Here is a 71,663-nt window from a genome sequence, read left to right on the forward strand (position 1 = left end):
TGGAAAATAAGACGTAGCTCATGGGCCTATCGTGAGGTAATACAGGTAGAGCACCGAGTACAAGGCCTGGCTCAGTCGACGCCAGCAACAAAGACACCACAGGAGTGTTTCAAGCAATGGGATGAAAGGCTATCTGTCCATTTCAGGGCATGTAGTTTTGTGCTCACATGTTGTTCATTGCTCCCTTCTCTGTGCAGTTCACACGGTCTGCAACTAGTGTTCGGAACCCAAGGGGGAGTCCGAAAGGCTCCAAGGTACTGGGCAGAGTGGCCTGGTGGTCCAGCCACCTCTTGGCCACCAAAGATATGGACGCTGCTCAGGACTCTACAGCCTAAAGGCAGTAGGCATGCGCACAAACCAGGGAAGAAAGAGGACAAGGCAGGGAGAGAGGTGGAAGAAGAAAGAGGACCCTAGAAATGAGAACGGGGACACTCAGCAACGGGCCTCCCTGCAAATAGGGCAGAGATGGACCTAAAGGCTCTTCTGTGCCAGGATAAGGGGACCTGGAAGCACACAGAAGCCAGGCTGCTTCTCCATCCATTCTGTTCCACAGGTTCAAGACCTGTGGGCCTGCAGGACAGGGCTGGGCAGATGGTCATCTCGACACTACCTGCTCAGCACGTGGCCAAGCTCTCATCAGCAACCCTCCACCCCCGAGGCTTCCTGAGGCTCTAATTACACTTCCCACCGGAAACACATTTCACAGGTGGGGGTGGTGATAAGAACCATTAGCCTTGTGCTGCATCAAAGCTGCCTCTGATCCCAGCCTCTGAAATCTCATCCTGAGGAAGACGAGGAGAAGGGATTTGTCAGGTCATGAAGCCTGGGGCAAAAAAGGGCCCAAAGCAGGTTCCTAGGACGTCTCAAGGTAACTTAAGTATGGCCGTGATGAGAGGCAGGAGAGGGCCCTGTCTAGACTAGACATTGGAAGATTCTGGTTCAGGGGCTGGCTCTGCCTCAGATTCCTCATGTGAGACAATAAACTAAAGTGAAAATGAGCACACTCATCATCACCATCTGCAACATCATCCCACAGCCTTGGGATCGTCCCCAGTGTGCAGGGCTATGAGCACCTGCTCCACACGTCTCTCCTGCTGCTCTGAGCCTTTGGGGCTGTATTGGCCCAGACACGGGAGACCAGCAGCCGGATGTGGATCAGCTGTGTGAGCCTACAGTCCACTGCAAATGTGTTTAATCAAACCAGACAACCAGTTGGCACTCTGACGCATGCTCGCCAGCCTCACCCACCTGAGAGCCCGAGAGGGGTTTCTGCGGGCCTCACCTGTGTTTTCCCATCAGGAAAGCCCCCTCTACTGAAATGTAAGCACCACCAGGGCACAGAGTTTTAATTGTCTTGTTCACTGTTATACCCACCGTACAGGGCACATAGTAGACAGTCATGAATATCTGAGGAATGAATGAATTTCTCTATTTCACTCAACCAGGCCCAGAAGTGTCAGCCTGGAGCCATGCTTTCTACAGAACGCTGCCTCCCCTGTCTCCTACAATCGGACCCACTTGGCCTCTGTTTAATATCCTCCTCAATCTTCAAGACCTTAATTAAACACAAGAGTTACCGTAAGAGTTTCTAAAAAAAAAATAATAAATGACTAAATACTTGTGTCCACACCCCACTTCCAGAAACACGGTTGGAGGTGAGAGCTTAGCACGGGTGTATTTTTGAAATACCAGTGAAAAATCGGTGATTCTCATATGCAGCTGAGGCTGAAAACCACTGCTCTAGACAGGAGAAGGATAGCTCCCCAAGGACAAAACGGGAATGGGGTAGGGAGCCCGGACACAGTGCGGGGGTGGGGGGGTTGGGAGAGAAGGGGGGCAAGTTCACCCAGATTCCTGCAGAGTCCAGGTTCTTTAAGACTTGTGAATCAAAAGTCAAAGTAAAAATATGGGCCTTTTCTTCCCAAGTGGGAACCCAAGCCACCTGAAATTATTGCAGGAGGTTCCCCTTGCCTTCCCTTCCGTAGACACCAGAAAGACACTAACCTTCTCACGAAGCTACTTAGTTCACTCAGGACTGCTCTTAACCTACCCTGCCCACCTGCGGCCCCCCAACAGGGACTATAACATTGATTGGGGTCAACTGGCTGAGGTTCTCCTCTTTAAGATAGCTAGAAGGATTCTTTACGGAGGACCATAAATTAGAGACAACAAAGCCACCTGTTGCTAAGGAATAAACCCACACTATGGGGTGAGCTATGTATGGCGTTTATAAATATTGCACACCCCCAAATACACACACCCCAATGATAAGGTGTAACTATGGTGTGAATCTGGTGTTAATGCCTGTAAACTAGTTTATTGAATGGCCTAAATTCTATGCTTGTATAAATAGGAGAGGGGATGTGGCATTCAGGCACACTGCCGTCCTTCCCTTCATGGCTTTCTGGTCACTTTGGTGAATATAAAGGGTCTTCTCCAATTTAAAACATAAAGCAATCATACACCCACTTCAAGGTGTCTCCCTTGGGCAGGGGAAGCGTGTTTTTATTCTCACCTGTCCCACAAGTACTGTTTCTCTCTCACGTGTCCACACCCTCTGGGAGCATCTAGATGTTCATGGCTGGCCCCGCTGCAGTTCCCCGATGACGGGGGGGGGGAGGGGGGGGAGCGCTTTCCCATCAACCTTGCAACCCTCTTAGCCACTTTCTGCAACGACCCTCTCTGCAGCCTTTTCCTGTCGCCTCTCAACTGGCAGGTGACACTCTCTGGCAGGGTCCCAAATCCATGTTTCAAGCCTAATCTTCCCCAAGATTTGTGTGTTTATCCCAAAGGAAAATCATGCTTCCTTTTCACACCAAAGCTGATGTTTTTCTGCTCACTCTTTTTAAAATTTTTTTTTTCAACGTTTTTATTTATTTTTGGGACAGAGAGAGACAGAGCATGTATGGGGGAGGGGCAGAGAGAGAGGGAGACACAGAATCGGAAACAGGCTCCAGGCTCTGGGCCATCAGCCCAGAGCCTGACGCGGGGCTTGAACTCACGGACCGCAAGATTGTGACCTGGCTGATGTCGGACGCTTAACTGACTGCGCCACCCAGGTGCCCCATCTTTTTAAAAATATTAAAAAAATTTTTTAATGTTGATTTATCTTTGAGAGAGACAGAGAATACGAGTGGGTTAGTGGCAGAGAGAGAGGGAGACACAGAATCCAAAGCAGGCTCCAGGCTCCAAACTGTCAGCACAGAGCCCGATGCAGGGCTTGAACTCATGAGCTGTGAGATCGTGACCTGAGCCGAAGTCAGATACTCAACCGACTGAGCCATCCAGGCACCCCTAAAAATATTTTTAATGTTTATTTATTTATTTTGAGAGAGACAGAGAGAGAGCGAACATGAGCAGGGGAGGGACAGAGAGAGAGAGAGAGGGAGAGAGAGAATTCCAAGCAGGCTCCAAGCTGTCAGCACAGAGCCCGATGCAGGGCTCAAACTCACCAACTGGGAGATCACAACCTGAGCTGGAATCAAGAGTCAGACACCCAACCGACTGAGCCACCCAGGCACCCTGCTCGCTATTTTTACCCTGCCTTAGTGGGGGACTTCAGTGACCTTCTTACCTTCCCAACTTAGCAGAGGGCAAGGCTGGGAGGAGGGACCCATCTCTACGTTCAAATATACCTCCAAACTCCAACGAAACAAACATTGCTCAGTGTCTCTCTCACCATAGACCCACACTTTCTGCAGCTCATCTCAGGACTGTAAGTTAGGACCCTTCTCTTTTATTTTTTTGTTTTTCCTCCCCAGTGTTGTCAGTGCCCCTTCACTTGGTTTAGGGTAATGGGAACAAGAGAAACAGCTCAGCACGCCTGGCTCAGCTGGCAACTCCTTGCCTCCATGACTCTCCTAGGGAGCCCCTCCCAAGCTCTTTGTCCCTATAAACCTGGATAGCTCGAAGCCTGCTAGAGCTATTTTTGTTAACCCCGTAGACGTCCTGCATGGATATGTTTAGTACTTCCCCCCAGACAATGTGCCACTTCTCACCTATGTCTTCACGTTAGGGTTTCCTGGCCAACGTTTTGGATCAACATGAAGAGTCGCTTTTAATATCATTTTATATCACCAGAGCCGCCTCCCTGGGGCCCTCAAACAGGGAACAGCTGGAGGTTGTAACAGTGCGGACCCACCCACCCAGACCTTCCTCTGTGATCATACGCTGCCTGGGCCGTGTCTGCAGACACACATCGGAAACCACAACGATCTGTGTCCCCCGCAGCCACTGCTGGCTGCGTCACACCGGGCGCCACCCTGACCTGACTTCTCAACCACATCGACTGTTGTGATTCTTATTGTTCTTGCTCTAACGCTTCTATTCTTAATTGCTAATTGTCCCATCATAGATAGGTGAGAGCTGTAGCCTTGTCTTTATACTAAGTCTTAGTAGATCTTCCTGGATTTAGCAAAAAAAAAAAAAAAAAGAAAAAGAAAAAGAAAGAACAAGAAAAAAAAAAAAAAAGAGAGAGAGAGCAATGTTCCAGACTGAATTCTGTCTAGAATCTTTTGCCACCTACTCAGAACCCCATCTCTCTGTGGCTGCTTCCTGTGTCACCTTCCCAAAAGCTGACCAGCTACACCACCTGCGTGGCTCACCTCACGTCCCGTTGGAGTGTTGCAGATTGTGTATTTCATGCTTCCTTTTCAGTGGCTTACCTACGTCTTGCTCCTTTTTCTTGTTGCCCTCCCCTTTCACGTCCGGTTGACTCTCTCTTTCTGGTGTTTCTTCCTTTTTCCCACCAGTGCTGGCGTCCCTCACGACCAAAGAGGTCTCTGGAGCCCCGACGACAAGCTCAAAGTGGTCCCATCAGTGGGTGCCAAACCCTGTAAGGTCTTGTTTCTTCTGGCTGGATCAGGTGCCCTATGCCCGGCTTTGGATCACTTGCTTGCCGTAGTCGCTTTGGCAAAGTCTGTTGATGTCCCACGCCCATGGCCTCTACTCTTTCCATCCCCATGTGTACCAGCCTTTCCAACTGCGGCACCCGGCTGGCCGCTGAGCCCAGAGGCTTGCGCCAACTGCTGAGCAAACCTGGGGCAGGTCAGGTGCTGGGGATGAACACCCTCCCTCTCTCTCTCCCCGAGGAGCAGCTCCCACCCAATCACGATGGGAACCCATTCCCCTTGCTCCTGAAGTAGTTAACTCCCAAATGCATATTCTACACTGGCTCCCAGACTTGCTCAGTGGGAGGAAGGGTCAGTTGCCCCACACTTAGTGGCTGCCTTCCTCACCCCAGCTCCCCCCCCCCCCCCCCCCAGCACTCACAGTGTTGTCTCAGGGTACGCTTCCGGGGGAATCCAGACCAAGAAAGTTTCCCAGAAGTGCAAATATGGGAGCAGATCGGAAAGCCCAACAGACTCCGACAAGCCTGAAAAGACCTTGAGCCGTATGCCAAGCCTGTACCGCATCTTTCAATATAAAGCTATGTTTACATGGGACATCTTTTTTCTTTCTTTTAATGCTTATTTATTTTGAGAGAGAGACAGACAGAGAATCCCAGGCAGGCTCTGCACTGGGCTCAAACTGACGAACCCCAAGGTCATGACCTGAGAGGAAATCAAGAGTTGGACGCTTAAGGCACCCCTAGACGGGACATCTTTAACAGAGTAAATTTAGAAGCAGGCACCCAGGAAGAGGTGAGAATTTAGTCCTCACTCTGCTCTTCTTCTGCCCCCTTTCTTCACCCTCTTACTTCCTTTCCCTCCCTCTCCCCTGCCTCCCACCTGTAGAATAGACCCCAGGCTACGCCTACCTCTGCCCGGAACAGCCTTTATAACTCCTCCCTCCCTTCCCAGCCCCCACCGCCAGCTGACCCGGATTCAGGTGTTTGTCTCCTCCCTCCGCCCTGAGAGCCAGAGGCCCTCACGCCATCCCGTCTCCATCATCTGTGAGCATGCCCCAAAATGCCAGCCTTTGTCTCAGGTGCTTTAGAAGGAAGTCAGCAAAATGATTCACTGATGAAAGAATCTGGTCTTAGGAAATAAATCCAGAGTCAAACCTAGGCCCTTTTTTTTTTTTTTTTTTTCCTATTCGATGATGGGAAATCTCTTATCTCTGTGTCAGCTGTGTCAAGAAAGCAGCCAATTCATTATTTAATATTGGCAAAAGTGATTTAAGGGCTTTAGCTGGAAGCTAGTAAGAGTGCCTATTACAGCAGTGACGGGGGAGGGAGAAGGGACCCGGTCCTCCCTCCAAGGGCGTCGGCATCACACGGGCTTCTCTTTCAATCTGTCCAAGAGTTCACGCGGGGAAACTCAAGGGCTCGAGGATGCCCACTGACTGAGGTGTAGGTGGCCGGAAGGGCCTGTTCCTGAAGCCGAATCACAGCCATGGAGAGCCGCTATGACTGACGGCATGGCCTTGTAGCCCTCGGGCTGCGGGACGAAGGCGCAAGTCTCCCCGCGACAGCTCAGCCCTGGACAAACTCCCCACTGAGCAGGTGGAGCCACACTTCTGCGCACTGTGTGCGTGCTTTCCGGGAGGAAAGCTGTGCAGTGACTTCCACTTCTGCTCCCAGAGTGAGCTGGGGGCCCAGGGGACTGTCGTGAGGGTCTGCCAGCAGCAGCATGCCTCCTGGCCCCGGGGGCATGGGGTGGGTCTGTCCTCAGAGCCCAGGAGCTGGAGGAATGCTCTGCCTGCCTGTTTTGTTGACAACACTCACATTTTTTTCTCTGCCAGGCAGAATGATTTATTTGCATGTCTTCGCTGAGGGCAATTATTTTTTAGCACCTTGCTGGGCATGCTGGGTGATCTCATCATGGGGAAGAGCCCACGGGTGTCTGTGTCACTCGGAGGAAAAGTGAGAAAGAGTCTCCCTTCTGTCTCATTCAGAAACTGTCTCTGGCACCTTCACACAGAGATGGCGAGCCCGTCTCTCCTCTCTTGGGAGACACTAGTTTGCCCACAGAATCCATCAAGGATGATGTTTAAAAAGCATCCCCCTTGGAGAGACGGTTTTTCGTCTTCAAAGAGAAGGGAAGAAAACGTTTCTGCCCTCCTGCTTTTCAAATGAAAACAAGTAGCATAAAACTTTATTCAGTAAGCAAACCTCATGCCAGATATGTTTTAGATTTCCAGGTACAGAATAGTTGAGTCGGGGAAGAGGGAACATGGAGACAGAATGGGCCCTGAAAATAGAGAAGAAGCCATGAGAAAGGGGAGAGACAGACAGACAGGGGGGAACGAGAAGGGGGTGGTGCAGGCGGGGAGACAGTGAGGGGCGGGCAGACCATAAATGCCAGAGGAGGGAGAGACCAGGGGGAGAGAGAGAGGGCACAACCCCCTCCCAGGGCCCCCTGCTTCTCCTTCCCCAGAACCAGTTTCTCCAACTAGGGTGTATGCTGGCTTCCTCCACCTGCTCCGTACCCCCCCACCACTCCTCACCCGACCCACACCTCCATTTGGAGCCCCACTCCCACCGGGCCTGCTCCTTCCATGGCCCAGATGTGCCTCCTGCTTGGATCAAGGGCACATGTGACAGGTGGACCCCTTGCTTCCTCTCCCGTGGTGGCTTGCGTGAGGGATACAAGCTCCCGGACGGTGGGAGGTGGGGGTGGGGAAGGGTGCTAGCTACCACCTGCCACACGGGGCGGGGGTGGTGGTGGGGTGTTGGGGGGGGTGGGGCACCAGCCTGTGCTGCTTTCAGTTTTCACATCCGGAAACTGGTGTTACTAATCGTACCTCACCTGCTTCCAGCACTGGACTCGGAGGTTTTGGTGTGTGTGTGTGTGTGTGTGTGTGTGTGTGTAGGTGATAAGGGATAAGAGAAAATGATGCACAAATAGTTCTTGCTTCGTGCGTGTGCTCCTCCTGTCACTTTTTTCTGTCCCTCTCCTCCCCCCACCCCTGCTCTTTATCTCATCCCCTCCAACCAGGCCTTCCCCAAGGCTCGTCTTTGCTCCTATCAACTCCTCACTCCTTCACTTCTCTTTCTGTGGACTCAACCACTGCCCACAACCGATGGCTCACAGGATGGCATCTGCCTGGAGCCGCGTGCCCCTGTGGCGCCGCGGACCCAGTGTGCCCACCGAGACCTGGGGAGTGCCCCCCCCCGGGGCACCCTCAGACCGACCCTTCTCCTACAGGAGTGTTTCCGCGGATAGACGCCCTCAGTTTTGATTCCTGGGAATGCTGCGGTGCGGTGCCTCACAGGAATCTTCTTCCAGTTTGCTCCCCCCGCAATGGGGAGATCAAAACCCAGCTGAGAAACAGGATGAGGCCTCACAGCGATGAAATAATAAATGACAGCAGAGCGAGGTGAGGCCTCTGGGCTGGAGATTCTACAGACACTTGTCACGCCCGGGTGAGTGAGGGGCCGCAGGAGGACAGCGCTCCCCCGGGGCAGGGGGGCAGGCCTGACTTTTACAGGCTGACAAAAGAGCACGGGGGTTAAGAGCACAGACTCAGGAGCCAAATCTTGGCTTTACTACTTACAAGCTGTGTTGCTTTAGGAAAGTTACTTAACTTCTCTGTGCCTCAGGGTTTTTGTTTTTGTTTTTCTTGTCTGTAAAGTGAGTTGTCGTGGGGATAACTCATCAGATAAATCAAGTAAGTGCACGTAGGCTGCTTACAACGGTGTCCAGCATGAAGAGAGTACCACGTAAGTATCTTATTTAGCAAGTGCTATGGTGGCTAAGAGTGACATTATTTACCCAAGTTTGCGTGTTCATATTTCTCAGTCAGGAGGCTCTGGGGACTCTGCGTCCCCACTGTGCCTTGTGCCAAGTCTTGCCTCACCTTCCTTCATGCTGTCATCATCTCTCTGAAGTGAGACCGGGCGTTCATCACTCCGCACCCCGCCCCCGCCTCGGAGCCTTGGTGCGAGCTACTGCACATGCACCCGGGCCCGTGACATCACCAGGCGGGACAGACGTGCGTGTGCGGACAAGGGGATGACATGAAGGGAGGGATGAAATGTGCCTCCAGGTCCCTGTTTCCCCTGCCAGGTGATTCAGGCACGTGGCCTCATGGGTCACCCCTGGCCAGGCAGGCAGGGAGAGGACAAGTGGGTCTGAGGAGATAAGGACAGGATTGGGGGGGCGGGGACAGGTGGCTCAGGTCCTGTGCAGGGGCTGACTTGGTGCTAAGGCAACAGGAGAGAAATGAGCAGAGTTTTATTTAAGAGCCATCTGTCTGGGGCCACCTGGGGGGCACAGTCGGTTAAGCATCTGACTCTTGGTTTCGGCTCAGGTCATAATCTCACGGTTCATGAGTTCGAGCTCTGCATCAGGCTCTGCCCTGAAAGCGCAGAGCCTGCTTGGGATTCTCTCTCTCCCTCTCTCTTTGCCCCTCCCTGGCTTGTGCTCTCTCTCTCTCTCTCAAAATAAATGAATGCACTTAAAAAAAAGAGAGATAGATCGGGGCGCCTGGGTGGCGCAGTCGGTTAAGCGTCCGACTTCAGCCAGGTCACGATCTCGCGGTCCGGGAGTTCGAGCCCCGCGTCGGGCTCTGGGCTGATGGCTCAGAGCCTGGAGCCTGTTTCCGATTCTGTGTCTCCCTCTCTCTCTGCCCCTCCCCCGTTCATGCTCTGTCTCTCTCTGTCCCAAAAATAAATAAACGTTGAAAAAAAAAATTAAAAAAAAAAAAGAGAGATAGAGAGATCTCTCTGACTCTTGGATAGAAAGGGGGCTTAGCACAGGGCAAGCTGGGAAGTGAGGAGGGCAGGTATGGAGCCGTCGTGGGAGGAAGCGACAGAGGCCTGCATCTAGGTGATGGCAGTGGGGAAGGTACAGAAGGACAGACGAGTTCGACTATAAAGGGAAGAATTGGCCAGCCTTGGTGACCCCTTAGGTGTCAGCAGTGGGGAGGAGGAGAGACTTCCTGGGTGGCAGGTGGTCTCCAGAATAACGGATAGGAAAGTGGTTTGTCAACCGTGACAAGCTCTATGTTGTCAAAGACGTCATTCCACACAGGGCGACCCCACAAGGAAAAGGGGAAAACGGTAGTGTTTCTTGCTTCCTTTAAAATTTTTTTTTTCAACGTTTATTTATTTTTGGGACAGAGAGAGACAGAGCATGAACGGGGAGGGGCAGAGAGAGAGGGAGACACAGAATCGGAAACAGGCTCCAGGCTCTGAGCCATCAGCCCAGAGCCCGACGCGGGGCTCGAACTCACGGACCGCGAGATCGTGACCTGGCTGAAGTCGGACGCTCAACCGACTGCGCCACCCAGGCGCCCCTCTTGCTTCCTTTAAACACAGATTGTGCCCCTACCAGAGGGAGCAGTCAGACGGGGCCCTGGTATGGAGGTGCTCACATGTGAACTGGGGAGACAGGCCCTCTGCCTGAGGAGGCCCCATACTTCCTGCCTCGCCCGGGCTGGGTCACAAACCACGGAGGACTTGAGCCTCCCCCAGGGCAGGGACCTCCAGGCCAGCCTGAGTTACCACCACCTCTACGTCTCCCACCCTTCCCCAGAGCACTGGGTGACATATAGTTTCAAGTCGCAGTTACTGGCGTATCCAGACGCTTGTCAGCTGGTTGCTTCATCTGTGAAATGGGGATGACGAGAGGAGGATTAAGAAACACATGTAAATTTCCAAGTACAATGTTGGCACATAGTAAGTGTTCAATTAAATGAGGCACTCTATCACTATTACTGCTTATTACTATACTTAGCACATCCCCATCTGGTCTTTTCTGTCCTTGCCTTCAATACCTCCAATACTTCCCAGCCCCTCTCCTCCCGGGAAGACTTGTCTAAGATCGTTAATCCTCCCCCACGTACACCTGAGGACTCAGTGGAGGTCTGATCAAACCGCCCCAGGTTCCAGGTGGAGTCTACTTCCTTCTTTGAGTGGATCTACTCTACTGTCAAGAGAAGAGACAGAATCAGGAAGGAGAGAGAACCTTCTGGTTTCTGAGGTCTGCTCCGCGCCAACCACATCACTACGCTACCTGGTGGAGTCCTCACAGCCCTAGATCGTTGCCTCACTTTATAGGAAAGGTAAAATGAAGTATAGAGAGGTCAAGTGGCATCACTGAAGGTCCTACAGAAATAACCAGAGACCAGGATTAAATAGGGGGCTGTCTGATTCAAAAATCCGGGCCCTTGCCTCTGACCCCGACAATCTCATGGAAACTCCCATCCTTGGACGGGTAGGAGCGGCCATCCCTTTGATTAAAGCTAAAGGAGGAAAGTCAGTCATTCAGTTCCATGGGGCCTTCCAGATGGAATCACCAAAGGAACAAAGTATGTTTTAGACCTAGATAACCCAGACTGGCGGGATGTGTATCCCATTCCTTCTGGGTGTGGCCCGGACACAGTGACGGTTGTGAAATGGAAGGGCCATGAAAGGAGTCGGGCCGAGGGTGTAGGTGAGCAGACACGTATCTGGGCAGTGTCTCCAGTACCCCCAGGGCTCTAGCCCAGGCTGTGCCAGAGACAGGCTGTGAAGCAGAAGCAATTCCAAGTCCTAAGCCCTCTTAAGGGCACAGAGCACACACTCTGCCTTGATTAATGGGAGAACATTAGCGTCTGCTCTCTCACTCCTTCCTGGCTTTCAGCCACTGGGAGGAGGTGTTCACATTTACCACAGCCTGCCCTTTTGCGTGCAGTTTAGACATCTCTTTGCCATCTATCATTCGACCGCAGGTGGAGGTGGAGTCAAGAGTCCTGGATTCAAATCCAAGCTCTGCCATTTACCAGCTGGGGACTGTGAGATTTTCACTGGTTAGGCGAGGGCATTGGGCTTAGGGAGGTCACTAGGGTAAATGACAGAAAAGGGTTTAAATCCAGGTTTTTGCGATTCCGAATCCAAGGCTCTTTCCAAAAGAACATCTGGTCCATGGAGAAAGGAAAAAAAACTTCAGCAAGCAGAACATCTTTGCTTCGTCTCCTACTGACATCTGAGACACAGCCAACCAACCGAACTCAACTACCAGCTGACTCAACGTGTTAGGCAGAAGGTCAAAGCTCTCTCTGTCCCGTTCAGGTTTCATCCGTAAAGACTCCTTTGGCTGCGTGAGATTGTACCTCCTTTGTGGGACCCCATGCCATCTTCTGGACAGCACAGACTAGCTATGGGTTACCTCAGCCTCGGGAGGTTCAACCTTTCTCTGGAGGGCAAATGCTGACCAGGAATTCAAGATGGCAGGACGTGGGGAGTGGGGCTGAGGCAATCTATAAAAGGATCGTTCTCTATACCCATAAAAGGATAAAGTCAGCGTGACTTCTGGAGACCAGGCTGCCGGCCAGCACTTTGCGAAGTTGTGTTCCGAGGATGGCCCCTGTAGCTTGTCTTTCTTGGTCTCCTTCTCCTAGGAGGAGATGGAAACACACTTTGCGTTACATGGTCACAGAGTCCAAAGAGAAGTAAGTTATTACTCATTCATTCATTCATGTATTCATCCTGCCAGCCACTGGGCTACTATTGTAAAAAGACAGAGCATGGCCTCTGCCCTCCCAGGCTTAGTGAAGTGACATGAGATCTGGGGCAGGTGGACCAGGGCTCTGCCCCAAGCCCCAGAATTTACTACCCATATGGTCTGACCTGTTCCTAAACCCCCTGAACCACAGTTCCCTTGGGTGTCAGATATGCGTGATGATGCCTCCCTCCCATGATTCATGTGAGTGAAGGGATTTAATCAAGCGAATGCAGACGTTCTTTGCTAACCATAAAGGTCATATCAATTTCAGTTACCGCTGTGAATAATGTGACCATTATTATCGCTACACTTTTCCCCTGGGGAGGTTTTCTCTGACCTGTGTCTTGTGCCAGAATTCGGGTAAAATTTACTTCAGCCGCAGGCTCTGACAATATTGATTGATCTACTTGAGATCGTTAACCTACTTAAAAAAAAAAGCACAAACTCATGTACTGTAAAATTCACCCACTTAAAGTTCAATGTTTTTTAGTATATTCACAGGGTTGTATAACCTTTGCTGCATCTAATTTTAGAACACTTTCATTCCACCTAAAAGGAACTCCATAGCCATAAGCCGTCACTCCCGTTCACTCCCATCAACCCACCATAAGCAACCAGGCGTCTTTTTGTCTCTAGAGATTTGTCTCTTGTGGATATTTCATATAAACGGAATCATTGAATGTGTTGGCTTCTTTTACTCAACATAGTGCTTTCAGGGCTCACGTTGTAGCATGAATCAATATTGCCTTTCTTTTCATTGCTAAATAATACTCCATTTCATAGAGAAAGCAAACTATTGATTTCATCATCAGTTAGTAGACATTGAGTTATTTCCACCTTTTGGCTCTTATGAACGATGCTGCTGTGAATATTAGAATACGAGTTTCTGTGTAGACCTGCGTCTTCCTTTCTCTTAGGTACGTACCTGGGAAAGGAACGGCTGACTCGTATAGTAGCTCTGTGTTTAGCGTTTGGAGGAACCGCCACACCGTTTTTCAAAGCAGCGGCAGCATTTTACATCCCCACCAGCAGTGTTTGAGTGTTCCAACTTGTCCACGCCCTCACCAACACTTGCTATCTTTTTGCTTAAAGTCATCCTAGTAGATGTGAAGTGATCGCTCCTTAGAGCCTTGATTGCATTTCCCTAATGACTAATGATGTTGCCCATCTTTTCATGTGCTTATTGGCCATCTCTAGATCTTGCTGAAATGTCTATTCAAATCCTCTGCCCCATTTTAGATTGTGGCCTTTCTCTCTTTTTTTTTTTTTTTTTAAACCTTTATTTATTTTTGAGACAGAGAGAGACAGAGCTTGAACGGGGGAGGGTCAGAGAGAGAGAGGGAGACACAGAATCAGAAACAGGCTCCAGGCTCCGAGCTGTCAGCACAGAGCCCGACGCGGGCCTTGAACTCACGAACCGTGAGATCATGACCTGAGCCGAAGTCGGACGCTTAACCGACCGAGCCACCCAGGCGCCCCTGTGGCCTTTCTCTTTTTATGATGAGCTGAGAGTTCTTTATATATTTTGGATACAAGCCCCTTATCCAATATATGATTTTCAAATATTTTTCTCCCATTCTTCGACTTGTCTTTTTTTCTTTTTTTCTTCCTTCCTTCCTTCCTTCCTTCCTTCCTTCCTTCCTTCCTTCCTTCCTTCTCTTTCTTTCTTTCTTTCTTTCTTTCTTTCTTTCTTTCTTTCTCTTTCTTTCAATATTTTTTAATGTTTATTTATTCTTTGAGAGAGGGAGAGTGAGAGAGAACAAGCAGGGGAGGGGCAGAGAAAGGGAGACACAGAATCTGAGCCAGGCTCCAGGCTCTGAGCTGTCAGCACAGAGCCTGATGTGGAGCTCGAACTCACGGACTTCAAGATCATGACCTGAGCTGACGTCAGCCGCTTAACCGACTGAGCCACCCAGGCACCCCTCTTTATTCCCTTTCTTGATGGTATTGTTTGCAGCACAAAAAATTTAAATTTCGATGAAATTCGATGAAGTCAATTTATCCACTTTTTTCTTTTTCTGCTTACGTTTTCAGTGTCCTGTAACGTCTACTTTTAAACTTCAACAAAGCTTTGAGATTAAATATCCAGCATGATTTCCAAATCAAGAAAAAAAAAAAAAGCAGTGAATCATCACTATAATCTTAAGTTATAGTAACTGAATAAGCCCAATTGAAACCTTCTTGCTGTGGAAGAAATGAGGAAAGAACGGTGGTCGAGGCAGGCTAGCAATGTGCCTCCTCCCCTTACCATCGCCAATGCAAGATACTTGCACAGGGGCTTTCTTTAAGGAAGAAAGAGTGAAAGTGCCCTGGGACTGAGAGATGAAGGAGTGAAGGAAGGCAGTTATCTATGCTGCATTTGTGTCCAAGGGCCAAGCAAAGCCAAGTCTGGATTCCTAGGCCACCTTTTCCACCCTCCCCTCCCCGTTTCCCACCCAGGAGGGCCTGTGGGGATGAGGAAGCTCTTCAAGATGGCTGACAGAACACCAGGGCCTTTGAACATGCTCTTCCCTCTGCCTGGAAAGTTCCTTGCTCCCAGTCCTTCACCCAGCCAACTCCCACACCTCTTTTTTGCTCCTATTTCATTTGTTGGTTCCTAAAGAAAACTGCCCCGATCCCTACCCATCCTGCCCCCGTAACACCTGATACCCCAGAATACATTTCATAGCTACCTGTACTTTTCCTTCGTGATACTTTTCACAATTTTTAACTACATATTCATTCTAACTACATATTTTATCATCCGTCTTCTCTAAAATTTTTTGATGTTTATTTAGTTTCGAGAGAGACAGCGTGAGCAGAGGAGGAGCGCAGAGAGAGGGAGACACAGAATCCGAAGCAGGCTCCAGGCTTTCAGTTGTCAAGTTGTCAGCACAGAGCCCAATGAGGGGCTGGAACTCACGAACCGTGAGATCATGACCTGAGCCGAAGTAGGAGGCTTAACCGGCTGAGCCACCCAGGCGCCCCTATCATCTGTCTTTTTTAATAGGCTGCAAACTCCCTGAGAACAGGGCCTATGTTTATTTTGCTCACAATTATAGGCTTATCGCAGAGTGTGGCATAAAGTAGAATCTCAAATACTTGTGGAATGAATGAATGAATGAATGATTACAGGAACTGGAAATCCCTCCCGAATGGCCCATTTGTTTTCAGAGGGGTTTGTTTTCACAGTCCTTATGGGACCAGAGTCATACAAGAAGGTCAATCCCCCGGGGTGCGTGGGTGGCTCAGTTGGTTTAGCATGAGACTCTTGATTCAGGCTCACACCGTGATCTCACAGTTCATGAGTCTGAGCTCCATGGAATTCTCTCTCTCCTTCTCTCTCTCTCTCTCTCTCTGCCCCGTCCCCACTTGCGCACGCTCTCTCGCTCCTAAAAATAAATAAATAAAGCTTTAAAAAAAAAAAAAAAAAAGAAGGTCAGTGTCCGGTAGACAGAGCAGGGAAAAAAAGCCCGTTTCTACCCATTAGGTGGTTTCAGAAGTACGGGACCTGCTCCTGCCATGGGTCTGACGGGATCCTCAGGATGGGCAGGGAGAGCATGGAGGCATCATTGATCAATCCAGGTCTTCATTCTGCTTCCCCTTGTGCCGGTGTCGTTCTCAAGCCGGTCCTCTGCCACTGGTGGCCCCACAGCCACAGGTTGGCAGGCTTCCTGCTTCAAGACTGGCAGACAGGAGACTTCTCCCCAACAGAGCCAATGACTGTCCACGAACGGGGTCTCACCGGACCACCGGGAGAATCTGCCCAGCTCTGAATCGATCCCTCGGGATAAAATAATGAAATACACTGATGGGCCAGGCCTGAATCATAGGCAGGACTCAGGAGCCAGAAGGAACCACGTGAGCTGAGAGTGGGGGCGGGGCGAGTCCCCAAAGGAAACCGGACATGTTCTGATCAGCTGAAGGGTGAGCGAAGGTGGGAGAGGCAGAGGAGTAGCTGTTCCCTGCGAGGGTTGTCTGAGGCACAAACCTGATCGTGTTGCTCCACTGCCTTCAGGACCCAGTGAGCAAGGCCGTCAACATGTGGCTGCAGCCCATGTCTCTGAAATGATTCCCTGCTGCACCCATGCCCACACATGTACTGCTTTCCACCATCCGTGGGTGGGTCTGTGCCTCCATCATCCTTCAGGCGCAATGCAAAAGCCCCCTTGTGCAAGGAGCAGCTCGCTGTCACTCCGCCTGGCCCTCGCAGAGCCGGCTGCACCCCCCTCCCCACGCCCCCCACCACCCCCCAGCTTCCACTTTCCCCGGGGAGAATACTGACTGCGCTATTCTGCCCCCGTGCATTTACCCCTCCTCACCCTGGCCCTGCAAAAGGCCTCCCGACACATACTAGTCGCTTGGTGACTGCTGGTTGAATTAATTAATTAGCCTGCCAGGCAAAGGAAGACATTGAAGACTGTCCTGAGGGCCTGGTTCCTCTGGATATAATTTTAGTACAGACTGGCTTAATCAGGACACTTGCACTGGGGGGGGAAAAAAACCGAGGCCCGACTGAAGTTTTCCCCTGATTCACTGAAAAGAGATTTCATTGTTCTTTTCAGTTATGATGCATCCTCCACTCGGGCACCAAGACCCTGTATGATCCCTGCCAGCAGGCAGTTCAAGGCCCAGCCATCCCACCACTCTAGGGGTCTGTGCCTGGCCTCGGGCATCAGTGCGGGGCTCAAAGCACATGCAGCGGGCCCTTTAGAGGGCAGGAGAGGCTTTCCACTGCTTCCCGGGTGGCCTGGGCGTCTGTCTGCCACAGTCCTGCCCACCCAGAGTCTATCTGTCTGTCTGTCTGTCTGCCTGTCAGTCTCCAGGTCTGAAGCTGCCTGCTGCCAGCAGCTGCCTGTACCTCCGTGGCCCTGCTCTCTCAGGTATTACAGAGGGAGGTGAGAATGTTTGTATCTCTACCCCAGGCATCCCGCAAGTAGCTATTACGGTCCATTTTATCAGAGACGGAAATGGAGTCTCAAAATGGCAAAATGACTGGCCTCGCGTGCCTTTGTCTACATAGCTAGACATTACACCTTACGTTATGTGACTAGCCTTCGGGGAAATGGGGGGTGGGCTGTGTCTGGTGGGCTTGTGGATCTCTGCATGGAGACAGTGCAGGCCGCCCCTCACCACTGACAGTAACGTCCCACTCCTCTGACCTCTCTGCCTCACCCTCGCTGCTCATCCATTCTCAGATATTTATTTTCTAGGCACCATTCTAAGCTCTGGGATACAGCAACCAACAAGACAGGCGTCGGACCTCACCTTCCAGTAGATACGAAAGAAAATACATACAGAAATAAGTACACAGTATAGTTTTAGATAGTTGATAAGTGCTAGGCAGAAAATAATCAGGTATTGTGGGGGTGCCCGGGTGGCTCAGTTGGTTAAGTGTTTGCCTTCAGCTCAGGCCATGATCTCATGGTTCGTGGGTTTGAGCCCCACATTTGGCTCTCTGCTGTCAGCATGGAGCCTGCTTTGGATCCTCTGTCCCCCCCCCCCCTCTCTCTCTCTGCCCCTGCCCTGCTCGTGTGCTCTCTCTCTCTCAGAAATAAATACATAAACTTAACAAAAAAATCAGGTATTGTTAATATTCTAGATCTTAAATTGATTGGTGGGTTCATAAGTGTTTATTATGTTATCATGCTTCACAACTTACCTATTTTTTCCGTATATTCTTTGCACATTCTTTGAATTTGAAATTATATCAGTTAAAAGTTCTGCTTATAAAAAAGATTGGGGTTAAGGGCAAAGAGAATGATTGTGATGCGGAGTGGGGGTCTCTCACATGAAGTCACCAGGGAAGGCCTCTCCTCAGGTGTATATTTCAGCTGAAATCCGAAGGACGAGAGGGAGCCTACAGAGCACCGGCATGAAGGAGAAGCAACAGGGCAGCAGAGGAGTCGGTGAAGACCCTGCCAGAATACCGGAAAGTTCCAGAAGCACAGAGGCTGGTGAGCCCAGAGCCCCGGGACTGAGAGCTCTGGACAAAGAGAAGAAAGAAGGTGGGCCACGTAAGAAGCATGGACCTTGGGTGCAGAGCATGTGGGTGTTATTCTGAGTGTAATGGGAAGCGGGTTTTTTGATTACAAGACTAGTCTCTCAGGACCACTGAGGGAAACCACAGTTGCCCCTTCCCACCCCCCACCCCCCCAGCTCCTCCCCTCTCTCCTCAAGAGGTCAGGACTTATGTGGAGATGCCAGCGTCTAGCCCCACCCCTTTTTCCAGACTCATCAACTCCCAGAGCGTGAGCTCTGTTTTTATAGCGCGAGGAAGCAGAACAAATAAGGGTTTACCTTTATGCTGCTTTTACAGGCGACATTAAATCCATGTTGCTAATAAGTTCCGAGTTCAAGTATGCCTGTAAAACGATGCTCTAGTCACTTGATTTACATTGACTGACAGTGTCTTCACCAAACCATTTCACCCCCTTAGTTAGGCTGATAACCTCAATCCTGCCATCTTTGACCCATTCGCCAGCCGTGTCTGCCCTGGACCCCAGCCTTTGGGTAAGAGAAGAGAATGTGGGGTAGTGAGTAGAGCCTGGATGTCTGGTCTGGAGACCTCGTTAGCATCTGCCATGTCTCTTATCAGCTAAGTGACTTTGGGCAAACCACTTAGCCTCTTTGAAGAAGGCTCCCTTTCCACAGAAATAAAGTATGGGAAAAGCGCCTAGTAGCACAGTGACTGGGATGCACGAGGAGATCTACAAAATGAGCAGACTCCAAATTTCGTTACATTCATAAATTAACAATTCTAAATCTATTAAATAAATCTGACCTACATTAGTGCTGCCTCACTGGTCACTCAGCATTTTTCTTACTGTTTTCTCAGCAACTATACATACTCACTGTAAAGTATTTGTGAAATACTAAATAGCATAAAGAAGGAAATTCAAACCATAATCTTGCCACTCAGAGATAATTGCACTTAAAATACCCACATGTTTCCTTCTAGACTTTTTTCTCAGTACCTATTTCACATTTGGATCATATTATTTATTCTATTTTGTATTATTCGTATTATTCTATTCTATCTATTCTATTATTATCTATTCTATTTTCTCAGTACCTATTCACATTTGGATCGTATTCTATTCTATTTATTCTATTCTATTGTATTCTTATTCATCAAGTACTCCACTTTATCAATTTCCTAAGTCACCGAAACATTTTTTGAAATACAAGAAGTAAACAAACGGAAAGATCTCTGTTCTGTGGGAATGAACAGTAGGGGTCAAGAGCAGACGTAGAAGCAGCAGATCTCAGGCCGCTTCAGGGAGACAGTGGCCCTGGCATGGCGGAAAGTATGCCAGTTCCGAGTGGTTTTGGAGATGGACCCGATGTGAGCAGTCAGAGAGAGATCACAGGTAATTCCTAGTGTTTAGACCAAGCATCTGGGTGAAAAGTGGTGCCATTTACTGAGCCAGGGGAACTGCAGGAGCCACAGATCTGGGAGCACCTTCTTGGCCATGAGACAGTCCCGCCTTTTGGGTCCTCCGCGAGGCTTCAGTGGTGGGGGCGGATCTGGGTAAGAGCTCAGACGCAGCTTACACATGATCCTTGAGATGGTGTAAAATGCTTGGCCAAAAAGCACCCCGTGAGCAATTCACTGAGCATCAGGTTACATTCAGAAACTAGGGCCCGCCTTTTCTGAAGAAGGAACTCATAGATATGCCGTTAAATGCTGACACAGCATGTGTCCCTCATTCCTCAAATAATTTCTGACTGCTTACTATGTACCCAGCACTGTTCTAAACACTGGGCATGCAGCAGTGAACGGGTACAATTCCCTGCCCTTATGGAGCTCGTATTCTAGTGGGCAAGTCAATAAGTGACATCTAGTATATTCAGTTGGGGTAAGTGCTATGGAAAAAAATAAAATAGGGAAAGGGGCTCGGGGTGTAGAGGGGTTGGATTGCAATGTGAATTAGCATGGTTAGGAAGGCCTCACCCAAAAAGGGGACATCTGAGCCACGTGGGGATGAGAGTCTAAGGGATGATGAATAACCAGGACACCTTGGGCCTCTTGCGGTGACTGATATAAAAAAGGACTAATGAGATAAGTTCTGATGGTCTCAAAGCAGACAATGGTGGTAAAGCTGGAATGGTGAAGGCAGACAAGATGTATTCGCCTAAGGTTTTCAAGAGAAACAGAACCAATAGGATATATCCTATTTTATTTTTATGTCTGTCTATCTATCATCTATCTATCAATTTACGTATCTATCTTTCTATCTATTCCAGACACACACACACACACACACACACACACACACACACACACGATTTATTATAAGGTTTAACTCATTTGATTGTGGAAGCTGAGAAGTCCTATAATCTGCTGTCTGCAAACTGGAGCCCCAGGAAAGCCAGTGGTGTAGCTGGAAGGCCTGAGTACTGGGAGCAGTGAGGGCAAATCTCTGTCCCAGCTCAAGCAGTCAGGCAGAGAGCGAAGTCAACTTTCCTCTGCCCTTTTGTTCTATTCAGGCTGAAGCCCAGACACATTTGAGAGGGCCACCTGCTCTACGCAGACTACAGATTCAAATGCTAATCTCTTCAAGAAACCCCCTCACAGACACATCCAGAAGTAATGTTTGACCAGTTATCTAGACATCCCATGATGCAGCCAAGTTGACATGTAAAATTATCTATCACAGAAGGGGTGTCAGGAGCACACGGAGCTCTTGACTGCTCTCTGGACTCCTGACTGATGGTCATATGGAAGGCTGGAGGAGAGCCTCTCATAGACAACAAGCGTTGCTGAAGGCTGCTTTCTCGATTTCTGTTGATGGCAGTCTGAGAGACTAGGGGAGGGCGCACTTCATTTGCAGAGGTCTTGCAGAGGTGGAGAGAACTCAGGATGGGTATCCAAGTGAGAACTCTTCTGTATTGGATGCCAGATACTATGAATTTTATTGCGTTAGGGACAGGATATTTTTATATTCCTGTAAATATTTTTGAGCTTTGTTTTAGGATACGGTTACTTGGAAACAGTTCAATATTCTCAGGGTTTGCTTTTATGATTCATAAAATATCCAGTGATATTTTATGGTCCAGAGCAATATCCAGTCTAGGGATAATTATTCTTCACTACTGAGGCAAGACCTTCTAGAATATTCTATTCAATGCCCCATGAATTACAAGTTTTTCCTGTGTGGCTCATAGGAGCAGGACTATTTCTGTCCCTAGATGGGCATTAGGAACTATTCCTTTAATCTTTTTTTTAATAGATTTTTTAAAGGTATATTTATTTTGAGAGAGAGAGAGAGAGAGAGAGCATGAGCAGGGGAGGGGCAGAGAGTGAGGGAGACACACAATCTGAATCAGGCTTCAGGATCTGAGCTGTCAGCACAGAGCCTGATGTGGGGCTCGAACCCATGAACCATGAGATCGTGACCTGAGCTGAAGTCGGATGCTTAACTGACTGAGCCTCCCAAGCGCCCCTCTTTAATCGTTTTGAATGCTTCCTTCTCTGACCTTTGGTGGCTCTCTTGCACATATGTGCTGATCATACCCTGCTAAAAACTCAAGAGGACACAGGATCTTTGCGGATCCAAGGGTTTTTCTCTTCATGCAGCTCTCGCCTCTATGGTACTTTTCCCAATGTATATTCTAGCTGCCTTGATCTCCCTGCTTTCTCAATTTCATCTCCCAACTGAAGGAGTCTGCTGGGCTTTGCTTGGGTTCCCTTCCCTGAGTTATGGCCTGGAAGCTCAGGTCAGTAACTTTGGGCGACCATAGGGCTCACCATGTTTGTTCCTTGTATCTCCGGGACCACTGTCTTTCTTTGCCTGCTTATCAGTATCTTAAAAACTTTTATTTTCTATATTTTGTCTTTTCTTAGTTATTTCAACCCCAGTCCCTATTATTATGTCATCTGGGTCAAAAGTGGAGTCTTTCTCCATTTTATTTCCCTTTTTCTACAATGTAGGAAAGATTCCTACAGTGTAGGAAGATTCCTTAGAAATTATCCATAAACTGCCAAAAAGATCATGTCATTCTCCATTGACCCAGATTACTTTAATAATATGACAGCATTTGATTTAAGAAATGAAACAAATGAAAAAACTCTCTTGACTCTTCTGGAAGCCTGAGGAATTTTAAAGGCACAACACTTGGCTACTGACCTCCAGAAACTCACACTGTAATGGAGCCATGGCTATATTAATAAATGGCTCTAGCAAGAATTAACTACTCTGTCATCCTGTTTGTAAGTGGATGTAGCATCTCTCCCTGCAGCCTATGGGCTGAGAGGAGGGTAGGGTGGAGCCTGAAAGGGACATACAACCCAACATATTCATTCCTAAACTGGAGATTTCAAAAGACTGATAAACGGAGCAGCATACATTTATCTGTAATGCTTATCTTCAGAGATTTAGAGCAGTGGCTTGAAAGACACCAATACAGGTGTAATTTTTACTTCAAATAATCCAAGGTGGCAGCTGGGTTGGGAGAACCCAAGATTAAAGTCTTCCCGGGGCCCCTGAAGTGCCATCAACGTTCTGGCTTGCAGGCCGCTGGTTTGGGTGGTTCACTTAGTGGCAGGTGGCAACATGGAACACGTGTGGACATTCAACTTTTAGGGAAGACAGCCTTGGGGTGAAATCCCAACATCACCATTTTTCTGTGAGCTGGGACCCATCACTGGTTCTCCCTGAGCCTTAGTTTCCCCAGGCTATATTTTTCTATGACTTTGATGGTGCTACATCTCAAGTAATAAACTTCCATTGGGGATACCTCCCTCTCAGAAATCCCAATCAAACCATCTACCTTCTGTTAGCAGTCCTGTCCCATGCTGCAGTTTATTGTTGTTTAGCTTTGAGCTTTTTTATTTGCAAAAAAATCCAGGCTTGCCAGGCTCAGGCGTGTTCCGCAATCTCTGCAACTTTTTCTTTGCAGACTTGGTCTGGGTTACTTCCAGTGATGGTGACTCTCACGTGTGCCATTTCCATTTTCCTAATTCCACTTTGGGAGACAGCCTGTATCCAAAGACTGGGCAGGTCTTCATTATAGTACTTGTCACATTGCTTTGGGAATTATTTGCTATTTTTAGCGATTGTTCCAGTTAAAGGTGAAACCCTTATAAGCTAGGACTAAATATTATTCACCTTGATATTACTGACACCTGCTCTGTCAAAGAAAAGGTAGTAAGAGCCCACTTCAGATCCTCTCTCTCTGTCCCTCCCTCGCTCTCTTCTCTCAAAAATAAATAAACATTAAAAAAAATCTAAAAAATTGAAATAACAATGAATCGACTACTAGAAGAGCAAACAGACATCATGTTTGGTGAGGATACACCTGAAGTAGCCAATGAAGAGCCCTACAGAGAAGAATAATTTAAGTGAGGCCAGCCAGAACCCAAAGAATGTGCAAGGCATCCTTTCCGGAAAGCAGCTCTGAAATAAGCGAAAGAGGTGTAGTCTCTGCTATCAGACGGACTTCAGTTCAAATCCTAGCTCTTCTGTGGTTAAATGTATGACCTTGGACCTGTTGTTAAACCCATCTGAGTTTTCGTGGTATTTAAAAACTAAAAAGGAAAAAAAATAGTAATAGTAATGCTAGAAAAACATAGTAATTATTAATGCTCTTCACCAAATATTTCTATTTCTTCTTTGGGTATTTGGTGAGACTACACTTCCCTTCTCCCTTGATTTTAGGCATGGCCATACTATTGACTTTGGCCAATAAAATATGGAAACCTGTAAGCTAGTGCAAGAATTGCTCCTGTTTCTTCCTCTCACCCTATAAAGATTGGGAACATTTCAGAAATCTTCACCATCCGGGCTTCTGAGTGGGTTTAAAGTACAACAGATTCCCTACCGACCTAAATAAAAATAACCTATTGTTGTTTTGAGCAACGAAGATCAGGGGGTTGTTTGCTACTACAGCTTAATGAAGCTCAGTCTTACTGATACACATATTCATAGGTTGTTGAAATAATTAAGTGAGATGTTTTTAAAATGTCTGGGTCAATTTTTAAGTCTTTGCGGGCTTGACGTGGCTGGGTTGAAAAATGTAAAGAAGACATAAATTATTTAGTTTGAATACGGCAATCTTTTTGGTGAGGCAATAGCACATGAAGCCTATGAATCAGAGAACTCCCAGCCTCAACAATTTTCAATTAATGGAGCTGTTTACAGCCTTATTGGAAAGAACACACACACACACACACACACACACACACACACACACGCAGAAGAGCATGCACACACATGTGCATCTATTAAGTAAAGAGTAAGACAGTATATACCAAAGAATAAATCTCCAGGGCTGGCCATCAGCATTCATCGAGATCTAGTTAGGTGTGAACTGTGTGGTGAAGGGACCCAGTGCGGGGAGAGAGCTGTTGTGGCTGGAGGAAATGGGGAAAGGGGTCTGAGAGAAGTCTTGAAGATGGGTAGGTGATGAACAGTTGGAGGATAAAGACTATGAGTTTCTAAAAACTATAAGACACCATCTAAAACATTGCAGTTCTCAGACAGGAAGTTGCATCTGCATATGAAAAGCTGCACTTTTATCTTTCTTTCCAGGGAAGATGATATCACCAAAACAGCATGGCCTCACACAGCTCTTGGCACATATTAGAGACTCAATAAATATTTGTTGGTTAAATGTATGAGTGGCTGGATGGTCGGGCTTTGTAGAAGGACTGATCTGGGTTAGAATCTCAGCTCTCCCTCTTACTGTGTGACCTCCTAAAGGCTACGTATCATCTTTGTGGTTTACTCCCCACATCAGAGCCTACTTTTATGTTCGGATGTATCACAGTGCTTCTCAAGGCGGCCGCTCAGCAAAGAGACTAGGCGAGCATCTTATCCTGTTGTAACACAACCCTCATAATGACCACAGTCAACACCTTTCACGAAGTGAAGACGCATTCTTGGCATGAAAGGAGTTTTCTAATATATCGCTATCATAAAATGTGCTGATAACATCATCATGTCTACAGCATCTTCCTTTTATTGGCTATTTTCTTTAGGATCAGGTTCAGAATTTGGACTCACTGAGTCAAAGGCAATGAACATATCCATGGAAAACTTGACATCTCAAAGGGGCGGTACAGGAGGCAGCCCCAGCTGGTGGCGGGATGGAGCATAATTATGAACCCAGTTCAGCTGATGAACTTCGATTGGATGGAAAGTTCTGCTTGGACTTGTCCGCAGATTCTGCTTAGCAAAGTGGTTTTCTGGTGAAAACTCTTTCCCGGTCTTAAATTAATCTTCAGTCTTTCATGTCGCCGCTCTCTCTCACCTCTCAAACCTACCCGCCTCACCTCTGGAGTTACTACAGTCCTGGATTAGCAAGCGATACCATCGGGGGGGGGGGGGGGGTGGTACCGCTGGCTCGGGAGTTGGCTAATTATTTCCTGTGCAGTGTGTGGGGCCATCCTCACTCCTCAGATGTCTGAGTTCCTTTTCATATCTTTCTGCACTACAGCTTTTCAGCGTGCTTATCAGGTAAATTATGGATGCTGATTCAGGTTCCAGCAAAAAAGGGTAAAATCCATAGTGGTGCAACAACAGATGGCATTTTCAAGAATGAGAGGTGAGCACACAGGACTCTTCTTGGAACCGAAATGTGCGTGCACGCGCGCGTATGCGTGCGTGTGTGTTTCTCTCAGGGTTTTTATTCCTCCGTATATCCAGTTCATCCAACAGTATTTCACATCTGAAAGCACGACCTTCTACCTTCTCATATTCGATCTTCTCCAGAGCTCTCTAACTTGGTGAATGGCACCAACCATCCATTCGGTGGGGCAAAGGCAGACTCCTGGAAGCCCTTCTTGATGCCTCCTTTTCCCTTAAAGCCTCAATCCTCTCATTCAATCTCTGCGATCTGTAGCATTTCACCTACTAACCCATCTCGGAACCAGGCCACATTCTCTCTCTTCACTGCCACCACACCGGCTCAAGCCACTGTCACCTCTCCCCCGGAGCCCTTCATTTCTGGGGTCCCCATGATGTCTTGTGGCAGAAGAGGAGATGAGCAGCCCAGAACCCTTCAAGGAAAGACTTATTGACCAGCCGTGGGGCATGTAGACCGCAGACAGCTTCACTGTTCCTGCCGAGGCTGCCTCCGCTGCTGACGGGCCACCTCGCCTCATCACGCCTTTCCCAGGGCATCCCGTACAGGTGGCCACCCTGGGAAGCCGGAATGTCTGATCATGTGAGAGGTGGTAGCACAACTTTGACGGACCTCGCTCCAGAGCTCTCCAGCAGGTTAGCGGAGGCATTGTCAGCTCAGGCTTTATCGAGGCGTCTCCTCCTGGAGAACTCAACCTGCAACACCCCTCATCCCGTCTCCAGTCCTTCTGCACCCGGCAACCATGGTGATCTGTGTGCACTGTGACTGGAATGATAGCAGTTAAACTCCTCACTGCTGCCCCACTGCTTTGAGGCTAGAGCCCCGAATCCTGAGCACAGGTCTATGGCCCTTCCTACTCTTCCCCTCTTGTCTCACACTCCTCCCTTGCGCTCCGTTTTACAACTCGGCCACACCCGCTCTGAAAGTTCCCTGGGGCTGCTGTAACCAAGTACCACAGACCCAGTGCCTTAAACAACAGAAACTCATTGTCTCACAGTTCTGGCTAGAAGGCTACAAACACAAGGTGTTGGCAGGGCCAGGCTTCTCCCCAGAACCGTGAGGGAAGCCTTCCTTGCTTCCGCCTCACTTTTGGTGGTTTGCAGGCATCGTGGGCATTCCTTGGCTTGTAGGTGCGTTGCTCCAATCTTCCATCGTCCCATGGCATTCTCGCCAGGTCTCTGTCTTCACGTGGCCACCTTCTTATAAGGATGGCACATTGCATTAGAAGCCTACTGGTCTCCAGTAGGACCTCATCTTAAGTAATTGCATCCACAACAACCCTCTTTCTAAATAAGATCGTATTCCGAGGTACCCGGGGTTAGGACCTCAACGTATTTTTCCCCCCAATATATCTTTTTTGAAGGGGACACAATTTAATCTGTAACACTGGTGTGATTCGGTCCCTGAAAGCAGCCACGCTCATTTTGCTTCAGGTCTTTTGTATATCCTGTCCACAGACTCTGGTCTCCTATCCACGCCTGTCCTCCTCTTGATCCCAGTTGAAAACTCATTCTCCTTAGACAGACTTTTCTATTCCGCCTCCTCCCTCAAGCTAGGTCAGCTCTTTCCACTCACCGCACTTCGCGTTTTTTTCCACAGCGTTTATCACCACTTGTAATTATGTATTTGTTTGAGCAAATATTTTAACAAAGCCTGTCTCCTCCACCAGCCCATAAACTCCATTGAGAGGGGAGACGATGTCTGTCTTGCACACTTATGTTTCCAGTGCTGAGCATGGTGTGAGCACAAAGTAGGCACGCAATCCTTATGTATTATGTCAGTGATTTCAGAAAACTTGTGTTGAGCTATTAGGCTTGATCTCTCCTTACAGGTTTGAAGTCTCAGGTGTCCCTGTTTCCAGGAGATATATGGTACTGCACCTAGCAGTCAAGATGATACCTTGCTGAGGAAATGGGGAAGATGAAGAGAGTAAGTCCTAGCTAATAGTGCTTGAAGTTGACCCCTAACATGCTCCCGTGAAAGAGAGCATAGTCCTAGCAGACAAAGCCTTCTGCCAGCGGCCAGTTGCAAATTTACCCAACACAGAAAATGGGCAAGAACTATATGACCCTGCTGAACTGTGAGCTTTCCTGAAACCAGGACCCTGCAGAAACCCAGGCTCCTCATAGAAAGCTTAACGAATAACAAGGGGCAATATGCTAGTCCTTAAATTTTCCACCTTGAGGACAGAGGGTGCCTCATTCATGCAGGTGACATTTGGGAAGGCAGAGCAGTGGAAACAGTTCAAATACATGAAAATGACTATTTAGACAAGGTTGAGGTTGGGGGAGGTAGACAAGAAAGTTCTAATTAAGATGTTATTAAAATATATCTATTAAATGAAGGGTGACTGCCAGCCGGCTGGCTATTTAGTAGCTATTTAGTAGTAGAGTAGCGAATAGTTCTTATTTGATGAAGTCCATTTCAGTTCTTTATGGGCTATGCTTTAAGTATCTTCTTTTTTTTTTTTTTTCCTCCTTCAAGATGCCCTTTGGGTGAGGTACTGTCCCCTCTTGTTTTTCAATTCAGGGACTCTTATCTCCCTCTGTCATCAGCTACAGCTGCTGTCATCCCGTCTTTGGCTGGGACCAAGATTTATCAGGCTGGCTGGGACAAAGACATTTTCCACTTGGAGGTATTTCCATCCCACACCACTGCAGTGTGCCCAAGTAGAAGGACCTTTCCAGAGAAGCAGGTCTAAGAAGGGCAACTCACATCTTGAAATCTCTAAAATTGTTCTTCTTTCTTACCTCCCCAGGTACATGACCTTTATCATCAAATGCCTCCAGAAGATTAGGTATTGTGACAGAGAGAGTGTAAAAAGAATTACCAAGGTAGTAATCAGCTCCAGCAATCACAATTTAGGTAGCAGGATAATAGCTTTGCACCCAAGGCTACTGTCTTGAGAGATGGTTTTCCAAATTCTTTTGTCTTCCTCCTTAGGTATCAGCATCTAAGCCTGGAGGACCCGGCTCAGAGAGCACTTCCATGGTATGGAGAAGATACTCTTGCCCTTATAGGAACAAATTGCGCTCTGTGCAAGAAGAAATGGAATAGAAGCAAAAGACAAGCCCTCCACGTTCTAGCCCAGGATATAGCAGGAGATAGAAGAAGCATATGGAGGTAGCAGAACAAAGCTTTTGCTCTAGCTGGTTACTGCCCAGTGAACTTAGGAGGGCCGTGGGTTAGATAAGTCTAAGAGAGCCAAGAAGGCCGGAGGCTCTGTTCTGCAAGCCATTGAAGCCTGGGAGGAGGAGGCTAATTTCCAGGCTGTCCACACTGAGCTGGGGGGAACACTTCCTCCCCCTGATACTCCAGCACAGTCAGGCAGAGGCAGACCGTATGGCTCAAGCTTTCCTGAGTCATCTTTGTCCCCAGTGTGGCATAGACAGGTTTCAGAAATGCCTGAGAGTCCAGTGGAAGAGTTTTCCAGAAGGATCACCATGGGAAGGACGAGGGATCTCAGTACCCAGGCTACTGAGGGAAACACTCCAGCCAAAGCCAAATGGGAGTCTCTTCAGAGGAGTTGCCAAAGCCTAAGAGAGCGAAGGTGAGGGGGAGTCAGCCAGAGGGTGCTTGAAGGCCCTAACCGAACTGAGCAAGGTCAGGTCAGGAGTCATACTTCCAGGGAGGGTGAGTACATGAGAAGGAACAAAGACCCTGAATCTTCCCTATGGCTGTGACGTCACATAAACCACCACCACCTCTCATGTACACATGTGGATGCATCTTTGGGAACAAAAAAGGCAGAGGAGGAATTCTATCTGGGGGACTGAGCAATTTTATCCCAAAGAAGTTACTCTAAATAAACTTTTAGATTTAATATTGAGTTACACTTAAATTTGAACACTTACATTTTCTCTTTGCTAATGAGTTGGCTGTGGGCTTGAAGCGGGGAAGGCTACTCTAGATATAAGAAAAATAAGGTATATTTTCTCTGTGCATCCGCGTTAGAGTGTAAAGTTAATATTCTGTCTCTGACACACAGGAATAAAGGAACCATGAAATCACTTGTCAAAAATCTCAGCGATGTTTCTAAAACCAAGCAACTAGTGGATACAGGGTTGAGTGGGTCACATTCCTGAAGCCCCCACAAATATGGCTGATGACAGTTTTCACAAGTGCAGAAAATATAGGAGGAAATTTAAGGAGCGGCCAGTATGGTGGATTCCTCCAGCAATCATTCTGTTCTCCATTTTAGAGAGAGGTGCCCATACTCAACCTTCTCAGTCAGAACCACACTGTAAGGAATAGGTCAACCAGCGCACCCATGGTGGGCACCAGGTGACTGCCATGGACATGGGAACTGCCCACTCACTTCCCCTCCTTGGCAATATCTACGGAGGTTATATCAGCAAAATGGTTTGTTTAAAATGACTGAGCCCACCCTCTACGATAAACTATACACACATTACATTACAAAACTGTTAAGCACAAATATAGCTATAGTAGGAAAATAAAGTATACAATTAAAACAACCACATGGGTCTGGTGTTCACTACCTGTCCCTCCCCACTAGGACAAGCCACAAGAACAGACTCTTCCCTGTTTCTGTTCTATATGCCTCTCCTTGCTTATCTTTGTGATTCTTCCATGGATCTCATGCATGCTATACTGGGCCCTGTTCCACCATGATCCCGTCTGGCTCCCGAAGCCCTGTCCTCTCATTGTACGAGGACTGAAACAATAATAATCAATGAGCTGTGGGTTCTTCCACCTGCAGAGTCTTCATCTTCCATAACTCTGGCCATCTCTGGTTTTGTTTCTATTTGGACAACAAACTCATGTGTAAGCTGTAGTTCTTCTCCAGTGAAAATCCACTGGATCAGGTGACTACTGCCAAGGGTCAGTGAAGGTCCACTTGTCATCAGTGCTGAACCCAGCCTTCCGCTAGACTCCCTGGAAGAGGGCAAATCCCAGGCTGGGAGCCTCCACTCCCCCAACCCATTATTCAGAAGGTTTTACTTTGAATAGTGCCTACGTCCCACCAGTAAGTGTCCTACCAGATACAGTATGGGAACTTAAAACTGCCCGCTTGCTCCCTCAGTGTTTTTTCCTGCTTAGTCTGTAATTGTCTCTGTATATGTAGATAAAACCCATTTGTAACACTTGCACACTGACCACATGCTAGTTATTAGCAATTTTGAGCACTCGATATTGTCATCACTCTACAAGACTACAACTGAACTCTAGGGAAAGTTCCTTGGGGACAGGCATGTTGCTTTATACTTCCTTCAATTCCCTCAAGTGCTCAGCAAAAAAGTTACTACTTTGATTTGAGATCACTTCATATTCAATTAATATTTGATATCTAGCCAGTGTTTACTAAGTGTTCCAAGCCTGAGCCTTTCTTACCCATTACCTTATTTAGCCTTGTGAGTTAGGGATGATAACATATTCCAAAACGCTCATTGAGAGAAGTCAAGCAACTTGCCCAATCACTCAGCTAAAAGGTGGCAATTCTGGAATTAGAACATGCTTTCCTCCTGCTTCAGACCAAGTGCTGTTTTCTACACTACACCTGCTTCTCCAGTGGTAGTTCTTGCTTTAAACAAAGGGGCCCCAAGTTCAGCAGACTTGCCCACTCAAGAGAAAGTCCTTGATGAGAAGTAAGAACTTGGTTTCATGCAGCAGGGCCTGGAGGCCCCAACTCATGATAGGTGCCATCCCAACAGGCTGCTAGGTTTTAGAGAACTGGCCATAGAGTAGCTCCTGATGCATGGGTAAGGGTCATCTGGACTCATCTCACCCCTCTTGCCAGGGATGGGGCACAGAGGGATTAGGGCTGGACTCTTGGGGCCCTCTTACCCACAGGCCTAGGCTAATGGCTTTGGCATTAGCTCTTTCCATTAAGAGAATAATGTGGAATCCAGCCTTCCTACCACAGGGAGGTTGTAGTGGGGGTGACAAGCAACACTTCCACACCCTGCCCGTCCTTGACCATGATCATGCAGAAGCCCAGGTACCATCCCTTGATCAGGCAACGGGCCAACAAAGCTTAGCAGGAGTTGACCGGGCCAGTGACAGCTAGGAGACTAGAGTAGGTCTATCTTCTCCCACTAGCATATTAGCTCAAGAAGAGCTGGGACCTTGAATGTCTTGTTCACTGCTGTGCCCGAGTGCCTTGAACAGTGCCTAGCATATAGTAGGCACCCAATAGATATTGGTAAATGCATGATTGGATGGTTGAGCAAAAGAACCAAGAGGCATGGTGCGTCTTTTGTTTATGAAACCCCATCTGCAAGGGAAACCTACACACAGGCCTTCTTTTTTTAAACGCCTCCCTTTATGCCTTGCTGGCCCCACTCCCTTCTGTTTCCTGAAAAAACATCTCTGAATGATCCCTAAGCACTGGCCTTATGCTGGCACCTTCTTTTCCAAAGGCAAGAAAAACTGGTCTATCAAGTTTCTCTTAGTTTGAGCAGAGGCAACTGTCTACAGCCTCAGAACCATGGCTCTCTCCTCAGCGCTGAGGCCTTTCTGCTTACTACCCACCTCCACCTGAGCTGGAGAGGTGGAAGCCACACAAGGTCAGGTCTCCCAGCCTCAAGCTGCCTGAGGCAGGTCCTGCCCTCCGGCCAGGCCCTCTGTGCACATCCAAGAGAGGTCACAACCCGCTGCGGATTCTGCCATCCTCATATATGCTCCCTCATGGTTCTCTGTCTAAGGGGGTCTATAGTAGGTGGCCAAGAGTCCTACTGGATGCTGGAGAACAGGAAGGTCTCTTAACTTGGCTAAGCCTCAGTTTTCTTATTCATAAAATTAGAAACAATAATAGTATTTGCCCTAGAGGATCTTAGGAGACCTAAATAAGAGAATATGTATCAAGTGCTTAATACAGGGCTTAGAGCATAGTAAGAGCTCAATAAATGGGAGCCATTATTATTCCTGTTTGGCACTGTTTGTTTCTGTGCTTCTGCTGTAACAAACAAATAGGTACAATCCACAATCTGAAATACATGGAAAAAGCTCACTCATCCTTATTAATGCATACAACCAAAATGATGTCAGGCCCTGGGTAGGTCTAAATGGAACAGGGAAGGAAGTTGGGACTCAGAACACAAGATTTGAAGTTCTCTGGCCTTCACCTATGTTGTTCCCTGGGATGAATCACACATACTCTTGGTTTGCCTGTCTCACTTTTAGTCTTACAGCTCAGTCAAATGCAACCTCCAGGACGCTTTCCCTGACTGCATGCATCCCAGGCTGGGTTCTTCTGGAGACAAATTTGGAGATTAGCCTATAGGAAATTGACAAGGCAGTGCTCTTGGGATTGATACCTCTGGACAGTGGGAGGAGGAAGCAAACTGGGTAGAGGGAGAGGTTGAGCAGCAATGCAGTCCCAGCAGAAGCCTCAGCAACCCTACAGACCTGTCCCAAATTGCAGTGGGGTGAAGTCTTGGTATTCCCAAGTTGGGCCAGTCATTGGGTATAGGCTGCCTCTGGAAGGTGAGATTGGGCAAGGTGGTTTTCTTCAGCCAAGACCATCCCCAAAGAGGGCCGTCAGCTGATCTTCTGGAAGATGTACAGCTGGGGGAATGAGTCCTTCCTTCCTGAAATGGGTTTTTGGTTGTACAATATAGCATCCACCAACATAGTCCAACCTAGATATATCATTAATAAAGAGATGTCAATTTCCATCTGCTTGACTCCTATCTCTCAACTAGTATATTACATGGGTGAGAAAGGAGGAAAGGAACTTATTAGGCCTCTGAACTCTCAACTCCATTCCAATCTGTACTGTCTAGATTGGGAGGGTCTCCTCTTCTAGTTCACAGCACTAAGTCTTTTCTTCATTGCTAAGCATTCCTGTTGTCGCGGCCAGAAGTCAACAAATGTAGAGGGATTTATGATAAAGGAAGTGAGTCAAAAAATGCAAACTGGTGATTATGGAATAATGAGGGGGAGTAGACAGGGATGGAGCTTATCTCCAGATTGGCCTGGGTCTAATTTAAGACAATTTTTGATGCTTCTGTGGATTTTTTGAAGAAAGAAGAAGGTAAGCAGGTTTCAATCTCACCTGGAAGAACAGGGAGTTGTTTCCTCGGGCGGTCAAGTGCATCAGTTTGGCACAATCTCTCTTAGCAAAATGTAGCTGGTGATTCTGCTGTCTGTTGGCATGCTCCGACAAGGCCAAACCTGAGACATATTGAGCACAAATGCCTATTTGAATGAGTTCTGGGATCACACAGTGGATTTGCAAACATGTCTTCAATTAAAGGCTACTCTTAGGAAATTACAGTTGCCTTTCCACCTTAGAAAGAAAATACCCCCAAATCCAACTCCAATCCAAGAGCTGAGCTTGTATTTCAGGCTTATAAGAGATTTTTATTGAAAGTTTCTGAGTCCCTAGGATATTTTTCAGATTTCTCATGATACGCATTACACACTTCTATGAATTTTAAGAATTATAAACAAATCTCAAACTCGTTTTTGTAGGTTTGCTTATTGTAATGGTACAGGGGAAGCCCTTCTGAAACTAGTGTATATGATTGTAAGATTGAGAAGTGAGGGGATGGATTGATGTACAGATCCAGGGTTTTCACAAGAGAAGAAAGAGCATACAAATACGGATGGATGCGCATGTGACATGATGGATGTATTAATTAACTAGATGCTGGAAATCCTTTCCTGATGTATATATGTTTAGCAAATCACCATGGTGTACACTTTAAATATCTTACAATTTAGTCAATTACGCCTCGATGGAGCTGAGAAAGAGAGAAGGATTGGGGTTTGTCACAAGGACAAAGGAGACAGAGTAGAGAAACTCCCACCGGCCAAATCAGCGAAGTACAGTAATGAATTATAAAGCATTAGGAAAAATAGAAATTCATATGTTCTTACAATCAATCAATCAATCAATCAATCAATGGATAAGGGAGAAATCTAGCTTACAACCTAATGCCAAGAACCAGCTGCTAAATATAGAGGGAGGGCAGTAGCTGGAAAATGCTCACTTGGCAACCATCCTGATAAAGATAGAATTAGGCAAGAGCCATTGATGGAAGGAAAATCTAGGGGAAATTTTGACTAAGAGCAGAATATCTGAGCGATCTTAAAGGGTTTCCCCACACATGTCCATTAATTGCAAAGAAGAAAAACAAATAGTAATTATAGAGTGGAGAACTGAACAACACCTCAACCGGATGACCAAAATTAGCGCCACCAAGAGGTACAGATGGACATCATGAGCCTCCAGATGTGACACCCTAAGAAGGACACAGTACTATCTATGCAGTGTTCTGGCCCGTGACATGTCACCAGAATCTACTCATGAGGAAACATCAGATAAACCTAAAATGAAGACTGTCCAAGTAACACCAAGGGAAGAGGGGCTGAATTATTAAAAAATGCTAATATCATAATAGACAAAGAAAAGCTATAGCTAAAGACCAAAGACCAAAGACAGACAATAACAAGTGTTAGCGAAGATGTGCAGACATTGGAGCCCTCATACATGGCCAGTGACATGCAACCTGGCACAGCTCCTTTGGAGAACAGCCGTGCAGTTCTCCAAAGGTTGAGTTACGATGTGACTCAACAATTCCCTTTTTATAGGTATGACCGAAAGAAATGAAAGCCCATGTCCGTATCAAAAGTTTTACATAAATGTCAATAGTGGCATTATTCATAATAGCTGAAGGGTGACCAGTAAGCAAATGTCCATGAACTAATGAACAGATGAACAAAAAGGGGTGTATCCACACAGTGGGAGAGAATGAAACACCAATTCAGGCTGCAACACAGATGGCCCTTGCAAACGTCAAGCTAAGTAAAAGCAACATGTCACAAAAGACCACCTATTGTATGATTCCATTTATATGAAACGTCAAGAACAGGCAAATCTCTAGAGACAGAAGGTGGATTGGTGGTTGCCAAGGACTAGGGGAGAGAGGGGGAGCCCTTACTAATAGCTGAAGGGTTTATCTGGGGGCAGTAAAAATGTCTAAACTCTGTGGTGTCTAAAGGCTGTGGTGATGGTTACCCAATTCTGTGAATATCCTGAAAACAGTTGAACCATACACTTTAAATGGGTGAATTTTCAAGTATGTGAATTACCTTTCAATAATCATGGTTTAAAAAAGTTTGGTGTTGGGGCACCTGGGTGGCTCAGTTGGTTAAGCGACCGATTCGAGACTTCAGCTCAGGTCACAGTCTCACGGTTCATGAGTCTGAGCTCCGCATCTGACTCTGTGCTAACAGCATGGAGCCGGCTTGGAAATTCTGTCTCCCTCGCTCTCCACCCCTACCCCAGTCGGTCTCTCTCTCTCTCTCTCTCTCTCTCAAAATAAATAAAAATAAACTTTACAAATAAAAAATAAAAGCTCAGTGTTCTTTAAATTTAAGATACAATTACCTGGGTGGCAACAACATTTAGCAGTGTGACCCCTCTCTACAAAGAGCAATTTTTAAGAATATAGAAAGAAAACACACGCACGCACACACACACACACACACACACACACACACACAAGAATGGATTGGGAATCACGGGGCCATTTGAACTTGGCAGGAGCGGCTTTGCTGGAGAAATACAGGCAGCAAGGGGAAGGGACTGGGGCAGAGGAACCGGAAGTGAGGAAGCAAACAGAGGACACCGGGGTTGCAGACAATTCTTTCAAGAAGCGTCCCTGTGGAAGGGAACAGAGGGATGGCACGAGAGCTAGAAAGACATGTGGGGCTTGAGTGTCGAGCGCTGATGGGAAGGATCTGGTGGAAAAGCCCCAGGTGGAGTAGCGGGAGTGAAAGAAGATAATCCATATCTACAAACAGATCCAAGAGAAGTTCTGGGATCCAGAATCCGTGTGATACCGAGAAGCACGCTTTCTCCATTGAACAAGAGGGGAAAGGACAGGCTAGATGCTGGTATAGACAGGTCTGCGGTTTGGCTGTGGAAAGATGAGAACGCTCCAGATGGCTGGCTTCTAACCGTGGAGAAGGAGAGAGGATTGGAGGTCTGGGGAGATTTCACATCCTAAACTCCGTACGAGCTGCGTGGTTTTAGCAAACGTGGTGAGCGTCTCTGGGCCAGTTTCCTCCTTTGTAAAGCGAACAACACCTTGGAGTGTCCTCGCGAGGTTAAAATGAGGTAACAGAACACAGGACAAAGCGACCGTCACACAGCAGGCTTTCAACACGTTTGTTTTTTTAGTTCGTTTCTATATCCTCACTCACTTCGTCAGCATGGCCAAGTACACGCGGAAAGAAGAGTTTCTCAAAGGCAAAACTCTTATTTTATTAATCCCTGTGTTGCTGTTACCTATAACAGCACCTGGCACAGAGTAGATTCTCAATAAATATTTGCTTTCTACACTCAGACCCGATTCCTCTTCCCTGAGTAGCTGTCGGGGAGGGATTTTTACCGGTGCCACGCTGGGGGGGGGGGGGTGAAGTTCCTAAAGCCCAGAGAGGTCAAGTCGTCCAAGCCCACCCTTAAGTCCAACGTCAGTGTTTTCCCACCATCTCCCAGCTACCTGGTTTTGCTTTTGTCTTTTGCGCTCTGCCCCTCTTCTCTGCGGGTTTCTTGTGTGTGTGTGTTTTTGTTTTTGTTTTTGCGTTTCTTTTTTTTTTTAAAAATATGAAATTTTTTGTCAAATTGGTTTCCATACAACACCCAGTGCTCAACCCCGCGGGTTTCTAAGCCAGTCCCTGACACGTTGCCTGGAGCACCCCGTGTAAGCCTCACAAGGGCACCAAGCCTGGTCGGTCTGCTTGCCCTTCGCCCCACCAGGATCGTCCTCCCCTCTTCCTCCTGCCCCGCCCTGACCTTATGAAAGTGTCTAGCACAACCCAAGGCTTAAAGGCTTCCTTCTAGTTGTTTTCAGACCCAGTATGTAAAGGAATAAATGAAAATCCTAAAGACGGTAAATTGTCATTGAGCCAGTGAAGGTCACAGTCCAGTTCTGGCGCGGTTGAAAAGGCCCCAGAGAGTTCCGTTGCCCAAGTTGACCGCAGCTAGAAAAGGAAGAATAACAAGATCAAGGGAAAACCTGACTCTTCTGCCCCATTTTTTTTTTAATTTCTTAACATTTTAATGAAAAATTTTGAACATACAATTACAGTGGTATAATTGTATAATAACCTAGTAGAAAAAACCAGTATAATGAACCCATGTACCTGACAATTAGCAAGATTTTGCTGCATTGGCTTCATCTTTTTTTTTTTTTTCTAATGCAATTCCTGACTTCCTGTTATTTCACTCCCCACCCCAGTATGTATTTTTTTTTTTTTTAAACTGGGCTTTGTTTTGTTTTTTCAATCTAGACACAGGACCATCTTTATATACCAATGAGCTTGACAACAATCTCCTGGTATCACCTAACACCAAATCCATATTCAAATTTCTCGGTCTTCTCTTTTCCTTCTTAATTTTTATTTTTAAAATTTTTTTAACGTTTATTTATTTTTGAGACAGAGAGAGACAGAGCATGAACAGGGGAGGAGCAGAGAGAGAGGGAGACACAGAATCCGAAGCAGGCTCCAGGCTCTGAGCTGTCAGCACAGAGCCCGACGTGGGGCTCGAACTCACGGACTGTGAGATCATGACCTGAGCTGAAGTCGGACGCTTAACCGACCAGGCCACCCAGGCGCCCCATTAATTTTTATTTTTAAACAATTGGTACGCTTGAATCACAATTCCAGCCCCTCATGCTGCATTTGGTGGTTATGTCTCTGAAACCTTTTTAAGCTAGGGAGTTTCTCTTTCCCAAGTGTCTCCTTGATGTTTCACGCCAACGCTTTGAAAGAAGTAGATCCATTGTCCTGAGAACGTCCCCCATTTTAAACTAGTCTATTTGTCTCCTTGTGGTAAAATTTAACTTTGCTTAACCCGCCCCCCATACCCCGCTTCCCACCCCCAAGTAGAAATTGGCATTCAACATTTGACTGCTTTGGGTTTTTTGACGATGGTTCTTTGAGGTGGTGCTCCGTGTGTCCCTTTAGCCCACGTCAGGAGGCAACAGTGCTGACCGCCTCGCTCGTGGCCATGCTGGGGTTGGTCAGTGGGTTCAGGTGGTGGGCCTGGCCTTTTCTGGAAAATAGCAACCATGAAACGTGTTCCCGAATGTCTAATCAAGAGTATTTTTTTTTTTAAGTTTATTTATTTATTTTGAGAGAGACAGAGAGAACAAGCAGGGGAGGGGCAGAGCGAGAGAGAGAGAGAGAGAGAGGGAGAGAGAGAGAGTCCCAAGCAGGCTTCACACTGCTTTTTAAAGAGCAGTAAAAATACTGCCCCCCCTTCCCTCCCCCCCCCCCCCCCCACCAAGGGAAAAAGAAATGAGAACTACCCTGGCCTCACCCTTGAATGGCTTCCTTCTCCTGAGGTTCAAAGCCCTATAAACACTTGAAAAAGACAGCCTGGGGGCCAGCAAGCACTAACATTCTCTCGTAAGACATCATCTTGCTTGGAGCCTGCCTGCTTCCCAGACCCCTGGTCAAGATGAACTTCCCTTCCTCTGTACAGGAATTGGGAGTTTTCTGTAATAGCCACAAGGGGCCCAGGCAGCCCTATTCGAATCCTGAAACGTTTGACTTCAAAACTCAGTGGGCACTTGTGTGCTTGGCTTTGTGTGCCAGATTTTTAAAAGTAGAAAAAAATCTCACCTCCTGTGGACTGAAAAGGTCTCGGAGGCAGTTGCTTTAAGACATCCACGTCTTGAGTGCCTCGCGGCTGCTGGGGAAGAGGGAGACTTGAGTCTGTACTTGGCAAAATGAGAATCTTAGAACCGGGTCAGCTCAGCTTTTATGTGCTGTCCAAACGCCTCCCGCCTTCCACGGGGGCTCTCACTCTGCTCAACGCCCTCAACAGGGCTTGTGTGCTGGAATGCAAGAGTAGTCTGTATTCGGCTCTTGTGGGGGGTGGGGGGGAGGTAAAGGAAAGCGGGAGCGGGACTCGCGGCTAGCGCCCACACGCCAGAAAAAGTGTGTCGAGTGTAGCCTCTAAAAGACGCTCTGGCTGCCAGGTCCGCTTCTTGGGTGAAGACAGTGGGAGCCATTGAGGGCTTGTTTCCACAGCAAGGTGAAACACACGACGCGGGGCCGCTTCTTCCTCTGAGTGTTTTTTTTCCGGACAGCCACACCTCCGAAACATGACGAGAGCAGTCTTGATTGCACAAACTCCCTCTCTCTGCACTTCCAGCAACGTTTCCTAGCCCGCTCCGGAGCTGGAACAGATTCTTTCCTTCACCTGCCCCTCCTTCCCCATCTCTCCTCCCGACCGCCGCGCCGGCCCTGGAGACTCCAACAACACAGGACCTGTCCTCCCTGCGTGTGGAAAGGGGAGGCTGCGACCTCTTTGGTGGCCCCACCCGCTGCCTAGGGGACCTCCTCCCCCCCCTCCTCCCCCCCCTCCTCTTCCGAGAGTTCACCAGGACCTTGCCAGGGGTCAGGGCCTCCCCCACAGCTTGGCTGGATCAGAGTTCCCCTTGACCAGGTTCCCTTGGTGACTGCCCTGGAGCCTGAAGAAAACAAAGGTGGAGATCTGCCTCCCTCACCTGCGCTGGAGCCCAACCAGCCACCCGAGGCCAGCGGCTCCCATACCGGTTGTGTCATTCCGTCCCCTCGGCTCACACAGTCTCTTTCTTCTGTTTGGTTAACTTACATAACTTTGGCTCACGTACCCAGCCACCCACGGGGAGGACTCTGAACTCGTGCGTTTGGGAATTTCTGAGAAAATGCTGCAGAGCACCAGCTCCTGGGGGCCCAAGGTTAAGGCGACAGGAGGATGGTTTCGCGTGTGCGTGGATATCTGACTCACATTAGCGATGCGTATGCCGGGCGTCCCTCCAATGGCACCGAAGGACTGGACGGTCACAGGGGGAGCTCCTGGGGGTCACAGAGGGTCTTCTCTACCAGCTGCTTTCTTGTTTATTATCTTCGATGGCCAGACATTTTGCTTTATTGGCAGGTTTTTATATCTGGGCCATAAATGAATGCTTTACTTAAACAAACTTGTAAACTCGAAGAGTCAGACGTTCTCCCACTGAACCATATGTGTACCCTTTGCATCAGAAAGAAGAAGCCAAAGAGAGCGAAGACCCATAAATCTAAAGCATTACTGAAGACCTTCTAGATGCTCAGTCATTTTCTAGAGGGACAGGCAGTTCTAGTTCTCTCTACTGAACCTGGGTTCAGTCCTAAGCCAGACACTGTCCTCTGCAGGTGAGAGCCCTTGGAGGCTCCACCTCCACGCGCATAAACCACGGAAGATCACAGAACTCTTAAAGGTGTGAAGAGGCTTCAAAAAACGAGAGCATGTGTGCAACGTTAGCCCCTTGTGGGTGCTCATTAGGGGTTAGCCCTCTTTCCCACCTCCTTGAAAATTTGGAAGCCTTTTTAGAACGCGTTAAATCAGTCCAGCAACTTGGGACCATGAGCTTTGAAGTCCAGCTCCTTGAGCTCAAATCGTGCTTCCCTCTCTTGCAAGCCCTATGACCCTGAATGTGTTCATGAACTTTGCTACGCCCCAGTTCCCCTACATGGAAAGCGGACACAGTGGCAATACCTATCTCCCAGGGCTGTCGTGATGCTTGAGATAGCAGTCCATGGCACATAATAAGTGCTCAATAAATATTAGCTAAGACTTGCCAGAAGCTGGGGAGAATGAGAGTTGGAGCAAAATTACACTTTCTGTTTGACTTTGTCATTATGAAAAAGCTGTCTCAATTGGGGGGGGGGGGGGGAAGTGCTGTCGCGTTGCCCCAAGAGGAGCAGAAGTCTCCCATTAAGGAGCTACTTGAGGTTTCTGAAATGTGCTATCAGGAAGCCTTACTTTTGATGGGGTGTGGAAAGTTCACAGGCAAACCGTGAAATGAAATAGGTTACGTTTCTGTAAACCCTTCCAGCTCTGAGCAGGTTAGTGCCACTCGGGGCTCTCCAGGGACAATGCATGCTTTTGTTGGGGACCGACATTTAAACGTGTTTGATTGTTCCGTGCATGTTGTTTAAAGAGTTGCTTTAGTGAAGTTTAATGGCAAATTCCATTCAGGATTTCCTGCCAAGAAATCTATAAAGCTTTGTTTGAGACTGAAAGCATTCAGAAATGTTTTTTTTTTTTTTTTTAAAAAAGGGGGGTGGTGGGTGTTTTTTAAAAAAAAAAAAAAAAAAGGAGGAGGAGGAGGTGGAGGAGAGAAGCCGTATGGATGCAGGAGGAGTGTTTGATGTAAGAACTGGCTGGTCAGCTCCAGAGTCAAGCAATTAAGAAAGGTTTAAAAGGGCCAAGATGAAGAGAAGCAAACAGCTCCATCAACGCCCAACCCAGAAAACAGCCCAGGCTGTGCTCTGAGCCTCTCATTCAACAGCTTTGCTCCTGTTCTGAGCTGACGTGATGACAAAGCAGCTTCGCGTGCATTCTTCGCAGAATGTGACGTTACATAACACCTGCTCTGCGTGGCCCGCTGCGGGCACCGCGGGTTAATATCCAAGGCCGCCACTCGAGGGCTAGGCTCAGGAAATACCTTGGCAGTGGTTTTCACACCAGTGTTCACAGATGGCACCTGGCTGAAGAGCTTCAGGCTTATGTATCCAGGTAAACCACCCTATATTTGTGTTGGAGGAACACAGGTGAAAAATAAAATTAAAGTGTCCACTAATAGACGACTTTTTAAAGACGGATAAATATCATCCATATAATGTGAAGTGATCTGTGCCATGGCAAAAGGGCATATACAACTCCATGAAACAATTTATGTGAGTTTTAAAATAAGACTGTATTATATATTATTTACAGATGCAAACACATGTTGGCAAATACACAAAAATGTGCCCAGAAATCCCATATACCAACATCGGGGCAGTTAATTGGCTCCAGAGAAGGGATAAAGGAAAGGAGGCAGAGGGGCGGGGGGTTTACTTGTATCTGAACTATTTTATTTCTTTAAGTCCAATGAAGGGATCTGAGACTAATATGTCTTAAAAGGTTAACATCTATTAAACCTAGCTGATGGGTGCATGGGTATCTGTTACATGTTTTGTACTTTTCTGTTTTTCAAATATGTCATCATTTAAAATTTTAAATTAGGAAACAGTGGTATATTCATACGGTGGAATATTATGTAGCTATTAAAAAGAATTTAATAAAAGCATTTTAAAAATTAAAAAAAAAAGCGGGGGGAGCCTGGGTGGCTCAGTCAGTTGGGCGTCCGACTTTGGCTCAGGTCATGATCTCACGGTCTGTGAGTTCGAGCCCCGTGTCAGGCTCTGTGCCGACAGCTCGGAGGCTGGAGCCTGCTTCGTATTCTGTGTCTCCCTCTCACTCTCTGCCCCTCCCCCGCTCATGCTCTGTCTCTCTCTGTCTCAAAAATAAATTAAAACATTTAAAAAATTAAAACAAAAGAATTGAAAAATTGTACAGGTCGTCAGAGGAATATGGGCAAGTGGTATTTTGGATCATAATAACAGGTTGCTCTACAGTATGATAGTATAATCTATTTTTGCTTAATACAATGCACACACACACACACACACACACACACACACACACTCTGGAGTCTAAACCTTCTCCCTGGGCTACACCCTCATATTCAGTGCTTGCAGTCTCCATTTGGATGTCACTCAAGTGATCAAAAAAAAAATTAGTGGGTGTATGACCAGCCTCTTGATCTTTCTCTCCAGACATTGTCACCTTCTCTTCCCCATCTCAGTACATGACACCATCACCCATTAGTTGCTCCGGTGAAAATCCCAGGAGTCAATGACAATTCCTCCCTTGTCCTTAGGTCCTGTGGGTCCCACCTGCCCACTCTTGAACCCCCATCCGCTCCCCAACTCCTCCATCACCTCCTAGTCCATCGTCACTCAGTGGGGCCTGAAGGCATCTCCCAACCAGCTCTCCAGGCATCAACTGCTGCTCCCCACAGTCTGTTGGTTCTCCACCTAGCAGCCAGTGGTCCCGTAAATCACCCCCTACCTGAAACCCAAGAATGTTCGCATTGCTCTCAACTCCTTAATTATGAGCCAGGATCTCCCACTCTCCCCTGCCTCATCGAGCCATCTCTCCCTCCACCCCTCGGGAAATACTTCCATGCTCCCACCACGGCCACTGTACCTACGCGCTGTCCCTCTGGTTCCAGATGTTTCATTCCCTCTGCCTTTGTAATCAGAAATCACCCATCAATTTAATTAAAATGTCCACACTGAAAGAGGATCAGATCAATCTAGTTACCTTATGTTTTATTTATTTAATGTGTTATTTACTGACTTCATTCAGCAGACGCTTCTTGAGTACAGGCTGTGTTCCTGAACCTGGGCCAGAAGTTATGTTGCCCCTGTTGGCCTTTCGAATCTCCAGCCCAATCGCTTCAAGATTTACGTAAGGGCTTTCATTTTGATTACGGCCCTTAGCACAGGAACATCTGTCATGAGCCTAGCTCTGCTCTGTGATGGGTGAGACTCAGTGGAAATGCAAACATGCTCATTTCTCATAGAACAGAAAGACTTGATTATAATAAACCACCCCCTTGGGGGGACAAGGCTTAAATGGTCCCCATTGCCATAATTTTCCTCTCGCTACAGACAAATACAAGTCCAGGACACAAGTGATTTTCACTATGTTCCCACTGACCACTTGTTCTGAGATTTCTGCATCAACCCTGTTGTCAACCGATCCCGGTTACTAACTTTTTTGTGTCCGGAGGGTTTGCAGGACACCTCACTGAGGAGCTTAGGGCTTGGAGCCCAGTGTGCGCAGTTTCTGGGATACTCAGACAAGTGCCCAGTGAGCCGTGCACCTCACCGGTGAGATCTTTCTTGTCTCCTTGGGCGCAGTTCAGCTAAATGACTAATTTCAAAATCCCCAGGGCAGAATCTACAAGGAGAACATGCATTTGTAAGACCTGAATTCTCTAGGTTGGTTATTGATATGAACTGAAGCCAGTTTCTGTTTTTTCTCGCCCAAAAAACCTGAGTGTACAAGAAAAATACTCAGTGAACGTCTGACCAATTATGACATGAATGGAGGTGGTTAGTCTAGCATAGTGTTTAAAGCATGGGCTGTAGCGTCAGAGAAAGCTTGCTCAATACGCTCTTCCCTTCATGCCCTGCCCTTTGCTTCCAGACAAACTCCTACTCATCCATCAACACCCACCTTAAATATCACTTCTGGAAAAATCTCCCCAGTGCAATCGATCTGAGTAGGCAGTTCTTTTTATCTAGGTTCCCAGAGCATGCCTATTGTGTCAAGGTGACATACCGTCTTACAATTATTTGTTTGCTTATCTGTCTCTCTCATTGAATAACGAGGTCTTCCTAGGCCAGAACTATACCTTCCTCACCTGCTTTATCGTGAGGTTTGTCAGTCACAGTAGTGGTCAAATATAAGCCCTCGGTAGTCAGTCAGACCCAGATTCGAATCCTGCTCCACTTCTTACTAGCTTTTTGACCATGCGAAGTTACATAATCTCCATAAACCTCAATTTCGTCATGTAAAAGATATTTACCAATACGTTGTTGAGAAAATTAAGTTAGGCATTGCACATAAATGTGCGACAGGGTAAAGGTGCACACGGAAGAATTTTTAACTCTCGTTTTTATTATTAACCACATAAATGTTTGCTAGCCAAACTAATAAATAAATGGCCCAAACCTCTGATCACAATCCCTTTATGTCAACCAAAGAGGGCATCACGAATGAAAGGGAGGAGGAAATGTCCTTGACATAGCGTTCGCTTTTCCTTAAAAATACAGCTAAAAACACATGGGTATTTTAAATGGTCACTTGTGAAGGCCGCCTGCTAGAAGAAAATAGCCTAACCTTTCCAAATGGCTCCCCGAGTTATGGGAAAAATGACACTCGGTTTAAACGCTGAAGGTCTTATAATGTTCATTTCATAGTCTACCTGTTTGGGCAAGCGAGGTTCTCTGGGAGCCTACAAGAGACAGTTTAATTAGCGGTCATTAGAATAGATGCAGCTGATTACACATCAGTTGAAAGCATTTCAGGTCTTTTTTTTTTTTTTTTTTTTTTTTTTCTTCTTCACTTTGTAATCTTCTACTCTTCTCCTTCTCTGGCAACTTTTCTGCTTACTTCTGATTGAGGTTTAAGAGATAGGCACGTTTTCATAAAAATGTACAGCCTGTTATTCTGCCTGAGGCCCTTCATCTTTTCTTAATTAAGATAATAGCAGCACCAGTTCCTGGAGTACCTACTGTGTGCCTAGCCAGACAGCGTGCTAAGTGCCGGATAGAATATTATGTCTCCATTTCCTGGAGCTTATCGCCATCTAACGTACCCGATCTTCTGTTCCTCCGCTATTTCACTATTGGATGTTTGCCTCTCCTCCCTTCCCACTCCTCACCATCTGGGAAGGTAAGAGTCCAAAGTCAGGGAGCTTTGATTTGTTTCCTGATACAGCCTAAGGGATTAGAACGATGCCTGTCATATAGCCGCTGCTCAATAAACATTTGTGGAATGAACACATTTTCACACAACCCTGAGTTTGCTCGTCTCATCTTCGTTTTGACGTGAGGGAAACTGAGGCCCCAAAGTAGAAACTAAAGAGCCTCACTAGCTGTGAGGCAGCGAGAAGCTAGTGAGCTAGCAGCGATGACCCTGGGACGCAGGTGTGTCGGACTCTAAATTCTATACTCTCTCCACTAGAGAATGCCTTGTTATAACTGGTTCTCTTCTGGAACACACACATCCTCTGTGTCTGGACTGGCTTGGGACAGGATTTGAGATCTGGGGTCGGCAAGACCGGGAGTGCACACGATTGTGTTGTCAGATGGAGACAAGGAGACAGGGTCAGAGTGCTGGCCACCAGGAAGGGGCTTAGGACGAGGATGCCAGACCATAACACTCTCCAGCTCTACGCTCAAAGAGAACTTCCTGGTCCTCTCAAAACCCCATTTTTACTGTGAGTCAGAAGTTAATAGAATCTCCTCTGCCCCTTACAGACCTCCCAAACTTTCTATGAAGATTCATGATGTGTGAGCAGAGATTCCAGTCCTTTGGAGAAAGGTGCTCTGTAAATGTCAGGTATTATTAAGTATTATCATAATGATCATTTACTGCTGTTCATTCCCTTTGATGTTCTGCACAAGGCCCCTTGGTTCCTGGACCCTCTAGTCAAAACTCAAACCTATTTCATCCCCAGTTCCTTGTCTTTTATATCCTGAAAGTTAACAAGATGTTGGCTGAGTTCCATAGTTCCATTCTGGATGTAGATTTTGATGCATGAGCCAAATTAAGAAACCATGACCTATGGCGGGCCTGTCGCGGGCCCTCTCCTCTTCACCTTGTGCATACTTGCCGTGTAAGACCTTTCAATTCCATAGCTTCAGCTGCTGGTCACACGTAGATGACCACCCAACCAGCATCACCCCCCTCCACTTTGCTTTCCAAACTCCAAACCCGTTTTTGCAACCGCCTTCCACGGGCCGCTACCTGAATGTTTGAAAAACATCTCCTATCCAGCATGTCCAAAGAGCAGCTTATCATCTTACCCTCAGCCTAAGCCCACCTCTCAATTCTCTGTCCAAATGAATGGTGTCTGTCGTCTTTTACTCCTATTCAATTCTGATGTCCTCACTGCCCACATCCAGACATCAAGTGCTATCTCTTCCAAATCAGAAATGCCTCACACCCGTTTCCTCCCTTGCAGGTCTACAAAGACTGCATTAGTCCCGGCCCCAAGCCATTGCTTCCCTCCTTCCTCGTCTTTCTGCACACAGTTTCTTCCCTCCACACAGGGCCACCACAGCTGTCTTTTTGACGTGACAAATCTGACGATGTTACACACTCCGACTCTAGGATCTTCAGAGCTAGCTCTGGTCTCATGCTCACATCCTGTGCCCCATCGTGTACTGTCTATCATGTCCTCCCCATCATCTTCATGCATTCCCAATGTTTCATACCCTTCACCTCCCCTAACATGCGGTGGTCTTATTAATTCATGCCTTCATACCCTCTGTTCCCCTTGTCTGGAATGCCTGGGGCCCCCCCCCCCCGTGCCACACATCACCTTCACATACATTTTTTTAGGTCCCTTCTCTGCTTTTCCAAATCCCTCCGCGTGGAGTAACATTCAGAGTCCTCTACAGTCCCGAAAAATAGGACCCAATAGGCGCTATGTATAGGAAGGGATTTATTATAAGGACTTGGCTCACATTATGTGCAGGCTGAGAGGTCCCACGGTCTGCGGTCTGCATGCTGGGGACTTAAGAAAGCCAGTAGTGTGATTCATTCTGAGTCTGGAAGCCCGAGAGCTGGGAGCAGCGGGGACAGGATAAGATAGATGTCCCAGGTCAAGCAATCATGCAGGAAGGGATGAATCTTTCTCTCTCCAACTTGTCCTATTCAGGCTCTCAGCAGATTGGATGATGCCCACCCACATTGGGAAGGGCAGTCTGCTTTACTGAGTGCACCAATTCAGTGCTAATTTCATCTGGAAATACCCTCAGAGACACGCCCAGAAATGACGTTTAGCCAAATACCTGGGCAGCCTGCGTTCCAGTCAAGTTGACACATAAAATAAACCATCACGCCTCTCAAAACGATTCTAGTAATAGCAGGCCTATGACACCTGGGTTAGGACGGGCACTTTTCTGACCTCTTTATATACTCATCTAATCTTTGCAACAGCCCAAGGGTAATTATTATCTTTACCTCCATTTTACGGATCAAGAGGCTGAGACCGGAGTTAAGCCTCTTGCCCAAAGTCACCCAAGTAGGAAACAGAATTGCCCATTCCGATAGAGACGGTCTGCTCCAGAGTCCACGTACTTGACCACTCCCGCTTTTGTCCCCCACGGAGAGATTAATGTACCTGTCTAGACTGCAAGTTTCTTGGTCTCCCCAACTCAAAACCTGGATAATTATTATTAACTATTTCTCAGGTTTTGGGGAAGCAGTAGCAAAGCTTAGAAAGTAGATATAGATGTAGACGGTAAAATACTAACTGAATAGTAAGCAATTACGATTATCACCCTCAACACTTGCAGCCATTTCTTGACCACCATTTATCCTTCCAGCTCATCCTCCTCTCTGTCACGAAGTTAGTCTTCTACAACAGAGATGAAATAGCATACTTCTGCTGCCTAAAGTCTTCCACGGACTCTGGATTGTCTCAAGGTTGCTACCCAAGCTTTTTAGCCAGAAATATGGGTCTTTCCTAACCTGGCCCAGCTGTGTCCTGCAGCATTTTCTCTACTGTTGACTTGCAGGTAACTTACACTCCATACATGAGATCACCAGTCATTTTCTAAGCACACCCGTGACCCAGGTCCTCCCATGTTTTTGCCCAGTCTGTTCCTATAAGCTGAAATGCCCTTTCTCTTTACCTATTCAGTGAATAGCTACTCATCTAGTAAGACCCAACTCTATGACACCCCTCTGTGAAGCCCTCTGACATCCTCAGACAGGGCTAGGCCCACTTCCTTTATGCTACCACAGCCCCTGGGACACAGTGTTGCATCCATCACCCCGCCAAAAAAGGAAGTTTCACTAATTCAATGCAATTCAATTAATTTTTGCAGCCAGCTGTTAGCTGGGTCTCCCTCGCTCATAGATCTGTTCATCTCGAGGGCTGTCCTAACATAGCTGTACCAACTGAGTGGCTTAAACCAACAGAGACATATTGTCTCAAAGTTTTGGAGGCCAGCTGCCTGAAATCAAGGTGGCACCAGGGCCAGCTCTATGGGAGAGTCCTTCTTCCTCTTCCAGCTTCTGGTGTCTGCTCCCTAATGTCCCGTGGCTTATAGATACAGCACTCCGATCACAAGGCCATCTTCTCCCATGTGTGGCCACATCATCTCCCTTCTGTGCATGACTGTCTCTGTCCAAATTGCCCCTTTTGATAGAAACACCAGTCATGTTGGGTTAGGGCCCACCCTAAGGACCTCAATTTTAACTTCATTACTTCTACAAAGACTGTATTTTCAAATAAGGTTACAATCTGAGGTACTAGGGTTAGAGCTTCAACCCATATTTTTTGAGGGGACATAATTCACCCCGGGACAGTGGGAAATTGTGGTCATCCAGAAAGTTGAATTTTCGACACTTGGGCCATCTGAAGTCTTCCACCCAAGTTCTGTGATCCTCATGGCTTCCTTCCTCCTGTTTTCTCCCTACCTCCTCTCCTGTGTTCAAACTATTTCAGTTCCAACACACAGTGCCCATAATTGCAGGCCTTCAATATTTTCAACAACTAATCCAATAAGATCAAGAATTCCAAGCATTTAGCAACTTCACTTCAGGTGAGGAGCTGAGCACGGGGAAAGATCTCATCAGGCACCTGCCATGTCTCTCATTCCATCCTGTTTCCGGACCCTTGGCCAACCAACCCAGGATCCTTCCAAGAGACCTTCTTCATTGTCTCCAAATCACTGGGAGACACAGTCCGGTTCTTGCTCCCACCCCCACTTGGACTGCTTCCCCCACTGGGACCACTCCTGGCAACCCAGCCTGGCTTCTCCGGCCACCCAGCCCAGGATTCTCGCAAAGAAAAATTTGCTCCACTTGTTGCATTTTTATCGATCACATATATGCTGGCACTAAGTTAGATGCTGCTGATACAACAGAAAGCAAGGTAGAAATATCCCCCTGTGTATACAGGTATAGATTCTGGCGGGGAAGATAGATGTTAAGGGCATGATTGCAAGTACAATGAGTGTGATGACACAAGGACATGTACAACAGCAATAACAGTGCCACAGCTTTTTAATGAGGACACACTGTGGGCCAGGCACTGTTCTAGACCATGAGAAATTCTCATGGGGCTTGCATTCTAATGGGGGACACAGACAAATAAAAATGTCAGGTAGTTGTAAATGCTATAAAGGGAAATCAATCACGGGTGCCTGGATGGCTCGGTTGGTTAAGCATCTGACTCTTGATTTCAGCTTGGGACATGATCTCACAGTTGTGAGATCAAGCCCTGAGTCAGGCTCCATGCTTACAGCAAGGAGCCTGCCTGGGACACTCTCTCTCTCTCTCTCTCTCTCTCTCTCTCTCTCTCTCTCCTCTCTCTGTACTCCTCCACCCACTCACATGCAGGCACAGTCGCTCTCTCACTCTCAAAATAAGTAAGTAAACAAGCAAAAAAGGGAACATGAATCAGGATATGAGGGATAAAGCAGTCTGGGGGGTGTATTGGTTAGGATTAGGCACAACTGCACAGAACAGGCAGAATAAATAAGGGCTCATATTAAATGAGGTTTGTTTGTTTCTCTGAAATGAAGACACCCAGGAGGAGGCAGTCCAGGGCTTTTAGAATAGTTTCCAGGCCCTCTATTTCTTCTCTGTCATTTTTAGCGTGTCTTACATCTTCAAGATTACCTCATCATTCAAAATGGCTGTGAAAGCTCCAGCCATCATATCTGCAGCCCAGAAATGAAAATGGAGAACAGGAGTGAGGGCAAATAGGAGGCACCTCTCTGCTAAGTCGCCTCTTTGAAGGCAATTTGCCAGAAACCTCACCCAACCTATTCCTTTTACATTTTATTTATTTTTATTTATTTATTTTTTTTTTTTTTAAATTTTTTTTTCCAACGTTTATTTATTTTTGGGACAGAGAGAGACAGAGCATGAACGGGGGAGGGGCAGAGAGAGAGGGAGACACAGCATCGGAAACAGGCTCCAGGCTCCGAGCCATCAGCCCAGAGCCCGACGCGGGGCTCGAACTCCCGGACCGCGAGATCGCGACCTGGCCGAAGTCGGACGCTCAACCGACTGCGCCACCCAGGCGCCCCTTCCTTTTACATTTTAATAGCCGCCCCTAAATGTAAAGGAGACGAGGAAGTGCAATCTATCAGCTGTGTACAACGCTATCCGGGATATAAACAGAGTTTATGCCTAAGGGAAAATGGGTTTGAATAAACAACGCACCATATCTACTGGGGCCCATCAAAGGCTTTCCAGAAAAAGGAGGCTTAGGCTGGCAGCCAAAAAATGAGAAAGGGTGTGCAGGCCAGGGCATCATTGCTGCAGTTTTCTTCACACGACAGCACTGATGCTTAGGCTGGGTCCAAGCTTAGCTTTGTTCTGCAGTGTCTAGCTCAGAACTGGGCCCAAGCGCTCATCTCGGGAAATATTTTTTGACTACGTAGTGGCCTCTGATCGAGTGCTTATGTCACCCAACATGCAATCTCTGCCCCAAGATGCATGCCCTCTAAACAGAGTCTCTCAGTTATTTCCGTTCTGCTTCCAGCAAAGCAAATGACTCTTGGGGAAAAAGTCACCTGGTATCGAGCTACAGGCATGGATATCACGGGTACCCAGAAATCAAAATAGGAAGCATGTACCACAATAATACCTGACCATAACTTCCGAATGAATCAGGAACATTGCTTCACAGACCATCGCGTCTCACGTATTAAGTGTCCTTTGTTGTTTATAGCTGTAGAAGTTGCCGAGGTTGGGTTAAGGTAAGGGAATAAGAAGAAACCTGCCCAGCCCTTCCTGTTGATGAAATTCCAATGGAGCCTGGTTCTCGGGTTCAGTGATTACTGAGCCAAGTCTGGAAGCTCTAACACTGGGCCGGTCTCTATGCTGTTGGCAGACCTGGCAAGCTTGGATGGGCAGCACAGAGGGCAGGCCAAATGAATGTGCCTTGCCCAGAGTCTAGCACATGGCAGATCTTCAATAAATGTCAGCTTCCTGAACAGCTGGGGCATTTGAGAAAAATGTTTATAGAAGTAGGACATTTGAACTAAGCCATAAAGGGTAAAGAGAGGTTCTTGCAAGGGTGGGAAGAAGGGACAGACACTTGAGATGAAAGGAACAGTGTGTGCAAAGGGAGAGAGGTGTGAATGGGAAAACTCAAGCAGTTCAATGAGTCTCGGGGGAGGGTGGAGGCAGGAGGTGAGGCTGTCAAGATGAACTTGTGCAGGGAAGTGCTAAGATGCTTGAACTTTCTCCAGTGGGTAACAGGGAACTTTTGGAGCAGCTGAGCAAGGGAGAGATGTGGTCAGAGTCACGGGGTCATTAACGCCTCTCCTCCCCAGTCACTGCTCTGATGCAAGGCTTCTCCATATTCAGAATATTGGTTCCACTGATTTACCTTTCTCTGTTCCTTCCCCCCAAGACCTTTCCTCTCACCATCTCAATTCCTGATGCTGTTGTGGATATATCAACATCCATGTAGATATATCTCCTAACACCTTTGGCCTCCCAGCTTTGATGACGTTGGCCTTGAACCGTTCTCTTTAGCCATCTATTGCCAGAGCAACATCATAGACCTTCTACACCTCGAGAAACTCAAAGCCCAGTTTTCCCCTTCCTTTGTTATCCTTTGAGCAGCTAGGGGGATCTAATCACATCATTCTCCTGCTTGACGCTCTTCAGTGATTCCCAGGCATTACAAATAAAAATCCAAACACCTTCCTGTAGCCTTCTGGACTCTACATGTTCTGGCCCTTGCCTACTTCCCCAATCCCATCTTGGGCCACTCTCCTCCTCACCTTCCATTCTTCCTTCTGTGGGCCTTCATCTTGCAAGACTACAGTCACACCTCTACCCACATCATACCAGACTTCGCAAATGAATTCTCATTACTTCCTGTCCCCACCTTCCCACTCACTCCTAAAACCACTAAATGTGGCTTCACCTCCTACCAATCCACTGCCACTCCTCTCTCCAAGGTTATCTTTCTAAATTACCAAATCACATGGGTCCAGGTGGCCACCCCTGTCTTGAAACTCACTCCTCCCATACGGTCTCCACGATGTTACTTTCTCTTTCTTCTGTGTTGTTTCTTAGTCTCTGTGAATTTCCCTTCCTCTGTCTACTCTTTCAGTATTAGTCTTGTCCAGAGCTCAACTTTAGTCCCCTTAAATTCTCACTCTGCACCCTTCCTTAAGCATCTGATCCCTGTCTATCGCTTCCCTTCCCCCACCATCAGATGATACCCAGAGGAACCTCAACTTACTCCAAACTGACTTCACCACCTCCTACTCCCACCCCTTGTCAAGACCCATTTCACCCCATCCAAGAAAATCACCCGGTCTTATCTTTCCATTCGCTCAAGCTGGAAACCTGGGAGTCATTCTAGGTTACTCTTTCTCTCTTGTCCTCTACTATTCATGAGTCACTGCATGTGAGTGAAGTTACCATCCAGTGTCTCAGATCTCTGCTTTGTCCCTCCCCTAGTTCAGGGCCTCCTCACCTCTCCTCTAAATTGTTGACCCACTTGATTGCTATCTTCCCTGCTTTTGTTTTTAATCTCTCATCCCCACTGGACTATGAGGGACCATGTCTTTTTAATTTTTTTAATGTTTATTTATTTTTGAGAGAGACAGAGTGGGAGTTGGGGAGGGGCAGAGAGAGCCGGAACACAGAATCCAAAGCAGGCTCCAGGATCTGAGCTATCAGCACAGAGCCTGATGTGGGGCTCGAACCCATGAACTGTGAGATCATGACCTGAGCTGAAGTAGGACACTTAACCCACTGAGCCACCCAGGCACCCCAGGACCACATCTTAATAAATGTCTTATCCTCTGGGTCTGCCAGAGTGGTGGCACATAGTGTGTACTTAGAGTGGGTATTTCTGACTGTTCGAATGAAATGAGCATATGAATGTGTGGATAGACTAAGGAACAAATGTCACAAGGCACGTGACACCATCCAACTTAAAATAATATGTTTACAACATTACAATTCACAGATCACTTGAACGACAGCTCTGTGAGGTGGTTATTATTGTTCCTAACCTCTCTCGTTACATAATTTGGCCCAACTATAAAATTAGTGAGTCACAGAGTGAGGCCGTAGAAAACCCTGGATTTGAACCCATGGGTCCAAGTCTTAGACTTTCCACCAAAGATAGAGCTTTGCTCAGCAACTGCATTATTTTTAGGTCCTTCCATAAAGCTGGTATTAGCCAAATTGATTGTCTACTCTACTTAGCAGAAGTTTTTCTAAATGACACATTTTTGTTTTCCTTCAGAAAATGAAATGTTTTCATTTTTGCAAAGCACAGAAGTTTGCCTTCATTGTAGTTGTTCCAAAGAATGTGTGGTCACGTACGACCTTCAGGCACAGATTGCTCTCCTGGTATGTGTGTTCAAAATTTAGTCCCATTCACCGAAGGCAGGAAGATTTATATGCTCTTTGGTGGATTGAGACTTCCTTTAAATTTCTTTTTAATGTTTATTTATTTTTGAGAGAGTGAGACAGGCAGACTGCAGGTGGGTGAGGGGCAGGGAGAAAGGGAGACACAGGATCCAGAAGCAGGCTCCAGGCTCTGAGCTGTCAGCACAGAGCCCGATGTGGGGCTCGAACCCACACACTGTGAGATCATGACCTGAGCCAAAGTCCGTCACTTAACCAACTGAGCCATCAGGTGCCCCTGTGGCTTGAGACTTTCACTGCCTTGGTGATTCTGGCGTCTCTTAGAAAGGCTAGAATAGATACAACATCACTCAAATAGAGTTGATATCCTGCACTGTATCTCCCTAAGCCCCTCCCTCCTCCCATATCCTCTCAGGGAATAGCCACCTATTTCTCAGGCCAGAAACCTGGTCATCATCTGAGTCCTCTGGATTCCTCCCTTTGCACGTCCAACCCAGCACCAAGTGGGTCCATTCTACCTCCTCAGTGTCCCACGAGTTTGTTCTCTTTCCATCCCAACGACGACAGCCTTCACTCAGGTGTCTGCCTGGACCTTACCTGCATGAAGAATCAGCCCCCCGATACCTCTGCCCACTTCCAGTTTTGCACACACCAAGCCACCATCCACACTCTAGCCCAAGTCATGATTTTAGGTAGACAACTCTGCTCGGTCAGGTTTCTGCCTTTAAACTTGCAATATGTTCCCATTGGTCTCAAGATTAAGTCCAAAGATTTCATCGTGGCACACAAGGCTCACGTGACCCAGCCCCTGCCAACCTCTCCGCATTTGTCCCCTCTCTCTCCACTTCCCGCCTCTCACCTCTGGGCTTGTGCTCTCTTCCTCTGCACTTTGCACTTACTGGTCCCTCCCTCCCCCACTTCAACTTGGCCACCTCCAGCCGGTTCTTCAAATCACAGTTTAAGCATCATCGGTTCCCAGTATCTGTGGCTTCCACGAACTGGGTTATAACGATGCTTTTTTCTCCCGTGGAAGCCATCGCACCTTCCCATACTGTATTGTGATGTCTGTTTGCTCATCTATCCTCCACTGCCTTACTCAGTGAGCTCTGTGACGGCCTGGGGTGTATCTTGTTCATCTCTTTACCTCTCTCCAGCTCCTGAGCCTGCCGATGCCTGTAAGTTTGTTGAATAAATGAATTTCTGTTCTCAATCTCTCCCAACTTCTCCTCCCCCTGCCAATAATAGTGGAGGAGACACAAGTAAAACACCCAACCCGGTCAGTGTTACAAGAACCATAACGGAGTTGTGTAATAAGTAAAGTACCCTGGAGCAAGCAGGAGGGAGCCCCAGCAGCTTCAAGTGTCTTCAGCCTGGCAGAAATAGGCCTGGAGTGTTACGTGTTTGAAAAGCAGCGAATGGAAAGAGCACCCAAATTCCAACCCTGAAGATCAGCTTAGGAATAATTCATCACTCCAGAGGGTCCCGTTGTCTCAGTCAGTTAAGCAGCCAACTCTTGATCTCAGCTCAGGTTACGGTCCCAGAGTTGTGGGATTGGGCCCCACGTTGGGCTCCATGCTGAGCGTGGAGTCTGCTTGAGATTCTGTCTCTCTCCCCGTCTTCCCCTCCCCCCATTCTCTCTCTCTGTGTCTAAAATTTAAAAACTTACAATTAAAAAAAATTTTTTAATAAAAAATAAAAAAACTTATTCATTTTTGAGAGAGAGAGATAGAGACAGAGTATAAACAGGGAAGGGGCAGAGAGAGACAGAGACACAGAATCTGAAGCTGGCTCCAAGCTCAGAGCTTTCAGCACAGAGCCTGACGTGGGGCTCGAACTCACAGATTGCGAGATCATGACCCAGGCTGAAGTCGGACGCCCAACCAACTGAGCTACCCAGGTGCCCCTAAATTAAGAACATTTTTAAAAAGAATAATTCATAACTCCAGACCAGTGGCCCCATTCTCTCTCCATATGAGAACCCCTTCTAATATCAAAAGATTTAGAAATCCCCACGTGACAGCAGTTGCTGCATAACATCCTAATGTTCCTCTAACTTCAGCAAGGATCTGAAGAGCCTGATTATATGCAACACAATTATGCATCTACAAAAATTCCCAAAGTAGCAGAACATTCATGTGAAAGGTGCCCACAGACTGTGCCTAGTGTGAGGTATGGGTTTGTGGACCGCAGCATGCTAGGAGCCCATGTTTCAGACCCACTGATGCTAATATCCACCCTTTACACCCCCCACTACCATTTCCCCCCTGGAATTGGGCCAACTCAGGCAATCACTGACATGGAAGAAAATGAATAACTAACTGACAACACTTCATAACTAAGTAGTAAAATCTTGGATTGCGAGTAACTTGTTCTGTGAGCGTATCGCAAGATGAGTAAACATTTCTAATAAATTTTAACTTGATAAACAAGCAATGTCTTGCAATACAAGTACGACGTGATGCCGAATGTCACATGATCACAACTGAGCCAATGGTTCTTGAAATTTGCTTTGATATGCGAATGCTTTGCATTACAAAGATGGTTCTGCAACAGATTATGCTGGCAAACCAAGGTTTTACTCTGTTTCTATTCCGGCTTTGAAAGATTAATTCAAAACTATAAGAATTTGTATTTTAACCCATGATGAACAGATTAAATACTTTCTTTTAGGCATCTAATCACAGGGTCACTCTACTGGACAGTCTGCTTAGCTTCCACATGATGAGATGAGAATACCGTCTTTTCCAGAGAGTGTGATCACTTTGTAAATCCCTCAAGGCATGGCAGATTGGTTGGCTGGGGGTCACGCTGAGCCTGTCCAGTTATTCAGGTGCACCCTTCACTCTCATGCTTTTAGGTCCTGTTTTTGGCAGCCATGTTTAACCAGGACACAGGAAACAATCCCCCACAGTGCTTTGCTCATATCTTAATTATGACGTCTTATTCATTTTTTTTAAACAAGTTATATGTACTTATCTCAAATTCAAAAGATCCCCAGGTTTATACTGTTAAAAAAAAAAAAAAAAAACAGCTTCCCACACCATTCCTTGATCCCGTCTCTCAAATATAACCCCAGATAACAGTATAACAGAGTTTTGTCCTGTTTGGTTTATTAAAAGGGGGGGGGGGAACCCATAAACTATAACATACGTATCGTTCTACAACCCGATTTTTCCTTCTTGTGCTCTCTTTTACAATTTATTTTTTACTTTTTATCATGGAAATCCTCAAACCAATACATAAATATAGAGAGCAGCATAATGAATCCTATGTACCCATCACCAAGCTTCAACAAATAGGCACAATTCGTCAATTTTGTTTTACTTATTTCTCCTCTGCATCAAGTTTTTTGTTGTTGTTGTTGTTGTTTTCTTGGAATATCCTAGAAAGTCCTAGACATCATAGCATTTTGTTATGTATTTCTAACAGGTAAAATCTTTTAAAGACATAAACATTTTGCCATTATCATCTCTAAAAACAATAATCCCCTAATAATTGTCTATTTTCTATTTTCCCTGATTGTCATTAAAATTGTTTTAACCTTTTGTTTATTTGAATTAATATCCAAATAAACTCTATAACTTGTTGATATGTCTTAGTTCCTTTGAATCCACAGTTGTGGGGTGCCTGGGTGGCTCAGTCAGTTAAGCATCAGACTTCGGCTCAGGTCATGATCTCGCGGTTTGTGAGTTCAAGCCCCGCGTCGGGCTCTGTGCTGACAGCTCGGAGCCTGGAGCCTGTTTCAGATTCTGTGTCTCCCTCTCTCTCTCTGACCCTCCCCCGTTCATGCTCTGTCTCTCTCTGTCTCAAAAATAAATAAACGTTAAAAAAAAAAAATGAATCCACAGTTGTAATCATTACATCTCCACTCCCTCTTTTAGGCTATTTATATACAGGCTTTTGTCCTGCAGGATTTGCCACAATCTGGATTTGGCTGATTACACACTCAGAAGATCATGCCACATTCTGTTCTCCCTGTTTCTTACAACCCCCTCAACAGCACTAGATTCTTGATTAGATTCAGATGCCATGATTTGGGCTAGCATATTTGATAGGTGGGGCTGAGTGCTTCCTATTTTATCATACTGGGAGGCACACTGTACCTGAATGTTCCACGGGTGCCAGTGTGATCAGCTGACCATCCCATACAGCTTCCCATTAACCTGACACCTGCTCATTTTAGTACCTATCAATGACCACTGTTTACATGCACTAATTCATTAGGGCTGGGTTGTATATGGGTAATCGTTCCTTCTGCACTTGCTAGTTAAAATTCTCTTGTAAAGAAAAACTTCCCCTCATCCAGCAGCTTGATGGACTGAGAAGCACGGTGTGTACAGATGAGAATAAATATTCTCTTCATTACTGATTTCCAGAATGACAACCAGGCATCCTCGCAATTCCCAAAGGTGATTAATGAGTTAATTTCTTTTTTTGCAGTATCATTGTGAACCCCTAGCTTTTTACATTTTTCATGTGCTTCCATCCATAACAGTTGTTATTCTCATTGAAATTGATTTCCCCATGTTTAGCCACTGGAGTGCCTTCAGGTTACTCCTGAATTTAGATAAAACTACTAAGTTTTTACAGTTCCTTGCTTTCTAGTACTTAAGAGGTGGCAAGCCCCTCTTACCTATTTCTTGCTGTGGATTCGGAATTATGATTACTTCAAGCAGCCTTTATCTTTTTAATAGAATATGGTATTTAGATACCACCATACAGGGGCACCGGGATGGCTCATTCGGTTAAGCATCTGATTCTTGATTTCAGCTCAGGTCATGATCTCATGGTTTGTGGGATAGAGCCCTGCATTGGCTTCTGTGCCGACAGTGCAGAGCCTGCTTGGGATTCTCTCTCTTCCTTGCTCTCCGCCCCTCCCCCACTCTCATTCACGCATGCTGTCTCTCAAAATAAATAAATAAAATTCAAAACAAATTTAGATACCATGATATAGGTGCCAGCGGGTACTCATTGCCACTAGGCAATAATTGATTCCAGACCCTTTCAGGGGATAAAGTTAAGAAATGTGTAATTTTTAAAGTTATAAAAATAAGTAAGGAGCTTATGCTATTTCCATTAACTTGCTTTTTTACTTAATGATATATTAGATATTTTTCCATGTCGGCAATGCAGATCTGTATTATTTTAGTAGCTGCATATTATCCGCAATATGATTATAACGTGGTTTCTATAACCACTTTCCTATTTAGGATGGTTTCTGATTTTTCGCTATTACAAATATCGCTGCAGTGACCATCGTGAACTTATATCCTTGCCCACTTGCACGAATACTCTGTGGATACCTAAAAGTGGAATCACTGCCTGAAAAGTATGAGTCCAGTGTTTAAAATCCCAGTGTTCGTGTCATAGAGAGTACATGTAGTGATTTAACGCTACCTGCTTTACTGATCCCTACCTTTGAAGGCCTAAACCCTAGGCCTGGTACACAGTAGGCACTTAATAATTGTGTGTTGACCCAGACTGAGGAGCCACGGCCTACAGAAGTATATGTAAAAAAGAAAAAGTCTAGGCTAATGTCTCTGTAATGACTCTAAGGGACGTTTGGGAAAGTTCTGTGCCTCTAGTCCCAGGAGGGTAACATACAACAGACCTAAGCCTGACCTGCAGATTGGAGTCCAGTTTGTCTGAGCCTGGATCAACTAACCCTTGTCTGACTCACAGATGCATGAGAGAGAATAAATTATTATTTTAAGCCATGCTGAACTCGGGAGTGATTTGTTGTGCTTTGCTACTATCTTATTCTTGGATAGAATGACTCAACATCATAAAGATGTCAATTCTCCTCCATATTATGCACACTTCATATGATCCCAACAAAGTAGACTGAGACAGGTTATTATTAGCTAAGTAAGATTTCCTATAACTGAAATTATAGATGCTGCGGAAATGAAAAGGGCGCGAGACTGGAAAAGTGAGAGTAGTGTGTTTCTTGCTCAGGAAAAATAAACATAAGTATGGTTCCTAGTAACTTTGCAGTAAGTATGGCTCCTAGTAATTTTGCAGAAGAGCAAAATTAAATGTACAACTCCCAATCAGCCAAAGAAAATTCTATCCATCCGATGAAAGAAGGAAAAGGGGGGAAATCCTGTAAGTGATATAGTAGGAATTGTAGGATAAAGACCTCCAAAAAGTCACTTGTCAATAAAAACAAAAAGGATAGTGGCAAAAAAACTGTCAGGGACTTAAATATGAGAGCTTGAACTGTAAAACTCTTAGAAGAAAAAACAGAAAAAACCCTTCATGACCTTTGGTTTGTAAAGATTTCTTGGATAAGACAACAAAACACAGACAACAAAAGACAAATAAACAAGCTGAACTTGAACAAAACTTTAAAAACTTTTGTGCATTACAGACACTATGAACAAAAACAATCCACTGAATAGGAGAAAATATTTTCAAATCACACAGCTGACAAAGGATTACTATTCAGAAAATATAAAGAGCTCTTCTAACTCAACAACAAGAACAACAACAAAATTCAATCAAAGCAGACAAAGGATTTGAAAAGGCACTTCTCCAAAGAAGATAATAGAAGTTACCAGGAGCTAGAGGGAGGAGAGAATAGGAAATTATTCTTTAATGGACACAGAGTTTTTGTTTGGGATGATAAGAAAAAGTTCTGGAAAATGATAGCAGTGATGACTGTACAACATTGTGAATGTACTTAATGCCAATGAATTGTATACTTAACACATGTTAAATGGCAAATTTTGTTATCTGTATTTTACCGTAATAAAAAAAAATTAAAAGGAAACACAGTAAAACGTATCTCCTCTTTTATTTCTACTGGAAAGTCCTAAAAACAATCACCAACCCAGTGGCAATGAGCACCCCTAGTATCTAGACTGTGGTTTCTAAATATCATTTGCCATTGAAAAAAAATCAAGGCTCTGTGTAGTGATGGCTGATTTCAGGTCTGGGACAGGGTACAGCACAAGCCTGGATCATCTTGACAAAGGAAGAGCAAAGGAAGCTTTCGAAGAGTATGAAAAAGATCCAGGAAAAAGATCCAGGAGTCAACCTGAAGAAGCTCCCACTAGCCAAAGATGGGACCGTAACCACAATGGTTTGAAACACATTAAATATTTTAAATCTGAAAAGTCACAATGATTCCCCAAAAGATGAACGATAAAGGAAAAACTCATTAGTCACCTTTGGAGAATGCTAGAGATCAGCCACATTATTTTGAACCCTAGTAAATAAAAATAAAAAGTAAGAATGTTGCTTTTGTCCTATAGTTCAGGATAATCGGGCTTTCAACTGTCCTTCAGAGTAACACTTTATAAAGGGAAGAATCTTTCTGTGGAAGTACTTCAGTTAATCAACGATGAAGAAATGAGAGAAGGAGGAGAAAGAAGGGAAGGAAGGCAAAAGTAAGAGAGGAAGAAAGAAAGAAAAAGTATGGGGTTAATAGAAGAAACTACAGAAGCATATCTTTGTGGCTTTATTTCTTAGACAAGAACCTTAAACCATAAGCCACGGGGGGATGTGGGAGTGCTACGTTTAACTATATTATAATTAGGTATCTTTCAACAATAGACACCACAGACACAGTTAAGATGGAGTCAAATTAGAATAAGATATTTATACTTGCTCTATAATTAACAAGAAACTAGTGTTCAGGACACATAGGAATTCCTCCAAATCTGCCAGAAAAGAGAGACCCACAGGAAAAATGGGCGATAACAGGCAGTAAACAGAAGGATAAAAAGCATGTGAAGGTCAATTTCAGTAGAATTCAAAGAGATGCAAATTAAGACAAAATGTAAACAGTAGAAAGTTGGATGATATGAAGTGCTGAAGAGTCAATGGGGAAAATGGAGACTCTTCACTGCCATTAAGAGTCCACCCTGGGAGTGTAGCCCCGATAGAGCACTTCTGGGTTCCAAACTCAGACAAATTCTCGCATGTCGCCACTGATTTCTGCCTGTGTTCACTGGAACACTGTTGGAGGAAGTGAGGAATCGGGAACAACCTAAGTTTCCTTCCCCCAAAGAAACGTAGACCTTAAAGCGACAGAATACCACACAGGTCAGAAAATCATGAGCTAGATTTACGAAGCACGACGTGGAGTGCTTACACAAACATAATGTCATGAAAAAAAAAAAAAAGAAAGAACTATAGTGAGCTGTAGAGTCCAGTAAAGGTCATGCAGATGAATCATCAGAACACAACTGTTTCCTTCTACGTTTCAAAGATACGTATACCCATAGGAGCGAATGGAACATGCTGGCACATTGCTCGACTTCAGGGAAACCATTCACACAGTTTCCTAGGTCGATGGTGCCCCCTGGAGGTGTGCAACGTGACAGCCTTGAGTATGTAAGATGGTTTGAAAGGTCATAGATCAAATACACTAGAAGAATTGCTTACAGTGGGAGGAAGAAGAGAAATGGGGGTGGGAGTGGGGGAGGAAGGAAAACATGAAGACAAACAAGAAAGAAGAGGGCCCTTGCACAGCCAGTGGCAGTGTGACCTGAATGAAGAAACAGGATCCACTCAATTCTGTGATTTTTTTAAAAAAAAAATTTTTTTTTTCAAACGTTTATTTATTTTTGGGACAGAGAGAGACAGAGCATGAACGGGGGAGGGGCAGAGAGAGAGGGAGACACAGAATCGGAAACAGGCTCCAGGCTCTGAGCCATCAGCCCAGAGCCCGACGCGGGGCTCGAACTCACGGACTGCGAGATCGTGACCTGGCTGAAGTCGGACGCTCAACCGACTGCGCCACCCAGGCGCCCCTCAATTCTGTGATTTTAAGGCAGGGGAGGGTGGGCCTTAGTAGGCGGCCTTGAGCTGGATAACCAACAACCTTACAAATTCTGCTCAGAGATGTGGATTTTACCTTGAAAGCTCTAGCGAACCCTGGAGGTGTCTGAAACAGAAAAAAATTCAAGGGAATGGATGAGAGGGGCAGAGGCTGAAGCAGCAGGCCTTCAAAGCAATCCATTTTTGGGCTACCCATGTTCAGTGGAAAGAGCGTGGCCAGAGATGCCTAAACCAAGTGTGCACGACTCCATGGGCACAGGGGTCCTCGGAGGGCCCAACGTTCCCTCCCTTGACCTCTGCTGATTCTCACGTGCCCAGAGGCTCAACCAGAAACAAGGCCTGCTTAAAAATGCTGGGGGCAGTTTCGGCACAGCCTTGGTTGGTACCACCTTCCAGATGTTATTGTGAATAGCACACGGCTGTCTGCCCTGATGGCCGAGGAGTCCCTGTTGGTGACTGACTAGCCATCTGTGCCTTTGGGGGGGAGGAGGGGGCCCTCATCGAAACCTCCATGCTGATACACAGGGTATTAATTTTTTGTGAGAATTTTTTTCCCACTGTCAAGGACTTCACCTGACAGATAGATGCCCAGATATTTACACAGGAATTTCTCCTCCTTTGTCTTTTTTCTAAATCCCCACCTAGTAGATGTTTACTGGCTCTACGACTTTGAGAAAGGCACTCCACCTCCCCGGTGGAAATACGTCGACAAGAGCTGATCATCTCTGAGGCCGTTCCGATGCCAACGCTCTACAGTTTCTTGGTCTGTAAAGAGTGGAGGTTAGAAAGTTCTAGGGGCGCCTGGGTGGCTCAGCCGGCGAGGTGGCCCAACTTCGGCCCAGGTCATGATCTCGAGGTCCGCGAGTTCGAGCCCCGCATTGGGCTCTGTGCTGACAGCTCAGAGCCTGGAGCCTGCTTCAGATTGTGTCTCCCTCTCTCTCTGCCCCTCCCCGGCTCACACTCTGTCTCTCTCTGTCGCTTCCTCAAAAATAAATAAACATTAAAAATTTTTTTAGAAAGTTCTATCTCACAAGATGAATGCAGAGAAAATGCATGCAACAATACTCAGCCCAAGGATCTGATGTTTGGAAAGTACTCAGCAAAAAATAGTTCCTTATCGTCCTCCTTTCCGTCTGTTTAGAACAATATATTTCAAACATTTCCACATTCACAGTTTTACAAATTTCATGGGCAAATGTTCCCCTTCCAAGAATAAGCTCAGGTGTTTTATTACACGTAGAAAGAAGTTCCCAGAAAAATCAAAACTGTGAATTAGAGGCTGTTAATAAGCAAGTGGGCTTATGTATTTATTTTATGTTGATTAAATTTCAGATGGGAGTGGGTAGGGAGAAGCAGAAAATCAAACGCGACTTATATCATCACCTTTTTAAAAAATAATTTTTTTAATGTTTATTTTTGAGACAGCATGAGCGGGGTTGGGGCAGAGAGAGAGGGAGACAGAGTTGCTGAAGCAGGCTCTGTGCTGACAGCAGAGAGCTCCATGTGGGGCTTGAACTCACAAACTGGGGGATCACGGCCTGAGCCGAAGTTGGAGGCTCAACCAACTAAGCCACCCAGGGGCCCCTCTCTCATCACCTTCTAAGAATAACCTTTTCTCATAGACTCAGGGTGAAAAAGATAATAAATGTTTGTCTTTTATAAATCTGTTTCTCTTATTTGTTAATTCTCCTAATCTCGCTCATTGTTGGCCAGCTCTGATAGGAGACAGGATCGCTATTCCAAAGCAGGTGCTCAGGGAAGACACGGAAAACAGGAAGAAGGGAAAGCACTGCATCCTCTGAACACTTCCGTTGGATGACCCACATTTCTGTTGTAAGAATATTTTAAGCCAGTGGTTGCCAGCCCTGCATTCCTGGGGCCACAAAGAACTATCTAATTAATTTTGGTTAAAATATTTTCTTAACAATGGGGCGCCTGGGGGGCTCAGTTAGTTAAGCGTCCAACTTCGGCTCAGGTCATGATCTCCCAGTTTGTGAGTGGGAGCCCCGTATTGGGCTCTGTGCTGACACAGCTCAGAGCCTGGAGCCTGCTTCAGATTCTGTGTCTTCCTCTCTCTCTGCCCCTCCCCCACTAGCTCGCTCGCTCGCTCGCTCTCTCTCTCTCTCTCTCTCTCTCAAATAAATAAACATTAAAAAAAATATTTTCTTAACAAAACGTAATATCTAATGAAAGCCAAGGGGTGGTGAAATAGACCCCATCACACATAGCAGCTTGTTATTAGAACAAATCTTTTGAAAAGAAAGTTGATGATTAAGTACCAAGTCCTTAAATGTTTGCACTCTTTGGCCTGGGAAGTCTCTTTCCATCTTATTGGGGAAAACAGAAATGTGCACAAAGGAACATGTCACAGTCTTATTTTATAACAGTAAAAAAAAAAAACAACACTGGGAATAACTTACTAACATGAGAACAGTTATATGCACTATGGTGTATCCACCAGATGGATGGAGCCTCAGGTCAAAACCCGAGCATAAAAGCATACATACGACCTCATTTAAAGTATATATATTTTTTAAAAGAAGCAGAATATGGGGGCACCTGGGTGGCTCAGTGGTTAAGCACGCAACTCTTGATTTTGGCTCGGGTCATGATCTCACAGTCGTGAGTCTGCTTAGGATTCTCTCCCCCTCTCTCTGCCCCTTCCCCGCTGGTGCTCTCAAAGAAACAAAAACAAAAACAAAAACAAAAACAAAAAACAAAACCCCCCAGCAAAATATGAAATCACAATTCCAAAGGTTGGGAAGGAAAACATGCCCAATTTTGGTAGCGATAAGCTTTCGGTGACAGGATTTTGAGTGGCTTTTCTTTCTTTTCACTCATGTTATTGTTAGGTTCATCATAAGGACCATGGAATGTAAGTTGTCTAATTAGCAAATCATCACCACCGTGTTTTATATGTAAACAGACAGAGATGCCAGGGGAAGTCTTTTTGGTTTGGGAGAGGGTGGAGAATGGGATAATTAAGATCAAAGTTACGGTAAATTCTATCAGCTCCCAGCAAGGAAGGGGTGGGTTGGTGGGAGCCCCCTCCGTTTCACACTGTCCTGCACAGGCTTGCTGCTTCTTCCCCGGGGTTTCCTGTTCCACGGGGAGAGCAGGAGATGAGTTCCTTCTCCCAGGGGCTCTGACATCCCCGAGTGGATGCTTCCACTGCTGTGCATTCACGATGCCTATTTTTAAATATGCCGTGAGGATTATTTTCTAAATGAAATGACGTTTTCAAAATATCTCGCATTTGTTAGGCACTTTCTAGGCACAGGCACTGTTTCGGGGTCCTTTTGATATCCAAATTTCACGTTTTCTCAGGCGTGGGAAAGTTCTTAGTAAAAGGAACTATTGTCTCCTTTCTTTTTGACCTCCGGTTCCTTCTCCTACCCACACAGGGAGTGGCTCTTGGGGACGTAAGTGACTAGGATGAAAGGAGAAACGGGGCAGACTGGGCTGCCCTTTGTTATAAACAGAGCCTCCCCGCTGCCCCAAGTGTTGACTGGAGAAGCATCTCCAGGTAGACGGGACAGGAAGGCTCTGGAAAGAGGGCACCAGAAAACCTCACAGCCCTTCTCCCTGTGATGTGGCTCATTTGCTTTACAGGCTTCGGGCATATTTGCTGATGTCAGCAGCCCGTCAAAGTTTAAAATAATAATAATAGTGAAAAGGAAAACAGCCCCTTTCTGCCAGGCACTCCTGTTCTGCCAACTTCTGTATTCTCTTCTGAGTTAATAAACGTCTAAGAACCACCTCCCCTACCACTCGGGGGGATTAAAAAAAAAAAAAAAAAAAGGGGGGAGGAAAAAAACACAATAATTTTAAAACCACCAGGTCAGCCCATTGCCAGCAGAAGCCATTCAGACAAGCAACGTCTGTCACCCTCTAAAGAGGATTGTGCCTCTGCCTCAAAAGGGAAGCTATCATTAGGCTTTGTGTTTATGAGATCAAATGATCATCTAGGGGGCAGTGGCCCTCTTCCGGTCCCTTCCCCATTTCAGTCACGCTCAAGACCAAATGCGTAGACGTTTTCCGCATCAGGCGAAACTAAAACACCGTAATTACGCCAGCTAATGTCTTCCGAAAACATCAATTAAGAAAATGGCCTTTTAATCCCCCTTTTCCTTGAAAACCTGCGACACCCACGTGCATTGTAACGACAAGGGGCAGGGGAGGGCTGGCTCCCCAAAGGAAACAGCTGAAATGGTTGGAGGGCGGTCAGGTGAGCAGGTCCCCGCTGGTGACCAGCAGACGCGACCTCTCCAAGGAAAGAAACGTCTCTCTACAGCAAGACCTCTGACGTTATCTTCACGTGCAGTGTTGAAACCAGAGCCAGCCCCTGCATGGTTGGGCTGACACCGGGCTTCTGCAAACCACACACACACACACACACACACGCCATTGTTAATACCTCCTCAGGACAGATTAGATCCCACATTCCTCAGAAGCACTGGGCTCCAGAGGGAACACTGCCAACAGGCTCCTTCCACAGGCCAACAACTAGCTACAACTGATAACTTTTCATTGAAATAACTGCAACAATTACCCTGAGTCCCCACCAGGGCTCTGTCACCGGGCTGTTAGGAGAGAGGTGTTGTGCTTGTATCTCCTGGCGGCTGCAAAGGCAAGAGCCAGAGTCATTCGAGTTGTCTTCGAGCTCACTTTTGTACGCTTTTATCTATGGCTACGTGCCACGGTTAATCAAACTGCTCACCCAAGGTGTACTATTAGACTGACTTGTTTTCTTTGGGGGGCCTTATCTAGTAAGCCTGGATACTTGCCCTCTCCGTTTAGGCTTGGACAAGTAACTAATTAATCTCTGACCAAAGATACTGAAGGTTGGCTTGGGTGGGGGTAAAACACCTTGAGGTCATGGTTGGTTTTAATCACACAGCTTAGTTCAAAAGCTGAATGCTAACAAAGATCTTGGCTTTCAAGTCTTAGTTTCAACCGGCGTGCTCATTAAATAGCAAATTTAGTTGTACTGAACTTGGCTTCTGCAACTTTCCTCCTAGTTTTCTTGGAGGAGCAGTGATTGAGTGGATGAAGCGGCAACATGAGTGAAAATTAAGGATGGCACAGGTGCCTGTGCGGGAGCAAATCCCGAAGGGCCTACATTAAGCTGTAACCAGGGATTAGGTGTCGCAGGATTCTCTATCATCTCAAAAGGGTTATGTTTGGCTTTTGTAATAATAAAAGGTCATTGTAGGGAAAGGATTCTATTTTACCATATACTGTATTTGCTAGGAGGAAATACGAGGCTAGGCTTCCATACAGCTCAGCCTTTGAATGAAAAGAAAAGATGGGGCACCTGGGTGGCTCAATCGGTTAAGTGTCCGACTTCCACTCAGGTCATGATCTCCCGGTTGGTGAGTTCAAGCCCTAAGTCGGGCTCCGTGCTGACAGCTCAGAGCCTGGAGCCTGCTTCGGATTCTGTGTCCCCCCTCTTTCTGCCCCTCGCCCCTCATGCTCTGTCTCTGTCTCTGTCTCTTAAAAATAAATAAACATTAAAAAAAGAAAAAAGAAAAGAAAAGATGAACAGTGTAGCAAATGGGTAAATCCCCCAATCTGCAGAAATGTAAAGAGCCAGGATTTGGGTGCCTGTGGGTTTTATCAGAGATGTAAGCAAGGCTGAGACGAACACCAGGGCTCTTTGGCTAGTTTTAACACGTCCACAGTCACAATTAACATTCAAGGAATTTCCTTCTCATCCAAGAGTTTCTTTTAAAAGCACTTTATGCCACAAACTAAAGTTCTAGCTGCCATCAGTCCTTCCCGTACAGAAGATTGCTGAAATCTCCATAATACTTTTTCTTTTTTTCTGAAAATGGGTTCGGACCACGTCAGTTTCCCTGGGGCGACTGTTTTCCAATACGGGACGTTCTCACCTCCTCCCTCCTTCCTTCCCCTAAAAGAGCTTGGAATGGAGACCCGCCTGCCTCCTCCGGGCCTCCCCCGTCCCGCACCCCCTCCACACTCCCTGGCCTGGCGGGTGTCGCCAGCCCTCCCCCCCGCCCCGCGAAGAGCAATGCTACCTGGCAGGAGCTCCCCCGCCCACCCCCTGCCTGGTTTCGAGTCCCTGAGCCGGCCAAGGCCACTGCTTTCTTCGAGGAAGGGAGAAGCGTGGTCTACACCTCTTACACAAGAGATTCGCACACGGGCACCGAGTCCGAGTCCTGGCTGTGCATGGAGCTCAGCCCGGTATCCGAGTCCTCGTCGTTGCCAGGACAGCTCTTGGCCAGTCCGCGGGCCTGGTCCACCCACATCTCCGCGCAGCCCTGAGGCCGCGGTTCCCGGGAGGGCCCGCCAGAGCCGACAGTCCCATCGGGGACCACCGTCAACTCCAACGTGTGCAAAGTCTGGAGGAGGCCCTGCAGCTCGCGCTCCTTGCTGTCCCACTGCTGCTGGCTGTAATCCAAGTCCGACTTAACGGCCTCCAGGTCCGTGTTGAGCCGGAGCCCGATGTAGAGGCTGGTGCTGAGCTGCGTCCTGACCCTCTCCTGCTCCAGCAGCAGCTCGCCGTCGAGGCCACCATCAGGCTCCAGGGGCTCCTCCCGCGCGGTGAGCTCCTCCTGGCGCCTCCGCATCCACCTCTGGTTCAGCTCCTCCTGAATCTCGGCTGAGAGGCGCTCCAGCAACTCCTCCTGCTGGGCCCGCTGCTCCTGCAGCCGCAGCAGGTCGTCGCACCGCCGGGCCAGCTCCTCCAGCGCGGCCGCCTGCGCCTCGCCGTCCAGGGGCGGCGGCGGCGCCGCCGCCGCCGCCGCCGCCTCGGGCTCCTCTACCGGGCTGGGCCCGTCGACCTCGATGCCTGCGCCCACCAGGTAGGTGTCCTGCACGTAGTTGACTCCGTGCCGCCTCATGCGGTCCAGGTGCACCTTGGCCTCGTAGCGATCGATCTCGCGATCCAGCTCCCGGAGCCGCTGCACCTGCTGACGAATGGTGTGGTCCTGGGAGAGCACCAGATGCACCAGCGTCTCCATGCGCTCCACGGATGCGCTCTCGGTGGCCCGCGGCGGCGACGAGCAGGACGAGGCGGTGGAAGACGACGTAGACGAACAGGGCGACGACGGCTGCTGCTGGCGCCGCCGGTTGAGCTTGGCCAGCTTGCGGAAGGCCTTGCGCACGACCCGCCGCTGCTTCTCCTGGGTCATGGCCAGGCTGGGCCGCGCGGGGATGCCGCGAACCGAGCAGGGGCGCTCGCGACTGAGCACCACGCGCGCCTCGGCGCTGCGGGGGCCCGCGTTGGGTAGTGACGCCTCGCTGCGCACCAGCACGAAGCGCACATTCTCCTGCTCGTCGCCCCAGGCGGCCCAGAGGCGCAAGATGCGCGTCTTGTTAGGCAGGATGCGCTCAAAGCCCCGCCACTTTTCCACGATGCAATAGCACTGCGGGGGCCCGCACAGCATGCCCTGCGGCAGCGCCTCGTCGTCGTCCTCCTCGTCTTCGTCCAGGAGTTCCCGAAGCTCCTCCCGGCCTGGAGAGTCGCCGGCCGTTCCCCGCCGCCGGCCCCGCCGCTGCCTCCGTCGCCGCCGGCAGCCGTCCTCCAACAGCACCCGAACCACGTCCGAGCAGGTGGTGCGGCGGGAGAGACCAGACACCAGCTTCTCTTCCTGGCAGATCCACACCGATATCTTCTTCTCCGAAGGATCCATGGTGCAGCCGGGACGCAGGTGGCGGGTCGGGCTGGGCCCCAATGGGGCGGCAGCGACGGCGGGCAGCCCGGCAGCTCTGGGACAGTTTAGGAGCCTGGGACCCTCGCCCGGTCCGCACTGGCCCTCCTCCCGGGTTGCGCACCGAACGCAAGCGCCGACGCAGGCTGGAATGGCCGAGGCCGTGCGCGGCCCGGACGGCGCGCTCTCCCTGGGCAGTGCGCCCGGGATCGGGCTCCCGCCGCTTTGGCTCTGCCCAAGGTTCCCGGGGCC

General features: G+C 47.2%; 1 protein-coding gene and 1 long non-coding RNA gene across 4 annotated transcripts in view; both read right to left on the bottom strand.

Annotated features, from left to right (window-relative positions):
- Positions 1–10,189: 10,189 nt before the first annotated feature.
- LOC121018197 (uncharacterized) lies at positions 10,190–53,284 on the bottom strand. Of its 3 annotated transcripts, none has more exons than XR_005785073.1 (5): positions 52,179–53,284; positions 33,961–34,079; positions 12,709–12,792; positions 11,650–12,263; positions 10,190–10,493 (listed from the first exon to the last, which is right to left on the bottom strand). It is a non-coding gene; the product is annotated as an uncharacterized LOC121018197 (long non-coding RNA). The 3 variants fall into 3 exon arrangements; XR_005785072.1 differs by lacking the exon at positions 52,179–53,284 and adding an exon at positions 39,546–40,187; XR_005785074.1 differs by lacking the exons at positions 12,709–12,792; positions 52,179–53,284 and adding an exon at positions 39,546–40,187.
- Positions 53,285–69,333: 16,049 nt separating this feature from the next.
- The window catches only part of RASSF10 (Ras association domain family member 10), a 2,364-nt gene continuing 34 nt past the window's right edge, over positions 69,334–71,663 (bottom strand). The window contains exon 1 of the mRNA XM_040456828.1: positions 69,334–71,663. This exon is cut by the window's right edge and continues 34 nt beyond it. Within this exon, the coding sequence (XP_040312762.1) occupies positions 69,879–71,393 (1,515 nt within the window). The 5' untranslated portion in view covers positions 71,394–71,663 and the 3' untranslated portion in view covers positions 69,334–69,878.

This window comes from Herpailurus yagouaroundi, unplaced genomic scaffold, assembly GCF_014898765.1.
Source record: "Herpailurus yagouaroundi ecotype Mexico unplaced genomic scaffold, PumYag 218, whole genome shotgun sequence".
NCBI lineage: Eukaryota > Metazoa > Chordata > Mammalia > Carnivora > Felidae > Herpailurus > Herpailurus yagouaroundi.